General features: G+C 41.7%; 1 protein-coding gene and 1 pseudogene across 1 annotated transcript; one reads left to right on the top strand and one right to left on the bottom strand.

The window, feature by feature from the left end:
• Positions 1-352: 352 nt before the first annotated feature.
• IDO2 (indoleamine 2,3-dioxygenase 2) lies at positions 353-54,001 on the top strand. The gene is made up of 11 exons (XM_054656458.1): positions 353-445; positions 1,024-1,056; positions 1,215-1,310; positions 16,691-16,810; positions 20,273-20,391; positions 23,137-23,151; positions 25,495-25,594; positions 27,351-27,468; positions 42,911-42,962; positions 51,162-51,310; positions 52,843-54,001. The coding sequence occupies exons 1-11, from the start codon at positions 353-355 to the stop codon at positions 53,211-53,213; spliced, it is 1,266 nt and encodes a 421-aa protein (XP_054512433.1). The 3' UTR covers positions 53,214-54,001.
• LOC129135802 (nuclear transcription factor Y subunit beta-like) lies at positions 35,393-36,050 on the bottom strand (annotated as a pseudogene).
• Positions 54,002-72,089: the final 18,088 nt, after the last annotated feature.

The following is a 72,089-nucleotide window of genomic DNA, read 5'->3' on the forward strand; positions in this document are numbered from 1 at the left end:
GTTTAGTCCTTGAACAGTATTTTAAAGGCTTCCTTATCTGACTTTATATCCTAAAGTCCTACAAATTTATCTTCCTAAAATTCAAATCAAACCATGTCACCAACTTACAGAAAGGCAAAATTCATATATTCTACACACAGCACATTTCATGTAACTTTCTAGGCTCATCTTTCATCATCCTTTTGATGCAGGATTTTCTGCTCCTCAGCTCAGCGAAATCCAGGATCTTGTTTCATGACCAGGAAGAATTAGGCAGGTGGACATAGTGAAGGGTGAGGATGACGGAATTTATTAAGCAAAAGGGGAGCTCTCTGCAAAGAGAGGGGTTTCACCAGCAGTCTTCCACCTCACAATGGAGTACCAGGACTTTCACACACAAGCTGAAAAGGCTAGGCTCCTCCCCAGCATAAGGCATGAATTCCTGGTGGTTCCACCAGTTTTCCTAGTATGCATGTGGGTGTGCCCAAGCAAACCATAGGTAGTATCAGAAAAGGCAACATTTGATTGGTTAAAAGGCATTATTCAGAAAGAATCAATCGGGAAAGGGTGAGCCAATAGGGGAAGTTCTCCCTCTGGGTCACGGGTTTCATCTGGGACCAGGAGTCTGGCCTTTCAGCCTTTAGACTGTTTTAGGCTTGAAGGTGGGGTTTCACAGGGACCCTTCCCTATCTGCCTAGGCATCTGTCTGCCTCCTGCCTCTATCACTTTCTCTTGAGTTTTATATTTTAGCAACACTGAGTCATCTTTGTCCCAGGAAGCACCTACATCTGTTTATCTGCTGTCCCCTCTACCTTTACTACCTTCCCTTCTTCACATTTATACCCAAAAAAGTCACTTCCCCTCCAAAAATTGGGATCAACTGTCATATTTTTATGAATATTTCACTTTAATTCCTCACAACAGCTGACAGAATTAACTACTTCCTCTTCTTTGCAAGTTATTTGGCTCACACAGATATCAGTAATTAAACATATTTTACTGCATTGGCATATATCTGACTAATGCGTTTTTCTCCCGTACTAGGCAATATGCTCCTTAGTCATCTGTGTATCTGAGGTGAGCACAGGGCCTAACTAGCATATGGTGCATTCTCAATGTTCGTTCAACTGCATTGACTTGAATTCCCCTGAAGACTGAAATGTGAAAATAGCTACTCTCGGAAGCCCCTTTCCAGAGAGGCCTAAAATATTTACATGTTTCTATTTTAAATGCAGAAAGAACTTCCAGATCATTATAGGCCTTGGATGGAAATTGCCAACAAACTTCCTCAACTGATTGATGCTCACCAGCTTCAAGCTCATGTGGACAAGGTATTCTTCTCTTCACCCCCTCATCACATTCTGTTTTCATCATCATACCACTTTTCTTTCTTAGCCTTGTGGAAGTGTGTCAATTGTCCTGGGAAACTGTTCATTACCATTGAGCTTATCAGCAAAGCTATATCTTCCTTCCTGAAAAACAGAATGACCCCTTCGTAATCTGATACATGTGTTTTCCTAAGGTTTTCAGAGCCAGCACAAAACAATGCCTGACACATGCCAATAACTCACCAAATGTTTGTTTAAAGAAGAATCTGGGTGGGAATGATAAACTAACTAATGGACAAGGTATCGCCTAAGAAGGTCAGCTTGGAAATTCTCAGGTTCCTCATTCCATGTACGTGCTCAAGGCTCTGTTGTTACTGAGGGGGTCTAACTTGATTTTGTCCTAGGTGTTATAGAATAGTTAAATGGAGGGAATTTCTGAATTATAAAATTGGCCATGGGTTCTACAAAACATCCAATAAGCCTGTAAATTCCACAAAAGTGTTGATTAGGCTGATACAAAGGTAATTGCAGTTTTTGCCATTACTTTTAATGACAAAAACCACAAACACTTTTGTACCAACCTAATAGCTATGTAACCCTGAAAAAGGTACTCAATTCTGTAATCCCATTTCCTTATTTATAAAATGAGAGAAACTCTGGTCTCACAGTATTGTTATGGGAAGTAAATCACTTTCAAAGTGGCTCTTTTGTAGTTCTTGTCCTATAATAGCATTCAGTGTACATTCATTACTTCTCTGTAGTCTCTTCTCCATCTGTCTTAATCTATCAGTTTGGAGTACCACATAATTGCGGAAGTCCATAAAAAGTTTTCCACTCTCCAAAATTTCCCTTTGCTGATGGATAATATTTAATGTCTAGAATTACAAATTCTTTTTAAAATACTCATTGAATGTTTGCTCTGTGCAAAGCACTAGAACCTTGTAAAAGATGAGTAAGGGACTGGCTTCAATGTCTGTGAAGATAGCAAACTAAACAGAGTAATTTCTTTGCCTGATAGATAAAATGTTGTGTTGACATGACCAAAGAAATCCAAAAATAAGAAAAAAACTATCTGTAAACACAGAAAAATAGAGAAAAGTTCCAATGATGGAATAAAAATTTAAAGGATTTTTTTGAACGTATTAAGCAAATCATGTATAAAATCCAGAAATAAGTTTACAGGACCCATGTCAAGGATTTAACCAAAGCAGAGGGAGATCCCCATGAGTCCCCTTTTCCCATCTCAGAATAGCAGAGAAGAGAAGCAAGGGAAGCCTGGAACAGTTGGCAGGAGGGCAGGTTAGAATTCAGTTTGTGAATTATGAGGTCGTCTGCCGTAGGCATTTACCAGGCTTTATTTGATTTAACTGCCATAAAGGAAGAGAAGGACTTGTTAAATTGGGGCTCCTCCTAGCACAGCATTGAAACCAGTCCCTATTCCTTCTTGGCCTTTTGGCTAAAATCGAGTGTGAAATCTATCACCTAACATTTGTACTGGGTTTAGGCTGGGTGTGGTGGCTCACGCCTGTAATCCTAGCACTTTGGGAGGCCAAGGCTGGCGGATTGCCTGAGCTCAGGAGTTCGAGACCAGCCTGAGAAACATGGTGAAACCATGTCTCTACTAAAAATACAAAAAATTAGCAGGGTATGGTGGCACATGCCTATAGTCCCAGCTATTTGGGAGGCTGAGGCAGAAGAATCACTTGAACCCAGGAGACAGAGGTTGCAGTTAGCTGAGATCACACCACTGAACTCTAGCCTGGGCCACAGAGTGAGACTCTGTCTCAAAAAACAAAACAAAACAAACAAACAAATATATATATATATTAAAATACAAATTTTTACTGGGTTTAATAGTGTCTTCCTAGAAGTCATGTGCATGCATAATCTGTGAAAGTGGTCTTATTTGGAAATAGGGTGTGTACAGATGTATTCGAGTTAAGCTGAGGTGATACTGGATTAAATTGTATATGATGAGTGTCCTTACAAGAAGAGGAAAAATTAAACACAGGAACATAGACACAAGGGAAAACATCACGTGAAGATGGAGGTAGAATTGGAATGATGCATTGACAAGCCAAGATGTGCCAAGGATTGCTGGCAGTCACCAGGAGTTAGGAGACAGGCATGGAACAGAATGGAACAAATTCTCCCTCAGAGGCTCCAGAAGAAATCAACCCTATTGATACCTTAATTTGGGACTTCTATCTTCCATAACTGTGGCAGAGTACATTTCTGCTATTTTAAGTCATGACGTTTGTGGTCATTAGTTATGGCAGCGCATAAAACTAACACAGCACTCTTGGTCTCTATCACTTCTTTTTTTCTTTTTTTTTTTGAGACAGAGTCTCACTCTGTCTCCCAGGCTGGAATGCAGTGGTGCAATCTTGGCTCACTGCAACCTCCAGCTCCCAGGTTCAAGCAATTCTCCTGCCTCAGCCTCCTGAGTAGCTGGGACTACAGGCACCCGCCACCATGCCCATGTAATTTTTGTATTTGTAGTAGAGACGGGGTTTCACCATATTGGCCAGGCTGGTCTCGAACTCCTAACCTTGTGATCCACCAGGCTCAGCCTCCCAAAGCCCTGGGATTACAGGCCTGAGCCACCATGCACGGCCTCTATCCCTACTCTTAATTGCCTGGAAAATACCTAACAAATCAAGGCCAGTTTTTAGACTTTACCACCAAAGGCTGAAATTGAAACAGGAATTGTTTGTGAGAAGCAAATACAATAGTTTCCAGAGACTGAATCAGTTAGCAATTTCCTGTGAGAGGCAAATGTAATAGTTTCTAGAACCACAGATGGAGCTATAACAAAAACATGTGTTCTCTGGATCCTTTACTTGCTACAGACAACACAATAAGTGAATTTACAGCTTTGATCTTACAGTGCACCTAAGCCAACCACCTTGTCTTAGAATGTCTCAACATACCTATCCGTATCTTGAAACAAAATATATTAATTGCCTTAGACCCATTCACTCACATTTCCTAGGAAGACATGATCAGAGGGAGCTATGCAAGAAGAAATCCAGCAGAACTCTGGAAATACAATAAGAAATCCATATTAGACACTAATCTTAATAAAACTAACCTTCGTTCATGAATTTGAATAGGCAAAATTACCAAATAATATGGAAAAAATGGGCAACTCAAAAAGAAGAGGGTAGCCCACTTGGCATTCAGGACCAATGGCCTCCAATAAATGAGATGATATTAGTGCTTTAAATATTCTATTTAGTGTATCCAGTATATTGCCTTCCTAAATTAAGTGAAAGCTGATATATAAAAAGAACTATTAGAAATAAAAAACCACACACATCCCAGAACTCCTCAATATAAACCCAACAAATTCAGTAAAACATTGATTGCAAAAAATATATATAGTGACTTAGGGACTTCCTTGATAAATTTCATAAAGCATAAAGAAAAATCAAAGAGTGCAAACCATCAGAAAAATACAAATATATAAAAAAGAGCAACACAGGTGATCCAAATTTCTTTTAATGGAATCCCATAAGCAGATGGGTGGAGGAAAAGTAAAACTTCCAACATATAAGCACAAAATTTTTAGACCTTAAGAAATATTTGAGTTTTTTATATCAGAAAGACAGTGTTGGGGTGAGGGTTGGGGGGCACATGTAAATACTCAGATGAAATTGTGAATTTTCTAGGGTAAAGAAATCTGCATATTCATAGAAAACAAAAATGAAAAATAGTTTATTTACAGAGTAAATACATACGACTGTTTACCTGTAATGCTAAATATTAAAAGACAGTTTCTTTTCTTTTTTTTGAGACAGAGTTTCACTCTTGTCGCCCAGGCTGGAGTGCAGTGGTGCTATATCGACTCACTGCAACCTCTGCCTCTGGGTTCAAGCAATTGTCCTGCCTCAGCTTCCCGAGTAGCTGGGATTACAGGCACCCGCCACCACATCCAGCTAATTTTTGTATTTTTATTAGAGACGGGGTTTCACCATGTTGGCCAGGCTGGTCTCAAACTCCTGACCTCAGGTGATCCACCCGCCTTGGCCTCCCAAAGTGCTGGGATTACAGGCGTGAGCCACCGTGCTGGCCTAAAAGACAATTTCATACCTATTTGTATGGCTAATTTTTTAAAAATCTGGCCATATCAAAATACTGAAGAGGACATATAGCAATAGAGACTTTCATTCATTGCTGGTTGAAATGCAAAATGGTACAGCCAGTTTGAAAACTAGCTTGGCAGATTCTTATAAAATGAAACATAGATTTACCATGCAACTCAGCAATAGCATTCCTAAGCATTTATCCAAGTAAATGGAAAATGTACGTTCCCAGAAAAAAAATCCATATGTGAATGTTTATAACAGCTTTATTCATAATCACCAAAAAAAAAAAAAAAAAAAAAAAACTTGAAGAAAACAGGATATCCCTCAACCGGGGAATGAATAAACCAAATTATAGTAATTGTAAATTGTGGGATGGGTAGTGGAATAGTATTCAGCGATACAAATGATTGAGCAATTAATTTGTGCAATGACAGGGATGAACCTTAAATACATTTACCTAAATGAAAGATGTCAGGCCTATATTGTATGATTCTTTTCAAATGACTTTTTAGAAAAGGCAAAACTAGAAGGATTAAATATAGCTTTATGGTTACTAGAGACAGGTAAGGAGTGGGTAGTTGATTGCAAAGGTAATATATAGGGGAATGTTTAGCATGATCAAACTGTTTTATATGGCACTCAGGTGATGGATATATGGCTCTAGGCACTGAAAAACCCATGGAATTGTATGTCACAAAGAATGGACTTTCATGTATGCAAATTTTAAAAAATAAACCAGAAAATTGGGAGAATACTAGGATGCAATGCAGACTGTGACAAATAAAACTAACTGGACTCTCAGCAAACTAACACAGTAACAGAACACCAAACACCGCATGTTCTTACTTGTAAGTGGGAGTTGAACAATGAGAACACAAGGACACAGGGAGGGGAACATCACACACCGGGGCCTGTTGTGGGGTGGGGGGGCTAGGGGAGGGAGAGCATTAGGACAAATACCTAAAGCATGAGGGGCTTAAAACCTAGATGATGGGTTGACAGGCGCAGCAAACCACCATGGCACATGTATACATATATAACAAACCTGCACATTCTGCACATGTATCCCAGAACTTAAAGCAAATTTTTAAAAAAGTAAAAAAAAAACAAAAAAAACCCCACCTAACTGGACTACAAATGCACTATATAACTTCGATGAAGAGAGTGGGGAGAAGGGAAAGGAATGGACTTAAATTACTCCAGAAAATAGTGTTGTGTTGTGACTAGAATCTATAAGGCTTACGGTAAATGAAACTTTACAGGATCACTATACTCTAATTGGTAAATCAGTTTTTCATGGGGTGCGGGTGAACAGTTGTGAAACTGCTTTACATGTAGTCATACCTTTGTGTTTTGCAGATATTTCAATTTTTACAAATTGAAGATTCGTAGCAACCTTGCATCAAGCAAGTCTGTCAACCCCATTTTTCCAATAGTGTGTACGCATTTGGTGTCTGTGTGTCATATTTTGATAATTCTAACAATAGTTAAAACTTTTTCTTTACTATTACATCTGTTACAGTGATCTGTGATCAGTGATCTTTAATGTTACCATCATAATTGTTTTGAAGGTGCCATAAACTGTGCCCCTATAAGTCCTGAAACTTAATTGATAAATGTATGTGTTCTGACTGCTCCACTGACCAGCCATTGCCCCATCTCTCTCCCCCTCCTCAGGCCTCCTCATTTCCTGAGACATAATAATATTGAAATTAGGCCAATTAATAATCCTACACTGGCCTCTAAGTGTTCAAGTGAAAGGAGTTGCATGTCTCTCACTTTAAAAATCTAAAACTAGAGGCTGGTCATGGTGGCTCAGGCCTCTAATCCCAGCACTTTGGGAAGCCAAGGCGGGGAGATCACCTGAGGTCAGGACTTCGAGACCAGCCTGGCCAACATGGCGAAACTCTGTCTTGACTAAAAATGCAAAAATTAGCCGGGCATGGTGGTGCACACCTGTAATCCTAGCTACTCAGGAGACTGAGGCAGAACAATCGTTTGAACCCTGGAGATGGAGGTTGCAGTGAGCCTAGATTGTGCGATTACACCCCAGCCTGGGCAACAAGAGTAAAACTCCTTCTCAAGAAAAAAAAAAAAAAAAATCTAAAGCTAGAAATGATTAAGCTTGGTGAGAAAGTCATGTCAAAACCAGATAGGCTTAAAGCTGGGCCTCTTTTGCCAAACAGCCAAGCTGGGAGTGCAAAGGAAAAGCTTTTGAAGAAAATTAAAAGTGCTACTCCAGTGAACATACGAATGATAAGAAAGCAAAAGAGCCTTATTGCTGGTATAGAGGAAGTTTGAGTATTTTGGATAGAAGATCAAACCAGCCACAACTTCCCTTAAACCAAAGCCTAATTCAAAGAAAGGCCCTAACTCTCTTCAATTCTACAAAGTCTGAGAGGGGTGAAGAAGCTGTAGAAAAAAAGTTTGAAACCAGCAGAATCTGGTTCATGAAGTATGAGGCTAGAAGCCATCTCCACAACATAAAAGTGCAAGGTGAAGCAGCAAGTGCTGATGGAGAAGCTGCAGCTAATTATCCAGAAGATCCAGCTAAAATCATCAATGAAGGTGGCTACATTTATTTTTTATTTTTATTATTTATTAATTTATTTATTTTGAGACAAAGTCTTGTTCTGTCCCCCAGGCTGGAGTGCGGAGGCATGATGTTGGCTCACTGCAACCTCCACCTCCTAGGTTCAAGCAATTCTCCTGCCTCAGCCTCCCAGTATCTGGGATTACAGGCATCTGCCACAACGCCTGACTAATTTTTGTATCTTTGGTAGAGACGGGGTTTCACCACATTGGCCAGGCTGGTCTTGAACTCCTGACCTCAGGTGATCCACCCGCTTTGGCCTCCCAAAAAGCTGGATTACAGGCATGAGCCACCACGCCTGGCCAGTGGCTACATTTAAAAATAGGTGTTCAACGCAGACAAAACCATCTTTTATTGGAAGAAGATTCCAACCAGGACTTTTTTTTTTTTTTTTTGAGACAGAGTCTCACTCTGTCGCCAGGCTGGAGTGCACTGGTGCGATCTCAGCTCACTGCAACCTCTGCCTCCCGGGTTCAAGTGATTCCCCTGCCTCAGCCTCCTGAGTAGCTGGGACCACAGGCACGTGCCACCATGCCCAGCTAATTTTTGCAGTTTTAGTAGAGGCGGGGTTTCACCATGTTGGCCAAGATGGTCTCTATCTCTGACCTCGTGATCCACCCCCCTTGGCCTCCCAAAGTGCTGGGATTACAGGTGTGAGCCACTGCGCCCGGTCCAGGACTTTCATAGTTAGAAAAAAGTCAATGCCTAGCTTGAAAGGACAGGCTGACTCTCTTGTTAGGGGCTAGTGCAGCTGGTGACTTTATGTTGAAGCCAGTGCTCATTTACCATTCCCGAAATCTTAGGGCCCTTACCAGCTATGCTAAATCTACTCTGCCTGTGCTCTGTAAATGGACAATAAGGCCTGGATGATGGCATATCTATTTACAGCATGCTTTACTGAATACTTTAAGCTCACTGTTGTGACCTACTGCTCAGAAAAAAATATTCCTTTCAAAATATTACTGCTTATTAACAATGCCTCTGGTCACCCAAGAGCTCTAATGGAGATATACAGGAAATAAATGTTGTTTTCATGTCTGCTAACACATTTGTTCTGCAACCTATGGATCAAGGGGTCATTTTGGCTTTCAAGTCTTATTATTTAAGAACTATACTTTGTAAGGCTATTCCTGACACAGATAATGATCCCTCTGAAGAATCTGGGCAAAGTCAAATGGAAACCTGGAAAGGATTCACTATTCTAGATACTATTAAAAGCATTCATGATTCATGGAGGACGTCAAAATAAAAACATTAATAGGAGTTTGCAAGAAGTCAACCCTCATGGATGACTTTGAGGGGTTCAAGACTTGAGCAGAGGAAGTCACTGCAGATGTCGCAGAAATAGTATGAGAACTAAAATTAGAAGTGGAATCTGATTTTATAACTGAGTTGCTGCAATCTTACAATTGAACTTTTCTTTTCTTTTTTTTTTTTTGAGACAGAGTTTCGTTCTTATTGCCCAAGCTGGAGTGCAGTGGCGCAATCTTGGCTTACTGCAGGCTCTGCCTCCCTGGTTCAAGCAAGTCTCCTGCCTCAGCCTCCCGAGTTCCTAGGATTATAGGTGCCTGCCACCGTGCCCACCTAATTTTTTGTATTTTTAGTAGAGATCGGGTTTTGCCATGTTGGCCAGGCTGGTCTCAAACTCCTGGCATCAGGTGATCCAGCCACCTTGGCCTCCCAAAGTGCTGGGATTACAGGCGTGAGCCAACACCCCGGCTGCATGATTGAACTTTAAGAGATAAGTTGCTTCTTATGGAGCAAAGAAAGTAGTTGCACAACACAGAATTTACTCGTGGTGAAAATACTGTGTTTGAGCTGCTGTTGAAATGTTGTTGAACATTGTTGAAATGATAAAAAAAAATTAGAATGTTCCATAAACATAGTTGATAAAACATCAGCAGGGTTTAAGAGGATTAACTGCAATTTTAAAAGAAGTTCTACTGGGTGCCGAGTGTGGTGGCTCACGCCAGCACTTTGGGAAGCCGAGGCAGGCGGATCACTTGAGGTTGAGTTTGAGACCAGCTTGGCCAACATGATGAAACACCACTACCTCTACTAAAAATACAAAAATTAGCTGGTCATGGTGGCAGGCTCCTGTGATCCCAGCTACTTGGGAGGCTGAAGCAGGAGAATTGCTTTAACCTGGGAGGCAGAGGTTGCAGTGAGTCAAGATCTCGCCACTGCACTCTGGCCTGGGTAACAGAGCAAGTCTCCATCTCAAAAAAAAAAAAAAAAAAAAAAAAAAAAAAAAAAAAAAAAAAAAAAAAAAGTTCTACTGGGGAAAAAATGCTAACAAACAGATTGCATGCATGCAATGGATAAATCTTTTGTGAAAGGAAGAGTCAATTGATGTGGCAAACGGCCTTGTTTTGTTAAGCCACCCCAACCTTCAGCAACCAACATCCTGAACAGTAAGTAGCCATCAGCATCAAAGCAGGGCTCTCCACCAGCAAAGAGATTATGACTCACTGAAGGCTCAGATGATCATTAGCATATTTTAGCAATAAAGTACTTTATAATTAAGGTATAAAGTACTTTGTAATGTACACTGTTTTTCTAGACATAATGCTATTGCACACTTTATAGTGTGAACATAACTTTTACATGCACTGGGAAGCCAAGAAATGTGTGCGATTTGCTTTATTGGGATAGTCACTTTATTGTGGTGGTCTGGAATTGAGCCCTGACTATCTCCAAAGTATGCCTGTACATACTGGGGTTGAACAATAAGTAAATAGATGGTGGATGATGTTTCACTGTGAGTGAAGGAAGTTATAGATTAGCAAGGGGTAGGAGGGAAAGCTAGAATTAATACATGCCACTGGATTAGAGTTGGAGACATCAGTATGAAGTCATGTTTTGTTTAATATTTATAAATATATAAGAATGCATAATACTACTTACATATGCCTATATAATGAGTTATATGTATTTATATACACACACACACGTTTCCTAGATCTATCCACTGCAAGGATCTAGAATTAGTGACATCCCAGTAGCAATGAGCAAACCCACTGCCCAGATAAATATCCTTCTCCAATAACAGGAGCCTGGTCTTCTTGAAGAAATAGCTGATAATTTCCTTTCCTTAGGAAAGAAAAATGTAAGTATGTAAGAAATACTGTGAAACAATGAAATCAGTAAATTTATGGTAATTATAATCATTGATAATGTGACTGTGAAATAAGAAAATAATTTATAAAATATTATAATAGCATTCTAATGGTGCATTGTGTGTAGGTATATATTCTTGTGACCAAGTTGTGTTAAAATGATACAGCTAAACTCCATATTTCTTTTTAACAAAACTTGGGACATAGTGGAGTGAGAGTTGTAAAATGAAAATCATGGGTTTTCTTGTTTTTCGTTTTCTTCTTTTTTTTTTTTCTGAGATGGAGTCTCGCTCTGTCTCCTAGGCTGGGGTGTAGTGGCACAATCTCGGTTCACTGCAACCTCCACTTCCCGGGTTCAAGCGATTCTCCTGCCTCAGCCTCCCGAGTAGTTGGTATTACAGGTTCCTGCCACCATGCCCAGCTAATTTTTTATATTTTTGGTAGAGACTGGGTTTCACCAAAATCAGGCTGGTCTTGAATTCCTGACCTCAAGTGATCTACCTGCCTTGGCCTCTCAAAGTGTTGGGATTACAGGTGTGAGACACTGTGCCCAGCCAAAATAATGTTTGTATTGGTGTGCTATGCCAGATTATAAAACAAATGAACCAGAAAAATAATATACAGTTAACAGCAAAGTAAGATTTGTCCTATCAGTTTTCATGGCATGTTATAAAACCACAGAAATTCTGACCAGATGGCATCAGGGCAGCAATAAACAAGGGAACCAAAAACTTAATAGAGGACCTACATACAGACCCATGTGTGTATGGAATACATACTAAACATATGACAGGGTGAAACGTTGGGAACACGATGGTAAAAACATGAATAGTAATCCATACATAGAGTTGGCACATAGCACAATGATTAACTGGCTCTGCTCTTTTCACCACAAACAAAAATAAATTCATTCAAGATGGATACAAACTTAAATGTCAAAATCAAAAATGTTTCATCTGTTGGAAGAAAATGTAGGAGAGTATCTTTATGTACTGGGATAAAGGAAGAATTTTCTAGGGCCCGGCACGGTGGCTCACGCCTGTAATCCCAGCACTTTGGGAGGCCGAGGTGGGTGGATCACCTGAGATCAGGAGTTTGAGATCATCCTGGCCAACATGGTGAAACCCCATCTCTACTGAAAATACACAAAATTGGCTGGGCACCGTGGCTCACACCTGAAATCCCAGTACTTTGGGAGGCCCATGTGGGCAGATCGATCACAAAGTCAAGAGATCGAGACCATCCTGGCCAATATGGTGAAAACTCATCTCTACTAAAAATACAAAAATTAGCTGGGCGTGGTGGCACGCACCTGTAGTCCCATCTACTTGGGAGGCTGAGGCAGGAGAATAGCTTGAACCCGGGAGGCAGAGGTTGCAGTGAACCGAGATTGCACGACGGCACTCCAGCCTGGTGACCTGGTGACTGAGGGAGACTCCGTCTAAAACAAAACAAAACAAAACAAAAACACAAAATTAGCTGGGTGTGGTGGCATGAGCCTGTAATCTCAGCTACTTGGGAGGCTGAGGCAGGAGAATCACTTGAACCCAGGAGGCAGAGGTTGCAGTGAGCCGAGATCGTGCCATCATGCCACTGCACTCCAGCCTGGGAAACAGAGAAAGACTCCGTCTCAAAAAAAAAAATAAAGATTTTTCTAATATGGCACAACATTGGAGTTTTGTTTTTTGTTTTGTGACGGAGTCTCACTCTGTCGCCCAGGATGGAGTGCATTGGCGTGATCTTGGCTCACTGAAAGCTCCACCTCCTGGGTTCACGCCATTCAACATTGGAGTATTTTTATGACATACTTGATATCCTTAAAACAGGACCTCTGTTCATCAAAACAGGCCAAAAGACAATGAAAAGCCAAGCTACAAACTGAGAGAAGATATTATCACACATATAAATGAAAAGAAGATTTGTATCCTGAATATACAAAATCTTGTAAATTGATTGGAAAAACAACCAAATAAAAAACAATGTTCAACAGACATTTTGTGGAATAGAAGACACAAGTTCCCAATATATCATCTGAAAAATGCAAGCTATCATTAATAGTCAAGAAAATGAAAGTTAAAACCATAATGGGATAGCATTTTATAACCATACAACTGAAAAATGCTTAAAGTCTGGCATGAACAGGTATTGGCAGGAATATAAAACACCTGAATCTTTTATTCACTGTGGGTACAACCTCTCTCAAAAACTGCTTGTCATTATCTGGCAATGTTGAAAATATAAATCCTATTAAGAACTTCCTTCTTGTGTATATAAATACCTTAGAGCTTCCTAGGCCTGTGCACCCAGAAAGGTATGAAAGTATCGTTTATCATAGCAAAAAAACATAAAATAACTGTGAAAATAAATAAACTGCAGATGCATCCAGTAATGATGAATGTCAAAGCCATAATGGTGATGAGAAAAGGAAATCATAGAATATCCTGTATTCAGTATAATTCTATTATGTTAAGTTCAAAAGCATTCAAACTAAATAATCAATATATTTTGAGATGGTGTCTCACTTTGTCCTCCAGGATGGAGTGCAGTGGGACCATCCTGGCTCACTGAAACCTCCATCTCCCAGGTTCAGGCTATTCCCCTGCCTCTGCCTCCCAAGTAGTTGGGACTACAGGTGTGCACCACCACACCTGGCTAATTTTTGTATTTTTATAGAGATGGGATTTCACCATGTTGGCCGCTTGTCTCAAACTCCTGACCTCAAGTGATCTGCCTGTCTCAGCCTCCCAAAATGCTGGGATTACAGGTGTGAGTCACTGTGCCTGGCCAATAATATATTGTTCAGTGATCGTACATATATGAATTTTGAAGGATATATAAATAGTGAGGAAATAACAAATACAAAATTCAACAAATAGATACTCTCGAGGAGCAAGCAGGATATTACAATCAATGAGAGGTACACAGAGGGTTGCAAAAATTTTGGTCAAGTTCTATTTCTTAAGCTGAGTGATGAGTAAATAAGTGTTTACTTATGTCTACTCTTTAGGTTTTAAATAGATATTACATGTGTTTAATTTATATTCACGGTGTATAAATTCATGAAATGATTCTAATAAATAGGAAGTTATAAGATGCATTTCAAAGTGTTCAGCAGAAAATAGTGCAAACATGTTGCGCTGAATCATGTTGCAGATTCTAAAGAAATGTTCACAATGGTTCTGAGAAGCTCCTCAAACTGCATTTTTGCTTTTAGAGGGAAAATCACATATTTGGCCCTCCCAAACTGAGGCCAGAGACTGTCAAAATGTTAGTTGAGTAGCATTAAGAAAAGCATTGAAGGTAGAGTACCTTTCCGTTGTTATGGAAACCCACAAATTAGTATTTCTGTTTTTAGTCCGATATTATTTCTATTAATTCATAGACTTTTAATACACCTGTCATCAGGGACAAATAATTTTGTGCTCATGTCCTCAAAGTCATTTACAATTCAGAACAAATTGACTTAGAAATAAAATGTGATTAATATTTTTTATTTATTTGTGAGAAAAGTATTGAGATTTTCTAATAGTGTATCTTTCAAATGTGTCTAGATATAACAAAAATAATTATATAACACTCAAAATAAATTATTAAACAACAATGAACTAAAAAAAATTTTAGAACATTTATATGAAAGATTAAGATCCATAATACAAAATGTATTCTATGAAATCAGTAAGATGAATGATTGATGGGGAAAGATGGGCAAATAATATAAGTAGTTAAGACAGTGAAAGATATTTGAATTGATGATAAACGGCAAAAATGCTCAATCTCAAGAGTAAAACAAAAATGCCAATGAAAACAATGAACTACCTGGTTTTGGCTAAGAGAGTGTCAATAAATTTAAAATGTACTTAATAAATAACTGCTGTTATAATGCTCACCTGGTTCCTGTTAAAAAGCAACATCTCAAGGCCGGGCATGAGTAAGCCTAGCACTTTGGGAGGCCAAGGTGGGAGGATTGTTCCAACCCAGAAGTTTGAGTTTGAGACTAACCTGGGCAACATAGTGAGACCCCCATCCCTACAAACAATTTTAAAATTAGCCAGATGCAGTGGCACATGCCTGTAGTCCCAGGTACTCAGGAGGCTGAGGCAGGAGGATTGCTTGAGCCCAGAAGTTCAAAGCTGCAGTGAGCTATGATTGCTGTACTGCACTCCAGCCAGGGTAACACAGCAAGATCCTGTCTCTAAAACAAAACAAAACGAAACAAAACAAGTAACATCTCAACAGTACTCCCTCCTTCCAGCTGTGCCTCCCCTGCAAGCCTAGGGCACATTCTAGTTGTGATTCTGAAAGCCAATTTTATTTTTATTTTTAATTTTTGTGGGCACATAGTCGGTGTATACATTTATGGGGTACATGAGATGTTTTGATACAGGCATGCAACATGTAATAATCACATCAGAGTAAACGGGGTGTTTGTCACCTCAAGCATTTATCCTTTCTTTGTGTTACAAACAATCCAATTACACTTTCAGTTATTTTTAAATGTACAATGTTATTGTAGCCTCCTGTTGTGCTATCAAACACCAGCTCTTATTCATTCTATCTAGCTGTATTTTAGAACCCTTGGGGATGGTGAATGAGAGCTCATTTTTGGGAGGAAGAAGTGCGCAGTCTGGCCATGGGGAGGACAGCAGGTGAAGGACCAGCCTGAGGATACCCCCAACCTCAACCCGGGCCTGCGCTGGAGGAGCCCCAGCTCTGCGCCCACGTGGCGGTGCCTGGAGATTAAAAGGACAACAAAAACACCCCCTGCCGCCCTCCTTTCTGGCGCTTCGGACCCGGGAGGGGACCACCCGGGAAGATCCAGATCAGTCTGTGTCTAGAGCTGGGGAGTGGGCTGGGGCGAGGGGAAGAGGCGAGCAGAGGGGACGCGCCTGGAAGCCGAATTCAGAGGCCGCTGCTGTCAGGCAGGGCAGCCCCGGGCAGCGCGGAGAAACTGCTGATACTTGTTTACCAAGTGTTGCTTTCAACCATGATGCTGCCTTTACGCGTCACAGTGATGCTGTGTCTTCCCCATTATGGCAACAGGGCTATAGGCATGGAGGGCGGGGGTGGAGGGGGTGTGAAAAGCCCCAGGCAGCGTCAGGGGTTGTGCTCCTGCTCCTGTTTGATAGAGAGAGGAACACCCACCGCACAGGGCTGTTGCAGGGTCAGCGATAGCAAGCAGGCCACAGTGTTTGGATAAGACAGGCTTGTAAAAGTTGCCATGCAAGACTCCTAGGAAATTAGTCCGTTCGGTCCTGGGAGTTAAGTATCCTACAACATTCCAGCCAAGCAGTGGCTTCAGGGATGGAGACGGGAGGCTGCCACAGCCATGGGGACAAACTGTGGGCTCGGGTGGGCGGTTAGGTTCTTCCTGAGCAAAGTCGTGTGGACCACCTCCTATACTGCAGGGTCCTGGGTCTGGGGATAAATGGGTGTGTGTGCGGGCTCTTTGTACCTTCATTAAAATATAACCCATTGCCTTCCACCCAAAGGTCCCTTCACATCCCAGGTCCCCGGCCCCCGTTCCCTCCCCTGTCCCCGTTCCCATCCCTCCTCTGACGGCATTTGGACTTTCATGAACAGATGCCCCTGCTGAGCTGCCAGTTCCTGAAGGGTCACCGGGAGCAGCGCCTGGCCCACCTGGTCCTGAGCTTCCTCACCATGGGTTATGTCTGGCAGGAAGGAGAGGCGCAGCCTGCAGAGGTGAGGGCCAGAGAGCAGCTTCTCCTGTTACCTGGCAGGTTACCTGCGCCTGGAGTAACGTGCTCCCTGCTTGGTGCTACCCTGTTTTCCTGGAAAATGGGTACTTTCTTCTTCTCGATGGGCATCAGTTTAAGCAACGATGAAGGGCTCATTTATTATTTATTATTATTATTTTTTTTATTTTATTTTGAGCCAGTCTCACTCTGTCACTCAGGCTGGAGGGCAGTGGGGTGATCTTGGCTCACTGCAACCTCCCCTTCCAGGTTCAAGCAATTCTCCTGCCTCAGCCTTTCTTGTAGCTGGGACTACAGGCACCCACCACCACACCTGGCTAATTTTTGTATTTTTAGTAGAGATGGGTTTCACCATGTTGCCCAGGCTGGTCTTGAACTCTTGACCTCAGGTAATCTGCCTGCCTGGGCTTCCCAGAGTGCTGGGATTATAGGCGTGAGCCACTGCGTTCAGCCTGAAGGGCCATTAAATGAAGGATTTTTTAATTTTAATTTTTCTGACTAAGAGCTAATTTGTTTTTTAAACTGATAGCTATTTCTTCCTTTTATAAGCTTTTGAATGTTTGTTTGTTTGTTTTTTGGCACTCTCTTCCAAGAATGTTTGAAGAGCTGCATTTGAAGGCAGATTGCTTTTTTGCTTTAAAACAGGGTCGCACCATGTTGCCCAGGCTGGAGTGCAGTGGTGCAATCATAGCTCACTGCAGCCTCAACTCCTCCCAGGCTCAAGCGACCCTCCCACCTCAGCCTCCTGAGAAGCTGGGGCTACCAGCATGTACCGCCACACCCAGCTAATGTTAAAAATTTTTTGTAGAGATGAGGGTCTTGCTGTTTTGCCCAGGCTGATCTTAAACTCCTGGCCTCAAGTGATCCTCCTGCCTTTGCCTCCTGTGCTGGGATTACAGGCGTGAGCCACCATGCCGGGCCTGAAGACAGACTCTGAGAATTCATAAAAACCTCACAGCATTTTGTACTCTTATGTATATAAATTATCTAGGTTGCTCTTCATAATCCTGTAAAGTAACGAGAGCCATACCGGCCCATTTTACAACTGAAAAGCACAGACACTTATTTCCTTAATCAAGGTCAGACAGCAAATTAGTGGAAAAGCCAAGGCCAGAACCCAGGTCTTCTGATTTTACTAGTGCAGCCTTCTTTCCCCAGGGGACACATTGACATTTACAACACTCATCTTTATTTTTTTTTTAATACTGCTTTCTATCCAGCCAATTATTAGTCTGTCATTTAATAATTCATCCAAATCTCTTCTGAATCATTGCATAACTTTGTACAGTTTCCACCCACAGTGTCTTTTACTTTTATTTTTAGAAGTAACTGTTTTTAAAAGTTACTGTTATTTTTAAAAGTGTGCCTTCCCCAGAAATCAGGGAGTTACCCATGTCCTAGAACTCCACGGTGAAGAGAACAGCCTGTGCCCATTGTGTTTGCCTGATTGATCCTACCTCTTGTCTCTCGGGGAAACACAGGAGACTCAGGGAAGAGGAAAAGTGTAGAGTCATTGCAGCCTTGTTATTTGTCAGTGCATCTCTTTTCTTTTTCTTTTTCTTTTTCTTTTTTTGATACAGAGTTTCACTCTTGTCGCCCAGGCTAGAGTGCAGTGGCGTGATCTCGGCTCACTGCAACCTCGGCTTCCTGGGTCCAAGGGATTCTCCTGCCTCAGCCTCCTGAGTAGCTGGGATTACAGGCACCTGCCGCCATGGCCAGCTAATTTTTTTTGCATTTTTAGTAGAGATGGGTTTCACCATGTTGGCCAGGCTGATCTCGAACTCCTGACCTCAGGTGATCCACCCACCTGAGCCTCCCAAAATGCTGCGATTACAGGCATGGGCCCCAGCACCCGGCCAGTGCATTGCATTTTTTTTTTTTTTTTTTTCGAGACGGAGTCTCACTCTGTCACCCAGGCTGGAGTGCAGTGGCATGATCTTGGCTCACTGCAAGCTCCGCCTCCCAGGTTCACGCCAGTCTCCTATCTCAGCCTCCCAAGTAACTGGGACTACAGGCGCCCACCACAACGCCTGGCTAATTTTTATATTTTTAGTAGAGACGGGGTTTCACCATGTTAGCCAGGATGGTCTCGATCTCTTGACCTCGTGATCTGCCCGCCTTCGCCTCCCAAAGTGCTAGGATTACAGGCGTGAGCCACCGTGCCCGGCGTGCATTTTTAAAAGTGTGTCTGATGCTGAAAAGTTTGAAGTCTAGGCACGTCCCAGTGGGTCCTCTTTATACCATCCCCTCTGCAAACCATTATCCTAAATTGGAGTTTGGGGGAGAGAAGAGTGATAGTGGAAAGAAGTCTCTACCTCCCAGCTGTGCCCTGGTAGTTCCAGGGGACCGGGAGGCTCCCCACACCCACCACCCCGCCTCAGATCACCTTTCACTTTCTTTGTTTCTCCTCCCTTGACTTTTCAGCTCAGAAAGTACCTGGCTTTCCAATGCCTTCTGAGGAAAGTTTACCCGAGGTTCACATGGCAAGACTCATTAAAGCTCTTTATTGTTTTCCACCTGAGAAAAAATTCAAGGGAAAAATGAACGCAAAAGCAGGGCATTCTTAATGGATATTTTACCTTAAGGAGAAATGAAAATGGAGATGGAAGAGGGGGCACAAGGATGCGGTTTGAATCTAGACTTGTTCAGCCTTTACCTCCGATAGAGAACCTCATGCAGCTTTTCTGGACTTGTGGCTGATAAAGCGCCGTGGAGGGTTCCTTGGATAAAAAAGGTTGAAGGGGGTCTGTCCTGTGGTGGCTTACTTGAAGGTATTACTGGGTTTGACTTATGGAGTAAGAGACGGAGTCAGTTTCCCCACAGGCTGAGGCAGTCTGTCCTCATGCTTTTCTAGGGCACTGTGGTCTCCCAGGCTCATACCTAGGTGCACACACAGGTTTCTGCATCTAGCTTTGTATCTCTATGAGTCGGTCAATCAATAAATCTATCTATCATCTGTCTATCGATCTATCATCTATCTATCTAGCTAGCTATCATCTATGTATCTATCATCTCTCTCTCTCTATATGTGTGTATATATGTGTATATACATATATATATATTTCTATCCATCCATCTACTTACCTATCTATCAAAATTTTTTTCCGTTGATAATCTTCTCGGGCCCCAGTTTATGTTTAATTGTTTTGGTAATGCCTTTCTTTGCACAGTCAGTTTACAGAGGTTATTTTATATTCTATATGTATGTGTGCTCCAGCGTTGTAATTTTCACATATATTGCACCGTGTACTCATAAGCAGTATTTCCACTGGGTCATTAACAGAAAGATATGTGTGCGGCATATGAATGTGCATCACTCAGGTAATTCAAGCTTGGTTCCCAGGTCATTTCTGTACCACAGGATTGCTGAAATAAAAGACAACCATGGTTATTTCCTCTGCTGCAAGCTTTCTAGAATATGCTATTTGTCTGGATTTATATCTGAAAGGTCCTGCCAAGGAATCTTGCCCTTCCATTTGTCGAAGTCTCCAGGAACTTGGGGCTCCCTCCTATCCTGGTCCACTCAGACTTGGTGCTGACGAACTGGACCAAAAAAGATCCAGACGGGTAAGGAAGGAAGAGAATGCTTTGAATTTCCATAACTTTCCCCCAGGAAACACCCAGGCTTTTTTTTATAATTAGGGAAGTTCATATTTATGGTCTGCCGTATGGTTCCAAAGAAGGGGTGAGCTTGACCAAAATTCAAATATCACAGGCCCCAGAAGTTTCCTCTTAATCCATTCTGAACACATTGGCTCAGACCATTTTGTCTTGTTTGTTTCCACATGACGTGTGAATTTCTCAACCTGACCTTCAAGCTCCTGCAAAATCAGCTTTTATTTGTTGTTTCTCTTCAAACTGTTTATTCCCTAAGATGCCCTCCATTCATATCAGGTTAAAACCAGTTGGCTTTGATAAGTAATCATATAATGATCAGAAGAGAATGATTATGGATGAATTCAGAGCAGATGCTCCAGGTGGGTTGGATTGAGAATTTGATTAATAATTCCATCTATTCCACCAAAGTCACATCATTCCTTTGACTGTTGGGCTGGGAATAGGGGCATTTGTCTACAGAAGGAATAGCATGAGATTTTAACAAACAAGAAATTCAACAAATAGATTTAGACAGATGATCTGAAATGTTAAATTTTCCTTTCACCTTAATTTTTGCAGCCAAATTTATTTCAGCTCTAGATGAAAGAGACAGCACTTTCTTTTGTGGCTGACTACAACAGCTGAAGATTCACTGAGGTTTGATATGAGGAAGAACTTCCTCAGCCATGAGATTGCCAGAGGCGATGATGGGAATCTACTTAAAAGGGTTACATATTTAGTAGACAGCCTAGATTTTAAGACTAATTTATGTGCCCCGGCCGGGCCCGGTGGCTCACCCCTGTAATCCCGGCACTTTGGGAGGCTGAGGCAGGTGAATCACCTGAGGTCAGGAGTTGAAGACCAGCCTGGCCAACATGGTGAAACCCCGTCTCTACTAAAAATACAAAAAAATTAGCCTGGCATGGTGGCACATACCTGTAATGCCAGCTACTCGGGAGGCTGAGGCAGGAGAATTGCTTGAACGAAGGAAGTAGAGTTTGCAGTGAGTGAAATCATGCCATTGCACTCCAGCCTAGGTGACAAACTCTGTCTCAAAAGAAAAAAAAATTATGTGCCCCATTGGAAGAAGTGAGATTCGGCCATCTCATCTCTCTCGGGAGCTCTGAGCCCTGGAGTTTTATGTTTTCTGCAATTATGAATTGTGATCCTTGATTAATTATGCTTTAATAATAAAATGGGTGACTACTGAAAGCTGCTGAATCTGGGTAAGAATTTGGATGAAAAAAATAATAAATATATGTGCGTAATTTATTCTGCTCAAGGTACTGAATATTGAATAAGCTGGATTTATTACTCAAAGAGAAAGACAGAATAAGAGAAGGTTGAAGGGAAAAATGACTGTACTAGAATGGTAGTCAAAAATGCAACAACAGGCAGGTGCAGCGGCTCACGCCTATAATCCCAGCACATTGGGAGGCCCAGGTGGGCAGGTCACCTGAGATCAGGAGTTTGAGACCAGCGTGGCCAACATGGCCAAACCCCCTCTCTATTAAAAATACAAAAATTAGCCAGGTGTGGCAGTGGGTGCCTGCAATCCCAGCTACTCAGGAGGCTGAGGCAGGAGAATCACTTGAACCTGGGAGGCAGAGGTTGCAGTGAGCTAAGACTGCACCACTGCACTCCAGCCTGGGCGACAGAGTGAGATCCTATCTCAAAAACAAACAAAACAAAACAAAACAATAACAAAAAAGCTATTAATAGTTTCCTAGGGAGTAAGAGTGAAGGGCTAGTTTAATTCCAGAGATGCGGACACAGTCCTGGGTCTCACCAGTTATTCTGCTTGGTAATTATCTTTTGAAGCCTTTTAATATGCCTAACACAGAGCTAAGTGCTATGAAGAAATGAAAGAAATAGAAGCAAAGTACTCCCCATGTGGTTAAATAACAAGACACTACATGACAAATGTCAAAGAGTGACTCAAACAATATGTCCTTTAGAATTTCAGAGAAATGACATCAATGCAGGCTTTACAAGTCAGTAAAAATCTTGGTGATGAGGCAGAACTTGATGTAAGGCAAATCCTAAAAGTTGAGTAGGAATCAACTAGCTAGAATAAAATGTGGGGTTGTGGTAAATACAAAAATGTAAGATGAGTGAAATAACTTATTTATTTATTTATTTATTTATTTATTTTCAGAGACGGAGTCTCCCTCTGTCTCCCAGGCTGGAGTGCAGTGGCATGATCTCGGCTCACTGCAACCTCTGCCTCCTGGGTTTGAGCAATTCTCCTGCCTCAGCCTCCTGAGTAGCTGGGATTGCAGGCACCTACCACCACACCCGACTAATTTTTGTATTTTTAGAGAGATGGGGTTTTACCACGTTGGTCAGGCTGGTATCGAATCCTCGACCTCATAATCCACCTGCCTCAGCCTTCCAAAGTGCTAGGATTACAGGCATGAGCCACTGCGCCCAGCCTAATAATATATTAAGATGGCCACAGGCCAAATATTCTGGGGCTGGGATGTGAGTGGAAATGTCGCTCACCCTTTATCACATAGCACCCCATAGTCCAGCCACAACTTGCAGAATTCAAAGTAAGTGTGGATGTGTGTGTGTCTGCAGTGCCTTGCACACAAGTGTGCATGCCTGTGGACATGTGACCCTAGAAGTTATTAATATATCTGGTTTACAAACTGAATTGTTCTTTTATTTTTTTTCTCTCTTGGTGGTCATCAATAACTGAAATTGGGCTAGATTCCTGGAAATTGGGTAAGTTCTCAGAAATCATTTACGCACTTTAGAATCCAGGCCAAATTTAAAATCTTACAATAAAACAAAGAACAAAGCATGCTAAATTATATGTATAGTATAATATCAACCATATAAAATGCATAAAAAATATACTAGAAGGAAATGTGCCTAAAATTCACAGTCTAAAAATTAACAGTGATTGCCTCTTCCTTGTATAGATAAGGGATTTTTTTTTACTGTATTTTCCAGTCTGTACATAATAAAACAAGTAATGTGCAATGCAAACAAAACAAAATGAAACTTTATCAAATTTCAGTAACTCTTTGAAGTTTAATTTTTTTTTTGAGACTGAGTCTTATTCTGTTGCCCAGGTTGGAGTGCAGTGGTGTGATCTCAGCTCACTGCAACCTCTGCCTCTGGGTTCAAGGGATTCTCCTGCCTCAGCCTCCCGAGTACCTGAGATTACAGGCACCCACAACCACACCTGGCTAATTTTTGTATTTTTAGTTGAGACAGCGTTTCACTATGTTGGCCAGGCAGGTCTTGAACTCCTGACCTCAGGTGATCCACCCGCCTTGGCCTCCCAAAGTGCTGGGATTGCAGGCGTGAGCCACTGCACCCAGTTGAAGTTTAATAGTGTGAAAAAAATATTTCTCATCTCACTATATCTTCTATGGGAGGCCAGATTGCAGATTGGCTACAGAAAAATCCCTTCAAAAGACCTTGTTATTACATAGACTGGAGCTCATGGGGCAGGTCTGGTCCACACATCCTTAGGCTCCGCTTCTCCTGGAAAACAAAAATAGCCTCTGATCCAGTGTTGCCTCTCCCATCACCAAACCTCAGCTTCTATCGCCAAACTCATCAAATAAGAGTGTCCAGTAGAAAAACTGGGCAGATGGGGGCACAGAAGGTGAAGACATCATTTCCCAAGCTAATGTTGCTGCTGGAACAATGTAAGTCTTGACTTTGTCTTGGTTTGGTTTGGTTTGACATTGGTTTGTTTTTCATCTTTGTCTCATGCTTAAAATATGAAGGGCAAATATGATCCATAGAGTTAAGGTTTTAGGTTTTGTAGATGTTTTACTCCATTTAAATGACAGCAGATCATTTAGAAATGATTCCTTTGTAACAGCCTTCCAGATCCCATTCGATTGTACAGCATTGAGACAGATAGATAGATAGATAGATAGATAGATAGATGGAATTTGGCCCTGTGTTCCCACCCATATCTCATGTCAAATTGTAACCCCCACATGTCAGGAGAGGGATCCAGTGGGAGGTGACAGGATCATGGGGTTGGATTTCCCCAATGCTATTCTCATGATAGTGAGTGAGTTCTCACAACATCTCATTATTATTATTATTATTATTATTATTATTGCAACAGAGTCTCACTCTATCACCCAGGCTGGAGTGCAGTGGCGTCATCTCGGCTCGCTGCAACCTCTTGCCTCAGTCTCTTGCGTAGCTGGGATTACAGGCATGCCCCGTCACGCCCAGCTAATTTTTGTATTTTTAGTAGAGACGGAGTTTCACCATGTTGGCCAGGCTGATCTCGAACTCCTGACCTCAGGTAATCTGCCTACCTCGCTCTCCCAAAGTGCTGGAATTACAGGCGTGAGCCACTGTGCCTGGCCAGTTCTCACAAGATCTGATGGTTTAAAAGTGTGGCACTTCCCCCACCTCCTGCCGCCATGTAAGATGCTTGCTTACCCTTCCACCATGATTGAAAAGTTTCATGAGGCCTCCTAGCCACGCTTCCTGGTAAGCCTAAGGATCTCTGAGTCAATTACACCTCGTTTCTTTATAAATTACCCAGTCTCAGGTAGTTCTTTATAGCAGTGTAAGAACGAACTAATACACATATAAACGGATTAGAGGCAGCACTGGCCTGAGTTGTGAAACTCTTCCCAGCCTGGTCCTGCGATTAGCTGGCTATATGACCTTGGACAAGCTGCTTTGCTTCTCTGGACCATGGTTTCATACCTGCAAAAAAAAGAGCATGGACTTAGCTGTTGCCTGGGTCTCTCTAGCCCTGTGGAGAATCAGCTACATCTCTTACTAGGAACTTCTCATTCAGCCAGTTATTCCACTGCAGAGATGGTCCAGGACCATCAGAGCCATGCTAGACATTGGGAGGCTGCCTGTCAGGTGAACATGAAATTGAACTTATCTCTTCTCTTTCCTCCCTGAATGTTGCTGAAGGTAGATGCCCATCCTCAGGGCTGTCTTATGGAGAGGAAAAAGTTGTGCAGTGATTCCACCCTGCAGTTATCTAACTCGGCAGGGACCTCTGGGCAGTGAGTACTCACGGTACAGTCTCCACACCTCTAATCATGTGCTCCTCTCCTTCCCAAGGAACCTGGAGACCATCATCTCATTTCCTGGGGGAGAGAGCCTGCATGGTTTTATACTGGTGACTGCTTTGGTGGAGAAAGCAGCAGTGCCTGGGATAAAGGTATCTTCTCACTTGATAGCACCTTTTCTTTTTAAATGAGCTTGAGCTTTACTTCCCACTCAGTGCCTTTCCTGCAGTGGATTTCTCAATACGAATGAATATAGACCTTGTCCTGCTTAGTTCAAGTCTGAGAGAAGAGATCTAAGCTCTAGGCCACCATATTTGCTCCCTTTTCTCAATTCCTATAAAACTTGGAATGGACCTTTTGTCCATTCAACAAACAGGCATTGGTTTGGGCAATGGGAAATTAGATCGAACAAGACAGACATTTTCCCAGCCCTGACAGAAGCTTATGATGGATACAGTGGATGAAGATGGATTAACGTGGATTACAGGTGTGAGCCACTGCACCAGGCCTCAAACTGGAAATTCTTCAGGAGTCAGACAGGTACCAGGAAGGCTGGATAGAAGACAAAAGACAGTGATGCAGCCTGTGATCAACTACAGCGTTAATGCCTTGCCTAAAAATATTTCAGTTAGATTTCTGCCTTCTCTCTGTCACTCAGGCCAGAGTGCAATGGCGTGGTTTTAGCTCACTGCAATCTCCACCTCCCAGGTTCAAGCGATTCTCCTCCCTCAGCCTCCTAAGTAGTGCACGCCACCATGCCTGGCTAATTTTTGTATTTTTAGTAGAGACAGGGTTTCACCATGTTGGTCAGGCTGGCCTCGAACTCCTGACCTAGTGATCCGCTTGCCTCAGCCTCCCAAAGTGCTGGGATTACAGGTGTGAGCCACCCTGCCCAGCCAACACTACCTCCCTTGATAAGCATATGTTGAGCACCTACTGGTCCTCAATAGGGTGACCCATTGCTGGTATATTATAGCGCTTTCTTTCTCTCTCAGTAGTTAAACTCCATGGTTACTTTAGTTCTCATCCATGTGTTTAGTCCATTAGAAGATACAGAGTCAAATATCAGCCTTCCAAGTGTAGTTCAGATGAAGTAGAGACTCAAGGAAGACAAGGAAGTCTTCCCAGCAGAGGGGATTCTAGAGCTGGGGGCTCTGTAGAATCTCTCTGTGTATTAGTCCATTTTCACACTGTTATAAACATACTACCTGAGACTGGGTAATTTATAAAGGAAAGAAGTTTAATTGACTCATAGTTCTGCATGGATGGGGAGGCCTCAGGAAACTTACAACCATGGAGGAAAGTGAAGGGGAAGCAAGAACCTCTTCACGAGGCAGCAGGAGAGAGAGAGAGCAAAGCGGGGAGCTGCCAAACACTTTTATACAATCAGATTTTGTGAAAACTCTCCCTCATATCATGAGAACAGTATGGGAGAGCCCACCCCCATAATTCAATCACCTCCCACCAGGTCCCTCCATCAGCCTGTGGGGATTACCATCCAAGATGAGATTTGGGTGGGGACACAGATTTCAACACAGATTTAAATCTGACTTTATATGAGAGCTTCGGAGCAAGGATGCCCCAGTTGGAGATGCAGTAGAACTGATCATAACATGTGACAAATCCGAGAGAAGAAGAGTAAAATAATAGTACTCAGGCCCTTGGGAGGTGCAAGAAGTAACAGCCAGATGAAATTCCAGAAACACTTACCTAGGGGTCTGTCTGGGAGGTCCCCAGGGAGCTTCTGGCTGTCAGGCCGACCCCACAGTGGATCTAGCTTAGGACGTTCCGAGGAAGCTCTGACAAACTGTCCGGTCCTCCCCTGGGTTCCCACAGTATGAGGCTTACTCTGCCTGCATGGACTTTAAGGGAGTGCTAATAAGTTGTGTACATGAATCTCATCCCTAGGCTCTTGTTCAGGCCACGAATGCTATCTTGCAGCCCAACCAGGAGGCCCTGCTCCAAGCCCTGCAGCGACTGAGACTGTCTATTCAGGACATCACCAAAACCTTAGGACAGATGCATGGTAAGATGCTTCCGAAGCTCCTGAAGGATCCCCCAGGGGTCCTGGGCTCTGCTTAGGGGAAGAGGGCCTGGAGACCAGGCATGTTCTGAAGGGGGTGATAATACATTCATCCACCAGATGACGCTGGTGGACTATCTTTGTTTTAGGTTAAAACACGTATTATCTTGGAGAGCTATTGTCACAGCTTTGTATTCTCCCTCTCCTTTATATTCTCCCATGATTAAGGTGGTTTCCCTTCTGCAGTGGCCAGATATTTCTTAGGCATGTTGAGGTCTTGCCTGAAGCTTGAGAGGAGGGGATGGGATGCACAGTAATGTTGATCGCGCGTGCCCCATCCTGCAGTGTTAGGTACTGCAGAGCAGGTTGTCTACACTCTGTAATGCCCCTTTTATTCTAACCCCCTGTGTTGGTTCCTGAGATGTCTGACCTTGGTTTTAAGCCTTGTCTAATGGATGGCCTGTGTTCCCTTTCTGTAGCTAGGGCAGGCTGAGTTGTCAAAGGTAGGAAAGTTGTCAGAATCAACATGGAGTCACTTGTGTTGAAGAAAAATTTTTAAAACTTGACAAATAGAGCTGGGGAAGGCTACAAAGAGAGAGCTCCCGTGTATAAATGCCTGATAACAAAATCTTTTCCAAAGGACTGAAAAAATCACCACCTTGCACAAAGGCCATCACAACCTTACATACACAAAAAAATACTTACACAACAACATCTGCCCAGCAACTGCCTTTCCAGCATCGGCCTTGTGCCACCCTTTTTATTGATGCTCATAGCCAAGGTTAATGATCTCAAAAGTTATGTAATTGTCCTCATTTTTCCTTTAAAAACCTTTGTCTTCCTTTATCTTTCTGAATACCCACATGGTTTGTTATGGCACACGTATTCCCATTGCAATGCCCTATTCCACAATAAATATCGGTTTCCATTAGGGAGCCTCTCCCTGTTAATCTGCTTAACACAGGCATGGTCAATTATGGGGCGCAACCTTCCTGGACCGGTTACATCTTATTCTGGTTACTGCATTCAGTTTCCAGCATCTGGAAGGCTCCTCAAATTCTTCTCTCAGAGGAATCTGAAGAATGTATGTGCTTAGGAGGATGTGAGAGAGGGGTGTGGTTTCTTAACAAGAGAATATCAGAGTCTAAGTATCATTTTCCCTGAATCTTGCTTCCCTGTAGGAAAGAAAGATTCTGGGAAAAGAGAGTGTTTACAAGAAGCAGGACTGGAGGGAGGGAGAAAGACGCTAGGTACTGCCAAGCTTTATTATCTTGTATTAAAAAAGTAAATATAATTTGTCATCCCAGCCTCTCAGCATTAGTAGAAATCTATCTGAAGTCACAGGATTAGGTATTATCCACTTCCTGGTTTTATAGTTTATATTTGTATTTTCTCTATTTCCTTGAATTTTAATTTTAAAGCCCTCATGATCACATCAGTAGGTCTTCTGCCAAACAGCTCCCTTAAGTTGTATGGTGGCTTTGCCAAGCTGAAATGAGATGAGATGTGTTTTAGCTTTGCCAAGAAAGCCTGAGTCCATCACTTAGGATATCAAGGCTATTAGGGAGATAGTGCAGGTGTCTTCAGATCACATGGATGAGCAAAAGGAAGCAATTTTGGAAGATTATGAGAAACCTTCCACCAGGTCCCAGTGTACGTAGCAGTAAGATGGTGCATGCAGTGTCTAACTGTCACAGGCTTTCCTAGGGCTCACTTTCAGACTCACTTCGTTTTTTTTTTTTGTGTGTGTGAGACGGAGTCTCACTCTGTCGCCCAGGCTGGAGTGCAGTGCCACTGCAACCTCTACCTCCCGGGTTCAAGTGATTCTCTTGGCTCAGTCTCCCTAGTAGCTGGGATTATAGGCATGCACCACCATGCCCGGCTAATTTTTGTATTTTTAGTAGAGATGGGGTTTCGCCATGTTGGCCAGGCTGGTCTCGAACTCCTGACCTCAGGTGATCTGCCTACCTTGACCTCCCAAAGTGCTGGGATTACAGCCGTGAGCCACTGCGCCCAGCTCAGACTCACTTCTTAGGCCCAGGCCAACCCACTGTGTTCTCCTGCTCAGCCTCTGCAGGAGGTCTCATCGTCTAAGGAGGTCCCAGGGCTACCGCCCTTGTTTTCTCAAAAGGCACATTTTCCCACACAGACATAATTTCGTTTCAGTGTTTTACTCCTAGTCACATTCATCTATATGGAGAAATAGCTGAATGGATTGGACTGTGTTTTCTAAAGATGGCCCTGTGCCATCCTGCACGCTCCTCCACAGCGTGGCCTGGGTATTCCTTTCGACCAGGGGTGGACTCTGTGCCCCTACTTGTGATGTACATGTTGCCAATAGAATGTAGTATAGGGGATAGCACAGACTTCTGAGGCAAGACTAGAAGAGGTGACGCAGGTTTAACCTTGTGTCCTGAGCCACTAGGTGAAAAGTCCACCTACCCTGAGATCACTCTGCTGTGCAAACGACACAGGCAAACCACATCAAAGAGCCATGTGTGGGTTCTCCAGTTGGCTTCTGCCCAGGAGTGAAGGTGCCTTCAGATGGTTCTAGGCTCCCATCCCAACTTATGTCCTGTCTTGAAGTCTTCCCAACTGGGGCACCAGCCACTGTGGAGCAGAGACAAGCCATTGCCATCTTGTCCTGCCCAGATTCCCCATCAACAGAATATAGTGGTTTTTTCACAACCCTATGTTTGGAGTGGTTTCTATGCAGCAATAGTAACCACAAGAAATAAAGTTACAAAAATAGTAACACACACTAGAACCGCAAGATTTAAGGAATCACCTGAATGCTCCAGTCATTGTCTCTGGTTTGTAATGATAAACTTTCTTCTGCGTGATAAATAGAGCTTGGCTGGACTTTTTCCCTCTGCTTCCATTCCCCAAAATGGAGCGTACCAAACAATTGCTTCTTTCAGAGCCCAGCTTTAGCAAGAGTCATGAGCTCTAATCCCTTCATCCATAAATACTTCCTTTCCAGGCACGTAGAGCCCTTCACACTCAGGGCTGAGTAGAAAATGCCTGTTGCAGACTGCAGTGGCGTTTTGGAGAGCCACCCTCCTGGTACCTGAGTCACTAGTCCTTTGCCCAGCTTTTCTCAGTTTTGTAAAGTGCTCACTTCTGAGTGGAAGACAGAACCAGCCCGGTCTATTTTCATAATCTGCCCCCATAAGGCAGAAGTCCACACGGTACTGGAAACATAACCCTATCTATGTCAGTCTGCCGCTGCCTGCCGCCTGTCAACCGTGTGTGTCTGCATCCAGTCCTTCTTTGGAGCTGGTTTCCAGAGACTCAGCCAGATCTGAGCTTTCTGACTCATTGGAAGGTTAAACTATTTTCAGACTTTCAAGTGTTGAGATTATTAAGACATGTGTTTTTTTTTTCTTCTTTTTTTGGCATGCTTACTGATCGCCCCTGTTCTCTAGGAAGTAATGTTCTTCTTGGACAAGGTGAAGGATATTTTTCTCCCCAAGAAGCCATGGAAATGTTTGCCTTTATTTACTTCCAAATTAACAGAATTTCCAGCTTTTGCTTGACCCATCGGCGCATTGGCAGCGTTAAGAATTTTTTCTTTTAGCAGTAATGAGGAGTTGAAGGGTTTCTTCCTAACCATTTAATGTATGCGTTTAAATCAGGTTTCTTTTTGAGTAAATTGGGGCTAAGCTGTAGTGTGAACTTCTGCTACTGTTCCTTTCTCATTAGTTCACTTGATTTCATGGAAGGAATTTTCCATCTCAGCCTGTGAACTTATTTTGTCTAAACTCAATTGGAAAGTAATTAACACTCAGATTCTTCTTTAATAAATTCTATATGATAATAAAATCATACAAACATCTCTTTATTTTTCTTTTTGACCTAGAAAAGATGTTCACAGGCCAGACCTGGTGGCTGAAGCCTGTAATCCCAGCACACTGAGAGGAAGAGGCGGGTGGATCACATGAGGTCAGTCCGAGGGCAGGGTAGCCAACGTGGTGAAACCCCATCTCCAGTAAAAACACAAAAATTAGCTGGGCATGGTGGCACATGCCTGTAATCCCAGCTACTCAGGAGGCTGAGGCAGGAGAATCACTTGAACCTGGGAGATGGAAGTTGCAGTGAGCCTAGATCCTGCCACTGCACTCCAGCCTGGGCGACAGAGTGAGACTCTGTCCCCAAAAAAATAAATAAATAAAAGATGTTCACAATATATTGTTAAGTGAAAAAAGCAGGCTACATAACTTGCATAATATGAGTGCATTTTAATAAAAATATACATATTTAGCAAAATAAAAGGACAAATGGTATTTATTAAAATATTTACATTGATTATTTCAACACAGAGGATGATAGTTGATTTTGCTTAACTTCTTCCCTCCTTCTTTTCAATTTGAATTTTCTATAATGAAGATTGTTTCTTTTTCTTTCTTTCTTTTTTTTTTTTGAGATGGAGTTTAGCTCTTGTTGCCCAGGCTGGGGTGCAATGGTGCCATCTCGGCTCACCACAACCTCTGCGTCCCAGGTTTAAGTGATTCTTCTGCCTCAGCCTCCCGAGTAGCTGGGATTATAGGCGTGTGCCACCACACCCGGCTGATTTTGTATTTTTAGTAGAGACGGGGTTTCTCCATGTTGGTCAGGCTGGTCTCGAACTCCTGACCTTAGGTGATCTGCCCACCTCGGCCTCCCAAAGTGCTGGCATTACAGGAGTGAGCCACCGCGCCTGGACTGATTATTTTTTAAATAGGGTTAGAAAGTGAGGAAGTTACTAAACTCCGATTAGCCCAAATATGCCCCAGAGGGTCCTTCTGGCAGAGTAAATGCCTTGGTTCAGCCTGAATCTGGGAAATTGTTCCTACGGTTCAGCCTGAATCTGGGAAATTGTTCCTACCTTATAAACTGGAGTATCCTTCAGAAATGACATTTACTCAAACTTCCTTTTAGGCAGACTGCATAATAGCAATTTTTAATATTAACCATTTAAAAAAAACCTTCAGATTAATTAACACCAAAAGAATAATTGGGAAAATACAACTCCTCACTTTAAAAAAGAAACAACCAAAGTAAATACTAAAAAATTATATGATGTTATATTATCTAAGCTTAGTTTACTGCAAAGATCAAGAGCACACTACTAGTTGACGGCCTCTATTCACACTGTTCACAGCCCTCGCTCGCTTCTCCAGCCATTCACTCACTCATGCAAAAGGTCTGTACACACAATGATGCCTGATGGTATAATAGGAACCTTAACATTTCAATTAAAAGGCAAAATGAGGACACTTACCATCAGCCTATAAAATTATCCTTATTCTTATTCTTCTTCTCCTCCTCCCTCTCCTCCTCCTCCTCCTCCTCTTCCTCTTCTTCTTCTTCTTTTTTTTTTTTTTTTGAGATGGAGTCTTGCTCTGTTGCCCAGGCTGGAGTGCAGTGGCGTGATCTCGGCTCACTGCAACCTCTGCCTCCCAGGTTCAAGCAATTCTCCTGCCTCAGCCTCCCAAGTAACTGGGATTACAGGTGCATGCCACGACGCCCGGATAATTTTTTGTACTTTTACTAGGGATGGGGTTTCACCATGTTGGCCAGGCTAGTCTCTAACTCCTGACCTCAAGTGATCCACCTGCCTCGGCCTCCCAAAGTGCTGGGTGTGGGCGGCAAGCCACCCAGGTGCCAAGGCAAGAGACAGAGGGCACAAGCTGTTCCAGTATAATGAGGAAAATATACAGAATAAGAATAGTTATACTAGAAATAGATTATAGATATGATTACATATGAATATCATTCTTCATTAGTTTGTAGCACTACTCTTTATTCCAGTATTATAATAATCTTTGCTCTACAATTACAACCTAGGAAAAACCAGGCCATAAAGAGATAGGAGCTAAAGGGACAGGGTGAGAAGTGACCAGAAGACAAGAGTGTGAGCCTTCTGTTATGCCCGGACAGGGCCACTAGAGGGCTCCTTGGTCTAGCGGTAACGCCAGCGTCTGGGAAGATGCCTGTCGCCTAACGGACCGTGGCCTAGCGGTAGCGTCAGTGCCTAGAAAAGGCACTCTTTTTAAATATACTTTTTATTTTTGTTTAATCTTCCCTGATTTCCTATAGATCTGAGATATGTCATGCTTATTTTCATTGCTATATAAAAATCTCAATAAACTTTATATCTAAGAGTAAAAAAAGAAAAAAGAAAAGAAAAGAAAAGGCGCTCGTTACTTAGCAGACTGGGAAAGGGAGTCTCCCTTTCTCCAGGGGAGTTAGAGAAGACTCTGCTCCACCACCTCTTGTGGAGGGCCTGACATGAGTCAGGCCTGCCTGCAGTCATCTGGAGGCCTAACCGTCTCCCTGTGATGCTGTACTTCAGCGGTCACGCTCCTAGTCCTGAACACCTGGCTCCGCCTTTTAGACAGCAGTAGCAGAATTAGTGAAAGTACTAAAAGTCTTTGAAATGCAGAAGTAATGGCGTAAGCTGTCACCTCTCTCTCTCCGCCTCAGCTGCCAAACAGGGAAGGGTCCCCTGTCCAGTGGACACGTGACTTGCGTGACCTTACCTGTCATTGGAGACGACTCATACTCCTTACCCTGCCCCTTGCCTTGTATCTAATAAATAACAGCTCAATCTGGCATTTGGGGCCACTACCGGTCTCCGCATCTTGGTGGTAGTGGTCCCCCGGGCCCAGCCGTCTTTTATTCTATCTCTTTGTCTTGTGTCTTTATTTCTACGATCTCTTGTCTCCGCACACGAGGAGAAAAACCCACAGACCCTGTAGGGCTGGCCCCTACAGCTGGGAATTACAGGCATGAGCCACCGCATCCAGCCTAAAATTCTTCTGAAGGATAATAATATAGTACTTGAAGATACGGTTTGAAAAAAATTATACTAAATGAAAGGGCACCATTTTACAAGCACTAGAACTACATTAAACTTAAATGAATTCCAACACTCTTAATAATGTAACTCAAAAACAAGTCTAGTGTTAACAAAAGCTCCAATAACTAAAACTACATTAACAGGCACAAAGAACATTGTAAACGCCGCTAATTGGCACCAAGTTTAATAGGGCAGACAATATTTTCTTCTGCATTCACACTTACTCAGTTACACTGTTGAAAAATGGTGCTGCTCAAGCTATGAATGCTTTACAAAAGAAATCATTTTAATAAATACAGTAAATGCTAAAACTCTAGCTAAACTATCATGCAAGATATACAACCAAGACAAATACAAATTCGTAATACAAGCAACTTGCATTCAAAATGAACTCTACCACTATATTTTATTAAAAGGGCAGACTTTATGAATTAACCCAGCTGCTTCCTGAATTACAAAAGTGGCATGACTCAATATGAAAATAAGAAACTGTCTACAAATTTCTGACAGTAATAAATTGTAATATACAATACATGCAGGAGTCTTACGGAAGAATAAACTCTCCTAGGAAACAAAAATATTTTATACTTTTAAAATCTAAAGTAAAAAAAAAAGAAATCATTGCCAGATGCGGTGGCTCATGCCTGTAATCTAAGCACTTTGGGAGGCCAAGGCAGGATCGCTTGAGCCCAGGAGTTTGAGACCAGCCTGGGCAACATAGCAAAACCCCATCTCTACAAAAAAATACAAAAATTAGATGGGAATGGTGGTGAGCGCCTGTGGTTCCAGCTACCCAGGAGGCTGAGGTGGGAGGATGCACCTCAAGGCTGCAATGAGCCAAGGTCACACCATTGTACTGAAGCCTGGGGACAGAGTGAGACCCTGTCTCAATAAATAAATAAATAAATAAATAAATAAATAAATAAATATCTTTTATGAAAAAGATTCTCTAGTCAGAATTAACACCTCAACTAGCCAAACATCAGGAAGTTACATTACAGCTACTTAATACACAAAGGGACACATTTTCACCAGTCGTTGTCTTCTGATATTTCTATTCCAGAATCACACACTCTCACTTCCCTACACTGCCCATCCCATCATTTCTTCAGAGCATGGAAACAGAATTTGTTGAACACCAGAAATCTCTTGCTATGGTGGTACATAAGTCATAACATTTGTTGTTGCCCAGCAGCAGGTATGAAGCCGGCTGGTGACTGGCTAGCAAATGCCTATTCTGTGAGCTCCTCACTTAGCCCATCTGTAGCTCTGACTTCTCCACCAAGTCCCTTCTCTCCTTTCACAGCCTTTCTGAGTTTCTGAGGGATAATTTCAGAGGTTCCACGTAAGTGTCGAAGCCTATGGTAGACATGGCAAAGTGAAAATCCTCTCCACTGGCCATTTCCGTTTCTCTTGGGGGCATCTTTCACTTGCCTCAGGTGTTATAAAGCTGATGAACACACGTACACGTTGTTTAACACTTTCTTGGCCATTTCCCATTTGAGATATGGCATGTTTCATTATCCTAGTGACATGTGCAATCAAAAAATATATATTTTGTTCTCTGCAACTTTCTTTTGAAAAATGTATATTTGAACAAAATATACATTTTTTGTATCTTCATGACCATTCATGCTGTCCTCACTGTCATCATGAGGCTCTATAACATAATGACTCCTCCAGTGCAGTCTTCGGAAATTCCCCGTGCAGAAGCACATGTCATACAGCAGTCCCCATTCATCTCCAGTGCAGCTCTGGCTGGCTCCCATGTCTGATCAGCTGTTTGGTTGGACAGAAAATGACTGCAAGGGAATCAGTTCCAGTGTGGAGCTCTGTTTGCAGAACTCAGACTCCCCTCCCTCCCATGTTAATGCTTTTTTTATTCTTCATTTTTTTTTTTTTTTTGACAGAGTCTGATTCTGTCACCCAGGCTGGAGTGCAATGCTATGATCTCGGCTCACTACAACCTCTGCCTCCCTGGTTCAAGCAATTCTCCTGCCTCAACTTCCCGAGTAGCTGAGATTACAGGTGCGCACCACCACACCCCACTAATTTTTTTGTATTTTTAGTAGAGACGGGGTTTTGCCATGTTGCCAAGGCTGGTGTCAAACTCCTGAGCTCAGGAAATCCACCTTCCTCAGCCTCCCAAAGTGCTAGGATTACAGGCGTGAGCCACCATGCCCAGCCCCATGTTAATGCTTCTAAAGTTTGTCCTCACTCCTTTAGAAATTCCTTCAGTACATCCTTTAAGATTTCCTCTAGTGAGTGTCTGCTGGTGGTAAACTCTCCCCTCTAAAAGTTGCCTTATTTCTCCTCAATTCCTGAAGGATATTTTTGCTAGCAGCTATATTCTTTTAGATGTTGAATATATCAGTACAAAAGCTTCTGGTTTCCATGGTTGCTATTGAGATGTTAGCTGTCGGTTTATCTTTCTCCCCTGACTATGTGTACCTGTTTCTCTGTATCTGTCTACTTTTTGGGTTGCTCAGTTTATTGGCCTTGGGCTTCATTCTGCTGCTGCTTCTTTTTTTTTTTTTTTGAGATGGAGTCTTCCACTGTTGCCCAGGCTGGAGTGCAGTGGTGCAATCTTGGCTCAATGCAACCTCTGCCTCTCGGTTCAAGCGATTCTCCTGCCTCAGCCTACCGAGTAGCTGGGATTACAGGCACCTGCCAACACGCCAGGCTAATTTTTGTATTTTTAGTAGAAATAGGATTTCACTATGTTGGCCAGGCTGGTCTCAAACTCTTGACTTCAGGTGATCCACCCCCCTCAGTCTCCCAAAGTGCTAAGATTACAGGCCTGAGCCACCACGCCTGGCCACAATTTTTAAACTTTTTATTTTTACAGGCACCTGCCAACATGCACAACTAATTTGTATTTTTAGTAGAAACAGGATTTCACTGTGTTGGCCAGGCTGGTCTCAAACTCTTGACCTCAGGTCATCCACCACCTTGGTCTCCCAAAGTGCTAGGATTACAGGCGGGAGCCACCACGCCTGGCCAAAATTGTTAAACTTTTTATTTTCTTCCTCAAGAGGATGAGAAGAAAGGTCAATTGTAAGCTTTAGAAGTCTTGCCCAATAGCCAATCTGAGAATATTCTCCGTAAACATTCACCAGAGGCAGCCAGTGACCATGGGATACTTTTGGTGAGAGGAATTGATTGCTGGGGTCAGGAATGGGAGGAAAGCATACTTCTCATTAGATACCTTGTTGAACTTCGTAAATTGTGTGCCAAATGCATGTCTTACCTAGACTTCATAAATTAATTTCTTTAAAAATAATCAAAGATAATTTTTTAAAGACTTATTTAATTTAAGGTGATTATAAAACATCCAGTATACTTTCACTATTAAAAAAGTAAGTATTCCTGTCCGGGCTTGGTGGATCACACCTGTAATCCCAGCACTCTGGGAGGCTGAGGTGGTCGGATCATGAGGTCAAGAGATTGAGACCATCCTGGCCAATATGATGAAACCATGTCTCTCCTAAAAATACAAAAACTAGCTGGGCGTAGTGGCGTGCCTGTAGTCCTAGTTACTCAGGAGGCTGAGGCAGGAGGATCGCTTGAACCCAGGAGGCGGAGGTTGCAGTGAGCTGAGATCGTGCCACTGCACTCCAGCGTGGCAACAGAGTGAGACTCCATCTTCGAAAAAAAAAAAAAAAAGTATTCCTAAACAGCATATTATCATGATATATTATTTTGTTTTGTAGGGTTTTGAACCTTGTCTAAAAAGAATTAAAATGTATGAATTTCTTCCTGCAATTTCCCTATTTCACTAAGGGTCATTCACATTGGTCATATAGACATAGCACATTTTCATCACTATATAGCAGCATTTTGTACAAATAGACTACAATTTACTTATTCTGCACTTATTTCTGTTTGTTTGTTTTGAGTTTGTTTGTTTTGCTATGAAAAGCAATATCATTACATATATTCATGCCCATAGCTACAAGTTTACATATTTCAGGTTTTCTGTAGGGTGGACACCAGGGAGTTGAATTGTTCAACAGGACTTTACATTCATCTTTAGTTTTATTGGCCAACACCAAATTGTTCTTCACAATGTTTGAACTAAGTTGAAATTCCACCTCCCCATCACATTTAGTTTTGTCAACTTCACTTCTTCATTCACTAATTCATTCATTCAGTCTTTTGTTTATTTGTTTATTGCCAGTCTGATAGGTGTATAGTGGTGCTTCATCATGGTTTTACTTTGCATTTCTCTGATTTCCTTTTTAAATTTTTAAAAAATTATTTTTATGTAGAAACAAGGTCTCGCTACATGGCCCAGGCTGGTCTTGAACTCCTGGCTTCAAATGATCCTCCCACCTTGGCCTTTCAAAGTACCGAGATTGATTATAGGCATGTGCCACTGTGGCCAGCTGATTTCCCTGATTTCTGATGAGTTAACAATCTCTTCTTTCTCTCTCTCTCTCTCTGTGTATACAGGTACTCACCATTCATGCCTATTTTCTGTAAAATATGTGGCTTTCCTCATTTTTTTTTTTTTTTGAGGCAGAGTCTCGCTCTGTTGCAGGCTAGAGTGCAGTGGTGCGATCTTGGCTCACCACAACCTCCACTTCCCGGGTTCGAGCAATTCTCCTGCCTCAGCCTTCAGAGTAGCTGGGACTACAGGCGTGCACCACCGTGCCCAGCTAATTTTTGTATTTTTAGTAGAGATTGGGTTTCACTATGTTGGCCAGACTGGTCTCAAACTCCTGACCTTGTGATCTGCCCGCCTCAGCCTCCCAAAGTGCTGGGATTACAGGACTGAGCCACTGCGCCCAGCCATCTTTCCTCATTTGTATACTAATTAGGCTTTTATCTTACTTGTTTTTTTTAAATGTTTTTTGTACACTCTGAAGGCTGATTTTTGTTAATTGTATGTGTTGCATTTTTTATGGTTTGTCTTATGCCTTTTGAAAGTAAAAGTTCTTAATTTAAATATAGCCAACCTATAAATCATTTGTGAAAGTCTGTGGTTTAAGAGGTCTTGAATAAGAAATTATCCCATCATCATAAGTCATAAATACTTTTTTGTTGTTGTTGAGACAGAATCTCGTTTTGTTGTCCAGGCTGGAGTGCAGTGGCTTGATCTCAGCTCACTGCAACCTCTGCCTCCTGGGTTCAGCAATTCTCCTGCCTCAGCCTCCCAAGTAGCTGTGATAATAAGCATGTGCCACCACACCAGTCTAATTTTTGTATTTTTAGTGGAGACAGGATTTCATCATGTTGGCCAGGCTGGTCTCAAACTCCTGACTTCAAGTGATCCACCTGTCTCAGCCTCCCAAAGTGCTGGTATTATAGGTGTGAACCACCATGCCTGGCCCATAAATACATTTTTATGTATTTTCTTCTAAAGTTGTTTTGTCTTTCACTTTTTAGTTTTTAATTCACATATAATTACTACTTGCTACTTATAATTATCTGTAAGTAGTATGAGATGAGAAATAAATTGTATTTCCCTTCTATGGATAAGCACAAACCTGCAGTATTAGCACAGTCTTATGTCAGATTTTCTAAAATGAATGGGTGTGTTTTCTAGGCTCTCTGTTCTGTTTCATTATCTGTCTTTTCCTGCAACGATATCATCTGCCTTAAAAACTCTAGCCTTGTGGTATTCCTCATTTTCAAGTAGAGCAAACCCCGTCACCTTGCTTTTCTCCTCCAGCATCGCTTGTGCTATCCTGGACTAAGACCTTCATAATAGACTGTTAGAATCATCTAGCCAAGTTCCATTTTAAAAATCTATGTTGGAGCTGGGCACAGTGGCTCACGCCTGTAATCCCAGCACTTTGGAAGACTGAGGAGGGCAAATCACTTGAGGTCAGGAGTTGGAGACCAGCCTGACGAAACCCCGTCTCTACTAAAAATACAAAAATTAGCTGGACGTTGGGCACTTGAATTCTAGCTACTCAGGAGGCTGAGGCAGGAGAATTGCTTGAACCCGGCAGGCGGGGGGTGCAGTGAGCTGCGATCATGCCACTGTACTCCAGCCTGGGTGACAGAGTGAGGCTCCATCTCCAAAAATAAATAAATAAATAAAATAAAATATCTATGTTGGAAATTTTGTACAAATTTTATTAAATGTCTACATTAATTTGGAGAAAAATGACTTGATTTTGATTATCCAATATTTCTGTATTATGAATAAGGCAAAAAGAGAGGCAGAGAATAGCATAAAATAATAACTAAAATTCCTGGGTAAACCACCTCAAATCATTTCTTCATATGGCTCAATATTCTTTTGTCACATGGCCTGAAATATATCCAGACAGAGAACTCTTCTCTTCAATACATTTCTTCTTTTAGGTATTCATATTGAGTTTTCCTGTCCATGAACATGGTATAAGAGAGTATATCTCTTCGGGAGGCCAAGGCGGGTGGATCACCTGAGGTCAGGAGTTTGAGACCAGCCTGGCCAACATCGCAAAGTCCCATCTCTACTAAAAACCCAAGAATTATCCAGGTGTGGTGACACACGCCTGTAGTCCCAGCTACTCAGGATGCTGAGGCAGGAGAATTGCTTGAACCCAGGAGGCGGAGGTTGCAATGAGCCAAGATCATGCCATTGCACTCCAGCCTGGGTGACAGAGCGAGACTCCATCTCAAAAAAAAAAAAAAAAAAAAAAAAATTAAAACAAATGAAAAAAAGAGAATATATCCTTTCATTTACTAGTTTTTCTTCAATTTCTTTCAAGATAAAGGGCTTACCTATCTTCTGCTTTATTCATAGTTACTTGATATTTTTGTTTCTAATAAATATGGTGTCTGTCTATTTACCTGCCTCTTACCTGTTCATTGCCAGTTTCAAAAATGATGTTGGTATTTGAATATTAACCTTAAATCTAGCACCTTGGTAAACACTATTATTCATTCTAATAATTATCAGTAGATTATATGTGTTTTCTATTCATAAATCATATTGTTTGAGTAGCATGCTTTGCTTCTTCATTTATAAAATTTACAACTTTTATTTCTTTTTAATAATTTTTTTCTTATTCTCCTGGCTAGGACCTCTAACACAGTATTGAGTGGAAGTGCTGATCCTTGTTTAGTTTCACATTTGAAAAAAGATTGCTTTTACTATTTCACTGTTAAGTATAATACGCACCATAGGCTTTCTGTGGATTCCTTTTATCCATTTAAGAATATCTCTTATTCCTAATTAGCTGAAGTTTTCTGCATGTTTGTTTTAATCATGAGTGGATTTCTTTTACATCTATTGAAATCATTTTACATAGAAGATATTTCACACCTATTGAAATGGTCATTTCACTTTTCCTTCTTTAATATGTTAAGTTGGGCAAAATATTAAAGTATCACCTGTCATTCTGCTTCAGCAAAAAGTAGTAGTGTCTTAGCAGTATTGGTGAAAAGACAGCATCAAATAAAAAAGATGTAGAAGTAGGATCCAGTAAAAATCTAGCGCATAGGGCATTGTCACATGTAAGCAGACAGAATGTGACACCACCAAGGAGCATCTGAAGGGCTGGAGGCTGAAGGAAGACATGAGTCACCCAGGCTCATGGACGCTTCAGAGAAATTAGGGAGCAGGAAGAAGAAATAGGATCAAAGACTACGTATGTTGGTTGGAAAAGGAAGTTGATGGTATGGAGATGTTATTATTTAGGTCTCACATAAAAGATGTAGATAAATAGGTAGATAGATAGGTAGATAGATAATAGATAGATAGATAGATAGATAGATAGATAGATAGATAGATGATAGATAGATAGATGATAAATAGATGTTGTTATTTAGGCCTCACATAAAGATGTAGATAGATTAGACAGACAGACAGATAGATAGATAGATAGATAGATAGATAGATAGATAGATAGATAATCTCAGAAACAGAGACACAGTGATCTCAGTAAGATAGACATATGCCAGGTGACAGAATTCAGAGGGGTCCCACTACGTGAAAACAATAGAACAACCTTCAAAAGTTGATGAAAAGAAATTTAGTACAAATAAGAGGGCAGGCTTCCTTACATACAAGTTAGTAAACTGGAAGAATCAGTTATCCTCAAACATTGGAATAGATCAAAAATAGTTGTTTATATTAATGAAGGTAGCTAAACATGATGCTCAGTGAACCTGTCTCTGACCTAGTGTGGCAATCCCTGGGCAAGGGACACTTGCTCCGCTCTTGCATCCTTCACTGAATATTCAGACCTTCGGTTAAGCATCGGTGAATTTTGTTTTCATCTCTTGTGAAAACCTTGAGAGAGGTAATTCTCTCTGCTTTTCTTCTTTTCCCTTCCTTCATTTTCTCAAACATTGCCTGTTTAAAATACGAAATTTTAAAAGATGGCCTTGTTCTCTTTTTTGTTGTTATTATTAAGTACAGAGAAAGGAAGAACCACAAATAGCAAAGGGCAACATATGGAATAGTTTAGAAGTTCCGGGAGCACCCATGAGGGCAACTGCAGAAGAGAACATTCTATCCCCCGTTGCTGCAGCTTTCATTCCAGGTCTCCATGCATATCAGATAGGGAAGGAACTCTGGGAGAGCAGCAGGGCCCATGCACATGTAACCAATTGCTTTCTTTGCCTGTAGTAAAGTTCACATTTTGATTGCTTCTCCAGATTATGTAGATCCAGACATATTTTATGCAGTCATCCGGATCTTTCTCTCTGGGTAAGTATAGTTTAGTTGTTTTCCTGTGTGAAGTCTCTGTAGCATTGACTGCATGTATAAGGGGACGAAGAGACAGAAGCTTCCTAGCGTAAGAAACATACCAAGTGACTCTTGCTAGGGATCCACTCTCAGGTAAAAGAAGTGGAATACCATCTGCACAACAAATAACACTGAGGGCTAAATATTTCAGTTAAGAGTGTTTGTTCCTAGGGAGTTCAGATCCATTTATATTCACTTTTCTTAGAATCCTAGCTCAATGACAGAAGAAGAAAAACACAGTATGTCACTCACACAGTTCTATCACTTACATCTACTTTTTCTTCTTATTATTAAGGCAGGTAGAAGGCTGGGGAGTGTAGTATAGAGTTGGATAGCATCGAAGCTTTCTTCTAAAGTTCCTGGAAGAGCTACTCTATGGTTTGAATGAATGTGTCCCTCCAAAATTCATATGTTAAAACCTAATTGTGATGGTGAGGTATTCGAAGGTGGGGCCTCTGGGAGGTGATTATGTCTCCTCTGAGAGGAGAAGACAATCCCCATGAGTGGAACTAATGCCCTTATAAAGGGGCTGGAGGGAGTTCACTTGGCCCTTTTTGCTCCTTTTTTCTTCCATTCCTTGTCCCTTCCACTATGTGAGGACACAGGAGTTGAGGCATTACCTCGGATGTGGAGACCAGGCCCTCACCAGACAGTGAACTTGCCAGCACCTTGATCTTGGACTTCCCAGCCTCCAGAACTGTGAGAAATACATTTCTGTAATGGGTAGTCCCCAACTCAATACGGTTTGACTTACCATTTTTTGACTTTATGTTGGTGCAAAAGCATACATATTCAGTAGAAACTACTTTGAGTACCCATACAACCATTCTGTTTTTCACATTCAGTACAGTATTTAATACATTCCATAACATATTCAACATGTTGACATAAATAAGCTTTGCGTTAGGTGATTTTGCCCAACTGTGGGCTAATGTAAGTGTTCTGAGCACATTTAAGGGCAGCTAGGCTAAGCTAAGGTGTTTGGTAGGTCAGATGTATTAAATGCATTTTTTGTCTTACGATATTTTCAACTTACGTTGGGTTTATCAGGATGTAACCCATTGTGAATTAAGGAACATCTGTATTTACAAATTACCCAGTCCAATGTATTTTGTTGTAGCAACAGGAACAAACTAAGACACTACCCCAAACCATTTTTTTCGTATTTTCTGAGTACTCTTCTTTTGTCACATGGCTTGAAATTTCTTCACATAGAGAACTCTACTATTATTTTATTTTATTTTATTTTATTTTTGAGACAGAGTCTTGCTCTTTTCACCCAGGCTGGAGTGCAGTGGTGCCATCTTGGCTCACGGCAACCTCTGCCTCCTGGATTCAAACTACTCTCCTGCCTCAGCCTCCCAAGTAGCTGGGATTACAGGTGGCTGCCACCAAGCCTGGCTAATTTTTGTATTTTTAGTAGAGACGGAGTATTGCCATGTTAGTCAGGCTGGTCTCGAACTCCTGACCTCAGGTGATCTGCCCACCTTGGCCTCCCAAAATGTTGGGATTACAGGCTTGAGCCACCATGCCTGGCCGATAACTCTACTTTTAGATACTCTCTTTGCTTAAACAAATTAGCCATTCCTTCCTTGACATGTTTTAATCAGATTGCCTTCCTATTAACTTTGGAAATTAAGAGTTTCTGGTTTGTTTTTGTTTAATTTTTAAACAGTGAAAAATGAAAGGTGGAGGCAATGGCTGGATGAGGTGAATATATCAAATAGATATCATCTAGTGGGCCATCTTATTAACTAGGAGACACCTGAAGTGCTATCAATAGAAATAATCTGAAGCTGTGTCTGGATACAGCAAGAGACATGCAAATGCTAAAAATCTATATTATTACATTGTGCAAGGACAGAGTAGCAACACATACCAAGTATTTTCTCCAGATTGGGTGGGTTTGACGTGTGAAGCACTTCAAACAGAGTCCAGCCTGGGAGGGAGTGGGGAGGGAATCCTCCTTGTAGAGGGTACGGAGTGGAAGCAAGAAGGTTTCCAAGATTGAGAGTAATGGGTGTATGGTTTATGGGGGAAAGGGAAAACAAAAAGAAGGGTGCAGAAATGGAGCTGGGAGTGTGTTTTAGTATTTAGGCTTTCTCTGTATACCTTTGATAGGATTAGTAAAAGAAAAATGGACCATTTTAAAAAATTTCATGCTACCACATAGCAGGCTTATACTATAGATGCAGAAACAGACTGGGATTTAGGAAGCACCCCAATTCTGGAAAATCCCTTTTTGCTTCACATTGCTCTCTAAATCTGTATGTTTTCCCTTGTTATGTAACAATTTACCACAAATGTAGCAGCTTAAAACAATATGCATTCATTGTTTCACAATTCTGTAAGTCGGAATCATAGGCAAGCTCAACTGACTTTTCCATTTAGGGTCGCAAAAGGCCGAAGTCAATTTATCTATTGGGCTGGGCTCTTAACTGAAGATCTGGGGAAGAATTCCCTTCAAAACTCATTTAGGTTGTTGTCAGAATTCAGTGTTTTGTGGTTCTAGAACTGAGATCTGTTTCCTTGTTGGCTGTCAGACAGGAGCTGCTCTCAGCTTCTTGAGGCATCCAGTATTCCTTGTCATGTGTTTTTTTTTTCCATCTCAGCACTGGCACTTTTTTTTTTTTTTTTTTTTGAGACAGAGTCTTGCTTTGTCACCCAGGCTGGAGTGCAGTGGCACGATCTCGGCTCACCACAACCTCCATCTCCCGGGTTCAAGTGATTCTCCTGCCTCAGCCTCCTGAGTAGCTGGGATTACAGGCACCCGCCACCAGCCCGGCTGATTTTTGTATTTTTCATAGAGATGTGGTCTCACCATGTTGGCCAGGCTGGTCTTGAACTCCTGACCTCAAGTGATCCTCCCACTTCGGCCTCCCAAAGTGCTGAGATTACAGGCATGAGCCATCATGCCTAGCCAGCACTGACAATCCTAATCCTTCTAGCACTTTGATTCCTTCTCACCTCTCCTTCTGCCTCTAGCCAGAGAAAACTCTCTGATTTTAAAGGTCTTATGTGATTAGATTCAGCTTACCTAGGTAATTCAAGATAACTCCCTATGTCAAGGTCAACTGATTAATAACCTTAATTATACCTGCAAAGTCCCCTTTGCCATAATATATCATACTGACAGACATGCTATAGCATAATACTAATAGTTCTAAGAATTATGATAAGAATCTTGGAAAACCATTTTTAGAATTATACCTACCACAGTATCCTTCAAGGGATAAATTGATTCTACTTCTTCTTTATGTCAGAAGCATCTGATGAGGATGAACTATATATTCTGAAATCCCCATGATTAGATGTGTACTAGAAGGTGATTTTACTTTCATTAAAATAAATTCGGAGTCATTGACACATTTTATCTTTGATTTACATAAATGCCTCCCCTCTGTTTCTTACCCTCAAAATATTTCCCATGTAGCTAAGTGGCCAGTACCAAATCCTACATGCATTAATAAGTGTAGATGGACAAAAATATCTGGATTACTGAGAATTCCCATTAGCATTGTCTTGAAAAATGTAAATTTGCTTTTTTGTTCTTGATTTATCCTATTTTTGATTTATTATTTATATTTATTTATTTATTTATTTGTTTATTTATTTTTAGATGGAGGTCTCGCTTTGTCGCCCAGGCTGGAGCGCAATGGCGCAATCTTGGCTCACTGCAACCTCTGCCTCCCAGGTTCAAGAGTTCCTCCTGCCTCAGCCTCCTAAGTAGCTGGGACTACAGGCACCTGCCACAGTGCCCGGCTAATTTTTGTATTTTCAGTAGAGACAGGGTTTTGCCATGTGGGCCAGGCTGTTCTTGAACTCCTGACCTCAGGTGATCTGCCCACCTTGGTCCCCCAAAGTGCTGGGATTACAGACATGAGCCACCACACCTGGCCTTTTTGCTTACTTTTTAAAAAAACATTTTTATTTAGGAGAATGGAGATATTTCATGTGTAGATGACACATATTCATTCCCTTTAGTTCCCACTCACATTCAATTTCTTGAGGAAGTTAGCCTTTGCAAAAAAAAAAAAAAGTCATCTCGTTTTTTTTCCCCACTAAAACTTCTCATTTTCTTGGGGTTGCTAGAAAGTTGCTACAAGAAAGGCTAAAAATAATTGTGCCTACAGATATTTGAAAGGAAAATAGTTCCTCTTTTTTCACAGTAGCAGCTTGGACCTGAGAATGTATGGGAGCAATATTTGGGCTGCTCAAAGAAACACAATTTCCCTTCCTCAGACTAGAATTACCAACCTAGAGAACATGAGTTTTGAAAGTAGATGTGCTTCTTTTATCTTTTTGGACTTGTATGCTGGTGTTTTCTCTGTCACCTTTACTGTGGAAATCCACTTCAGGGTGAGGCACTGAAAGCAGATTGATTAATGTCTCTTGGCCATTTGAGACATTGGATGGCTCTTTTAAGTTGGCCACGTTCTTTCAAGAACTATGCTTGGGTCTACATATTCTGGATATATAATACATACTTGTGGGATGCTATTTTTAAATCATTCATTTATCACATATTTAGTGAGTGCCTACCCCATGTCAGTTCTAGGTGCTGGAAATAGAGCAGTAAAACCAACCTTCAACTTGGCCCCTCTGGAGCTTACATTTCAATGCGGTGGGTGGGGGGGATGGACAATTAATACACAAGTAAATCTATTAAAAGCATCATACAATATACATTGCAATGGTAAGCACAATGAAGAAATGGAAAGCGGGATAGAGAGTATTAGAGACTGTCAAATGTAGTGGCCAAATTTTCTTGTTTATTGTGGTCCAAGAGTGCCACAGCCCTCTATGACATTTGAGCAGATACCTGGAGGAAGTGAGGGAGTGAGCCGCCAAGAAGGAATGGCAAGTGCAATAACCCTGAGGTGGGAGCGTGTTGGTCATGGTGGAAGAGCTGCAGGAAGCCAGCAGGGCCGCAACACTCAGGGGAGAGTAAGAAAGAGTGAGGTGACAGTAGAGACAGGATCATGTAGAGCTTTGTCAGCTTCTTTTCTGAGTGAGATGGACAACACTGACACGTTTTGAAAAGAATAACAATGTGATCTGCCTTCAGTTGCAAATCATCTCTGTATTGACTGAGTAGGAAGTAAACTCCAAGAATAAAGACGGAAACAGGGAAAATATTTAAGAAGCTATCATTACAATCCAGGGTGGTGGCTTGTACTAGGGTACAAGGGCTAAAGGTGTTGAGAAATGGTCAGATTCTGGATATATACTGAAATCAAAGTTGATGGAAAGATATGAGTCAAAGGTAATTTGCAGGTTTTGGGGTCCTGGTTCACTGAAAGAACAGAGACATCATTTACTCCAATGAGGAAGACTATAGGAGGAACAGGTTTAGCAAAGAAGAAAGGAAATCAGGAGATCAGTTTGGGGACACAGTCATATCAAGTAGGCAGTTGGATGTATGGGTCTGGAATATAGGAGAGTGGTCCAGCTATCAGTGTAAATAGCTTTTTACATTTGTAAATAGTCAGGATATAGGCTTTTCTTTTTCTTTTTGTGAGACACAGTCTTGCTCTTTCACCCAAGCTGGAGTGCAATGGCACAATCTCAGCTCACTGCAACCTCTGCCTCTGGGTTCAAGCGATACTCCTGCCTCAGCCTCCCGAGTAGCTGGGACTACAGGTGTGCACCACCATACCAGGCTAATTTTTGTGTTTTTAATGGAAATGGGGTTTCACCATGTTGACCAGGCTGGTGTCAAACTCCTGACCTCAATCGATCTCCCCGCCTGGGCCTCCCAAAGTGCTGGGATTACAGGCATGAGCCACCCCATCCAGCTGGGATATAGTTGTTTTCTAAATCTATGAGGCTAGATAAGACCATTTGGGAATTGAGAGCAGTGAGCAGTCCACGGACTGACCCTTTGAGAGTGCAACATTTAGCAGTACTCAAGATGGGAAGGAGCTAGTGAAAAAGCCCCAAATGACTACATAAGACCATCAACCAGATTACAAAGAAAAACCCGAACATGTGTGCCCATATATCACCCAACAGCAGTTATGTCTTTCATGTTTCTTCCCCATAAAATGTTGTTCATCAACTTTATTAGATCAGGGTCTTAACATTGGACAAATCACAAAACCTCTCTGGAGCCTATTTTATTTTTCAACAGCTGGAGGAAGCAAATACAAACTGGAAATCTAAGGTTCAGAAAGATTTGTACAAAGTTACACAGTAATGAAAGGGGAGCCGGGATTCCCACTCACTCTAAAGAATATGATAGAATGGCTAGTATTCACTGAATGCTTAACATATTCCAGGCCCTGGGCAGGTATTATTTTAATTAGTTCTCACAATAATCCAATAAGGGAGATACTAATTTACTCAGATGAGAAAGCTGAGGCTCAGAGAGGTTAATGAACTAAGCCAAGGCTCACTGTTAATAAATAGCAAAGGTAAAATTAAATTCCATATCTGCTTGAGATAGAGGCCTTGCTCCTAACAGCTGCAGCCTGTCAGGACCTGGCAGCAGTAACCTCTCCTTTCCTCTTCCCACCATTCCCCTGCACTGCTTTCTGTACCACATCTCTTTTCAGAGTGATGTTGCCCCAATTGCAGAGGCCACTGTGCTGTTTATCCAGTGAAAGCTGTAGCACAGCCAACCCAAAGCGCCCCCAGTGAAAACAACCTGGCTCCTTACAGCACTTCCAGCCTCAGAGCAGTATTTGAAAAATATCATGAACAGCAAACACAGCAGTCTGTCTGTGGCTTTTGTATGTGTATATGGTATGTGTGTATGTCCCTTCTCTTGAGCAAAATGACTTTTAGAATTATAGAAAAAAATGTGCAACATCAATGTGAATCTGCATTTAAACTCATAACAGAGAAAGTAGCTTGTTTCTGGCTATAGGAGGAAAAGATGATATTCCTTAGTAAAAATGGAAATCCACATATGGGGTTCTTGTAAAAATGAAGATAGAAAATTGCAAGTTTGGGGATCAAGTTCTGGTTCTATCTTCCTTTAACAGTATGACCCTGGAACCTTAATTGCTTTGAGTCTTTGTTACTTTATCTATGAAATGAAGTATTAAAAAAACTCCAAAAATCTGTCCTGATGTACACACAAGAGGTCAAATGAGAAAATGAATGTGCAGATGCTTTATAAACTATACAGCATGGTAGGTGCAAATGTGACATGAGCTTTTTCTTGTTTTGGACACATTATAAAGTCACCCCCACAAACTGTGATTGTTCAAGACTATGCAAAGTCAGACACAGGAAAATAAGTAAAACAGATGGAGGCATAAAGAGGGGGAACTCAGAGAAAACAGTGAAGAACAGGAATCAGGAAGACAAAGGAGAGGGAAGGTGGGGAGGAGAGGAGAAGGAAAGGGGGAAGGGAATGGAGGAGAGGAGAACAGCTGCTTCACAGAGCATGGCCGGCAGCCCAGTCCCAGCCTTTCTGCATGTCCCTGACTTCAGCCTCTGGTGAGGCACAGGCTTACTCTGTGCTTCCTGCTGTTACTCTTCTTATCCATCCTTATTATCAATACCTGTGGTCAACAAAGTATTTGATAAAGGCATCCTCAAAGTCAGGTAACATCTGTACATTATAGATTACAAAGTTGAGTAATATCCAGAATTGGTAGTTTAATGTGATGACTTCTTAACAATTATCACTGTTTCAGGGAAGGGCAAAGGTGTGTGTGTGTGTGTGTGTGTTCATTTGTGTGTATCTGTGTATGTAATTGTGGGTGTTTGTGTATATTTGTGAGCTCTTTACTTGGCGGAGTTAAAAAGTATCTGGTCATCAAGGTTGAGATTAGCAAAGGAAGTGAAGATTTTTCCAGAGCCCCTAAAATGTGCCTTTTGATCAACACTGAGGACATCTTTATAACTGAGTATGTGCAATAAATATGTCTTGGGACCCGTGCCACAAATTCCTCTCTAAATAGCCTTTACCTCTCTGGAATAACCCTTTAGATGAGGAAGAAAAGGGCTGTGATTTTATAGCTTGTTATGAAGCTGGAGTGAAGATGATGCTTCAGTACTTACCCTACAAAGATACCCCCAATCCCTCACCCTAAAATTACCATTGAAGTCATGTTCCCTTTCTCATTCACTCTCAGTTTCCATGTCAGAAAATATACCGTTACCTCCCTGCACCCCTTTCATCTCTCTCACTTTTCTCTTGCTTAGATGGAAAGACAACCCAGCAATGCCTGCAGGGCTGATGTATGAAGGAGTTTCCCAAGAGCCCCTGAAATACTCCGGCGGGAGTGCAGCTCAGAGCACAGTGCTTCAGGCCTTTGATGAGTTCTTAGGCATTCGTCATAGCAAAGAAAGTGGTAAGTCAGACATTTTGTTTTCCCTTGAGAGTAGAGGGAGGAAGAGGAGAGGTGTTTTTTTTTTTTAACCAATTGATAAAACCAAATATAAATTAAAATGTCATGAAGTTTATACTTCTCTAAGTCAGCCAAGAAACTGCATGACTGCCAATGTTTTTGTGTCAAGCCAATTAATATTGGAATATCAGATCTCAGCTTGATCTTGGGTTTTACTTCCAAATCTTAAAATGTTGCTCTGCTTCCAACTGTTCACTATCACTTTGGTTTGGATCTTTAGACACTAGCTTCCTTTTTCTGAAATGGGGGAGAGATGTGGAGTTTGAAGGCTATGAGTCTGGGCCAGCTGGAAACAGGTCTGGGCTCTTCCAAGAAAGTCCTTCCCCACAAAATGGGGCAACTTCTAGCCAAATCTATTTATACCAGCAGAGAGATCTATCACCCTGGAAGCTTGAAATTGTTCATTTTCTTACCTGCCAGGATCAAGTTAAGTTTTTAACAGTTGCAAAAAGACACTTCATACTATGGAGTTTGCAAGTTGGATTAGAAGAAAAAGAATCACCAGAACTTAGTGTCATAGATTCAAGTCAGTTCTCTAAAACTGTCATAATTTTTCATGGATTTTGGCATTTGGTGATGTTAATGGTTGATTTACTTACCATGCATAATATTAAACCCATAACGAATTTCCTATAAATATCTATTGATTTGATTTTTAAATCACTTGGCTTCAAGAGGCTATTACTAAAACAGTGACTCATTCTTTGTCTTTTTTGCCTTCACGGGCTTTATATAACTTTCTCCTTTTCTTGTGCTCCCTCCAAAACAAAGCACTGAGGAAACAAAATTCACCGGAGTATTCAGCTAGTCAGTTCAAGGGTTTGTGTCCTACATTTGAAGATATTCCTTATAGCAGCTACCAACGGGATACTTTGTTTACATTTGTTGTGTAGTAAATATTTATACATTGGCAAACAAATCTAGTTCCAACTCTGTCATCTGAGATGTTCTTACTTTGTTTCCTCTTCTCCATCTCCTGTCAACTGTTAGATATATACATTTGAGTACGTGAAGTCTGCAAACAAAAGGGCCAAGGTAGATTTGAGTTAGAACACCAGCAACAGTTTCTGGTGCATTCTTGTCTGAAAAAGCAGAGAAGATTGGGCACCGTGGGTCATGCCTGTAATCCCAACATTTTGGAAGTCTGAGGCAGGTGGATCGCTTGAGCCTAGGAGTTCAAGACAAGCCTGGGCAACATAGCAAGAACCCGTCTCTACTAAAAGGAATACAAAAAAATATTAGCTGGGTGTGGTGGCGCACACCTGTAGTTTCAGCTACTCAGAAGACTGAGGTGGGAGGATCACTTGAACTCAGGGGCAGAGGTGGCAGTAAGCTGAGATCACACCACTGCACTCCAGCCTGGGCAACAGAGCAAGATCTTATCTAGAGAAATAAAAAATAAAAAAGAAGCAGCAGACGAGCTCTGCTATATTTCCACGTGGAGCTATGACATTATGCTGTATTGTTTCTTTCAGCTGACTTTCTGTACAGAATGAGGGATTACATGCCTCCTTCCCATAAGGCCTTCATAGAAGACATCCACTCAGCACCTTCCCTGAGGGACTACATCCTGTCCTCTGGACAGGACCACTTGCTGACAGCTTATAACCAGTGTGTGCAGGCCCTGGCAGAGCTGCGGAGCTATCACATCACCATGGTCACCAAATACCTCATCACAGCTGCAACCAAGGCAAAGCATGGGAAGGCAAAGCATGGGAAGCCAAACCATCTCCCAGGGCCTCCTCAGGCTTTAAAAGACAGGGGCACAGGTGGAACCGCAGTTATGAGCTTTCTTAAGAGTGTCAGGGATAAGACCTTGGAGTCAATCCTTCACCCACGTGGTTAGGAGGCTGCCCTCTCCCCAGTAATGCAGAGCCCCCATGGAGGGCAGGTGGGCCTGGAGAATGAGGGTCAGGGTTCTGCCTGGGATCATCCAGGAAGGATCTCAGCCCTATTCATGTTTCTGCTCTACAGAGCACTATATTCTCCTTGTTGAGAGCTGTTGGCTTCACAAAGGAGAGTTGATGTGGCCAAGCCTTTCCCTCCCTACCTGATCACTGCTTAACGGCATGTATAATGGATACTTCCTCATGCAGAACCCCCAGAGGAGTGACTGTACGCCATTCTCTTTGCCAAGTAATAGAAAACCAATCTAAATGTCAAAAATCAGATAAAATTGCCTGGGGATACATTACTTGTTGACTTTCTTAAAAAACAAATTCACTTAACAATTCATTAAGTTCATACTGAGCACTGCCTCCAAGATTAAAACAAGGATTTCTGTGGTCCCAGACCAGCCCTCTTCTCCCTGAATGTGTTGAGTTGGTGGCAGGAGGTTGGAAATGCTCCAGTGGAGATGGGAAGATAGAGGATGCTGACAATAAGGACTTGGAAGTCACTAGTGTGAAAATGAGCAGTTAATGATATGGGAACGGATGAGACTTTCCACGTGGTACCTAGATTTGCAAATTCTATTGTAATGCCTTTATTTTTAGAAGAATTATTCTCTCTTCTTACTCTGAAAATCTGTATTTGTAAAATGAATGAATGGATCCTATATAAGTAAATAAGAAAACTGGGAATAAGTAGTAAATCAATGTGTTTAGTGTTCAAATAAATGTAAATGCTTTTATTGACTTAGTTTCTTTTTTTATATATATACTTTAAGTTCTAGGGTACATGTGCACAACGTGCAGGTTTGTTACATATGTATACATGTGCCATGACGGTGTGCTGCACCCATTAACTCGTCATTTACATTAGGTATATCTCCTAATGCTATCCTTCCCCCCTCCCCCCACCCCACCTCAGGTCCTGGTGTATGACATTCCCCTTCCTGTGTCTAAGTGTTCTCATTGTTCAATTCCCATGTATGAGTGAGAACATGTGCTGTTTGGTTTTTTGTCCTTGCAATAGTTTGCTGAGAATGATGGTTTCCAGCTTCATCCATGTCCCTACAAAGGACATGAACTCATCATTTTTTATGGCTGCATAGTATTCCATGGTGTATATGTGCCACCTTTTCCTAATCCAGTCTATCACTGATGGGCATTTGGGTTGGTTCCAAGTCCTTGCTATTGTGAATAGTGCCACAATAAACATACATGTGCATGTGTCTTTATAGCAGCATGATTTATAATCCTTTGCGTATATACCCAGTAATGGGATGGCTGGGTCAAATGGTATTTCTATTTCTAGATCCTTGAGGAATCACCACACTGTCTTCCACAATGGATGAACTAGTTTACAGTCCCACCAACAGTGTAAAAGTGTTCCTATTTCTCCACATCCTCTCCAGCACCTGTGGTTTCCTGACTTTTTAATGATCACCATTCTAACTGGTGTGAGATAGTATCTCATTGTGGTTTTGATTTGCATTTCTCTGATGGCCAGTGATGATGAGCATTTTTTCATGTGTCTTTTGGCTGCATAAATGTCTTCTCTTGAGAAATGTCTGTTCATATCCTTTGCCCACTTGTTGATGGGGTTGTTTGTTTTTTTTCTTGTAAATTCGTTTAAGTTCTTTGTAGATTCTGGATATTAGGCCTTTGTCAGATGGGTAGATTGCAAAAATTTTCTCCCATTCTGTAGGTTGCCTATTCACTCTGATGGTAGTTTCCTTTGCTGTGCAGAAACTCTTTAATTAGATCCCATTTGTCAATTTTGTCTTTTGTTGCCATTGCTTTTGGTGTTTTAGACATGAAGTTCTTGCCCATGCCTATGTCCTGAATGGTACTGCCTAGGTTTTCTTCTAGGGTTTTTATGGTTTTAGGTCTAAAATTTAAGTATTTAATCCAACTTGAATTAATTTTTGTATAAGGTGTAAGGAAGGGATCCAGTTTCAGCTTTCTACATATGGCTAGCCAGTTTTCCCAGCACCATTTATTTATTAAATAGGGAATCCTTTCCCCATTTCTTGTTTTTGTCAGGTTTGTCAAAGATCAGATGGTTGTAGGTGTTTGGTATTATTTCTGAGGGCTCTGTTCTGTTCCATTGGTCCATATCTCTATTTTGGTACCAGTACCATGCTGTTTTGGTTACTGTAGCCTTGTAGTATAGTTTGAAGTAAGGTAGTATGATGCCTCCAGCTTTGTTCTTTTTGCTTAGGATTGTCTTGGCTATGTGGGCTCTTTTTTGGTTCCATATGAACTTTAAAGTAATTTTTCCAATTCTGTGAAGAAAGTCATTGGTAGTTTGATGGGGATGGCATTGAATCTATAAATTACCTTGGGCAGAATGGCCATTTTCACGATATTGATTCTTCCTATCCATGAGCATGGAATGGTCTTCCATTTGTTTGTGTCCTCTTTTATTTCATTGAGCAGTGGTTTGTAGTTCTCCTTGAAGAGGTCCTTCACATCCCTTGTAAGTTGGATTCCTAGGTATTTTATTCTCTTTGAAGCAATTGTGAATGGGAGTTCACTCATGATTTGGCTCTCTGTTTGTCTGTTATTGATGTATAGGAATGCTTGTGATTTTTGCACATTGATTTTATATCCTGATACTTTGCTGAAGTTGCTTATCAGCTTAAGGAGATTTTGGGCTGAGACGATGGGGTTTTTAAAATATATAATCACGTCATCTGCCAACAGGGATAATTTGACTTCCTGTTTTCCCAATTGAATACCCTTTATTTCTTTCTCCTGCCTGATTTCCCTGGCCAGAACTTCCAACACTATGTTGAATAGGAGTGGTGAGAGAGGGCATCCCTGTCTTGTGGCAGTTTTCAAAGGGAATGCTTCCAGTTTTTGCCCATTCAGTATGATATTGGCTGTGGGTTTGTCATAAACAGCTCTTATTATTTTGAGATATGTCCCATCAATACCTAGTTTATTGAGAGTTTTTAGCATGAAGTGCTGTTGAATTTTGTCAAAGACCTTTTCTGCATGTACTGAGATAATCGTATGGTTTTTATCTTTGGTTCTGTTTATATGATGGATTGCGTTTATTGATTTGCATATGTTGAACCAGCCTTGCATCCCTGGGATGAAGCCCACTTGATCATGGTGGATAAGCTTTTTGATGTGCTACTGGATTCAGTTTGCCAGTATTTTGTTGAGGATTTTTGCATCAATATTCATCAGGGATATTGACCTAAAATTCTCTTTTTTGTTGTGTCTCTGCCAGGCTTTGGTGTCAGGATGATGCTGGCCTCATAAAATGAGTCAGGGAGGATTCCCTGTTTTTCCATTGACTGCAATAGTTTCAGAAGGAATGGTACCAGCTCCTCCTTGTACCACTGGTAGAATTCGGCTGTGAATCCATCTGGTTCTGGACTTTTTTTGGTTGATAGGCTATTAATTATTGCCTTAGTTTCAGAGCCTGTTATTGGTGTATTCAGGGATTCAACTTTATCCTGGTTTAGTCTTGGGAGGGTGTATGTGTCCAGGAATTTATCCATTTCTTCTAGATTTTCTAGTTTATTTGCATAGAGGTGTTTATAGTATTCTCTGATGGTAGTTTGTATTTCTGTGGGATCGGTGGTGATATCCCCTTTATCATTTTTTATTGCATCTATTTGATTCTTTCTTTTCTTTTGTATTAGTCTTGCTAGTGGTCTATCAATTTTGTTGATCTTTTCAAAAAAAACAGCTCCTGGATTCATTGATTTTTTTGAAGGGTTTTTTTGTGTCTCTGTCTCCTTCAGTTCTGCTCTGATCTTAGTTATTTCTTGCTTCTGCTAGCTTTTGAATGTGTTTGCTCTTGCTTCTCTAGTTCTTTTAATTGTGATATTAGGGTGTCAATTTTAGATTTTTCCTGCTTTCTCTTGTGAGCATTTACTGCTATAAGTTTCCCTCTACACACTGCTTTAAATGTGTCCCAGAGATTCTGGTATGTTGTGTCTTTGTTCTCATTGGTTTCAAAGAACATCTTTATTTCTGCCTTCATTTCGTTATGTACCCAGTAGTCATTCAGGAGCAGGTTGTTCAGTTTCCATGTAGTAGAGTGGTTTTGAATGAGTTTCTTAATCCTGAGTTGTAGTTTGATTGCACTGTGGTCTGAGAGACAGTTTGTTGTAATTTCTGTTCTTTTACATTTGCTGAGGAGTGCTTTACTTCCAACTATGTGGTCAATTTTTGAATAAGTGCAATGTGGTGCTGAGAAGAATGTATATGCTGTTGATTTGGGGTGGAGAGTTCTGTAAATGTCTATTAGGTCTGCTTGGTGCTGAGCTGAGTTCAATTCCTGGATATCCTTGTTAACTTTCTGTCTCGTTGATCTGTCTAATGTTGACAATGGGGTGTTAAAATCTCCCATTATTATTGTGTGGGAGTCTAAGTCTCTTTGTGGGTCTCTAAGGACTTGCTTTATGAATCTGGGTGCTCCTGTATTGGGTGCATATATATTTAGGATAGTTAGCTCTTCTTGTTGAATTGATCACTTTACCATTATGTAATGGCCTTCTTTGTCTCCTTTGATCTTCGTTGGTTTAAAGTCTGTTTTATCACTGGCTAGGATTGCAACCCTTGCTTTATTTGTTTTCCATTTGCTTGGTAGATCTTCCTCCATCCCTTTATTTTCAGCCTATGTGTGTCTCTGCATGTGAGATGGGTCTCCTGAATACAGCACACGGATGGGTCTTGACTCTTTATCCACTTTGCCAGTCTGTGTCTTTTAATTGGAGCATTTAGCTTATTTACGCTTAAGGTTAATATTGTTATGTGTGAATTTGATCCTGTCACTATGATGTTAGCTGGTTATTTTGCTCATTAATTGATGCAGTTTCTTCCTAGCATCGATGGTCTTTACAATTTGACATGTTTTTGCAGTGGCTGGTACCCGATTTTTCCTTTCCATGTTTAGTGCTTCCTTCAGGAGCTCTTGTAAGGAAGGCCTGGTGGTGAGAAAATCTCTCAGCATTTGCTTTTCTGTAAAGGATTTTATTTCTCCTTCACTTATGAAGCTTAGTTTGGCTGGATAGGAAATTCTGGGTTGAAAATTCTTTTCTTTAAGAATGTTGAATATTGGCCCCCACTCTATTCTGGCTTGTAGAGTTTCTGCTGAGAGATCAGCTGTTAGTCTGATGGGCTTCCCTTTGTGGGTAACCTGACCTTTCTCTCTAGCTACCCTTAACATTTTTTCCTTCATTTCAACCTTGGTGAATCTGACCATTATGTTTCTTGGAGTTACTCTTCTCGAGGAGTATCTTTGTGGCATTCTCTGTATTTCCTGAATTTGAATGTTGGCCTGCCTTTCTAGGTTGGGGATGTTCTCCTGGATAATATCCTGCACAGTGTTTTCCAACTTGGTTCCATTCTCCCCGTCAATTTCAGGTACACCAATGAGACGTAGATTTGGTCTTTTCACATAGTCCCATATTTCTTGGAGGCTTTGTTTGTTTCTTTTTACTCTTTTTTCTCTAAACTTCTCTTCTCACTTCATTTCATTCATTTGATCTTCAATCACTGATACCCTTTCTTCCAGTTGATCGAATCAGCTACTGAAACTTGTGCATGCGTCACGTAGTTCTTGTGCCATGGTTTTCAGCTCCATCAGGTCATTTAAGGACTTCTCTACACTGGTTATTCTAGTTAGCCATTCGTCTACTCTTTTTTCAAGGTTTTTAGCTTCTTTGCAATGGGTTTGAACATCCTCCTTTAGCTCGGAGAAGTTTGATTGTCTGAAGCCTTCTTCTCTCAACTCATCAAAGTCATTCTCCATCCAGCTTTGTTCCGTTGCTGGCGAGGAGCTGCGTTCCTTTGGAGGAGGAGAGGCACTCTGATTTTTAGAATTTTCAGCTTTTCTGCTCTCGTTTCTCCCCATCTTTGTGGTTTTATCTACCTTTGGTCTTTGATGATGGTGACATACAGATGGGGTTTTGGTGTGGATGTCCTTTCTGTTTGTTAGTTTTCCTTCTAACAGTCAGGACCCTCAGCTGCAGATCTGTTGGAGTTTGCTGGAGGTTCAATCCAGACCCTGTTTGCCTGAGTATCACCAGTGAAGGCTGCAGAACAGTGAATATTGCTGAACAGCAAATGTTGCTGCCTAATTGTTCCTCTGGAAGCTTCATCTCAGAGGGATACCTGGCCGTGTGAGGTGTCAGTCTGCCCCTACTTGGGGGTGCCTCCCAGTTAGGCTACTCGGGGGTCAGGGACCCACTTGAGGAGGCAGTCTGTCTGTTTTCAGATCTCAAACTCCATGCTGGGAGAACCACTACTCTCTTCAAAGCTGTCAGACAGGGACATTTAAGTCTGCAGAGGTTTCTGCTGCCTTTTGTTCAGCTATGCCCTGCCTCCACTGGTGGAGTCTACAGAGGCAGGCAGGCAGGCCTTCTTGAGCTGCGGTGGGCTCCACCCAGTTTGAGCTTCCCGGCCACTTTGTTTACCTACTCAAGCCTCAGCAATGGTGGGCACCCCTCCCCCAGACTCGCAGTTCAATCTCAGACTGCGGTGCTAGCAATGAGAGAAGCTCTGTGGGCATGGGACCCTCCAAGCCATGTGCAGAATATAATCTCCTGGTGTGCCGTTTGCTAAGACTGTTGGAAAAGTGCAGTATTAGGGTAGGAATGACCCGATTTTCCAGGTGCTGCCTGTCACAGCTTCCCTTGGCTAGGAAAGGGAATTCCCTGACCCCTTGCACTTCCTGGGTGAGATGATGCCTCGCCCTGCTTTGGCTCACACTCAGTGGGCTGCACCCACTGTCCTGCACCCACTGTCTGACAAGCCCCAGTGAGATGAACCTTGTTCCTCAGTTGGAAATGCAGAAATCACCCTTCTTCTGCGTCGCTCACGCTGGGAGCTATAGAATGGAGCTGTTCCTATTCGGCCATCTTGGAACCTCCCTATTGACTTGGTTTCTATCTCAAGAGCTCATTCTACCTGGCAGCAGAAAATCAGAAAATTTTAATCAGGCCAATTTATTTATTATTTATTTATTCATTTATTTTTGAGACAGAGTCTTCCTCTGTCACCTAGGCTGAAGTGCCAGTAAAACCACAAAGATGGGGAGAAACCAGAGCAGAAAAGCTGAAAATTCTAAAAGTCAGAGTGCCTCTTCTCCTCCAAAGGAACGCAGCTCCTCACCAGCAACGGAACAAAGCTGGACAGAGAATGACTACCTCCTGGGTTCAAGTGATTCTCCTGCCTCAGCCTCCTGAGTAGGTGGGATTACAGGTGCCCACGACTATGACAGAGTAATTTTTTTTTTTTCATTTTTAGTAGAGATGGGTTTCACCATGTTGGCCAGGCTGGTCTTGAACTCCCAACCTCAAGTGATCCACCCACCATGGCCTCCCAAAGTGCTGGGATTACAGGCATGAGCCATTGCACCTGGCCAATCAGACCAATTTAGAATAAAATAAATTCCATTAATTGAAGGTTGCACCTCATGCTCCACACTGTGCCCACACATATACCTGGAATAGTTTCTAAATTCCAGGGGACTGATCTAGTATCTTGATCACTGAGCAGACTCTGCCCAAGTTCACATGTGCTAAGAAGTCTCTCTCCTCACATGGACACTGGTCAAGTGGAACCTGTGGCTTGTGTCATCATGTCTTGAAGCCCTTCACATTTTTCAGCCCTCAAGGTCCTATCACAATACCTGGAAAAATATCTGACTACTTCCCACATGACCTAGGAATATTTGGAGACTGTTATAACCACAATAACCATCTCCTGTCTCCAGTGCCATTGGGAAAAGAGAATTTTGCAGCCTTGTGAACTCTCAGAGGCCCTTGGTAGGAAGCCATGAACCAGTGTCTTCCACCTGGGGCACGGGGAGGGCCGTTCCTGTCCTATCTCCACAGAGCTTGGTCTGGCAAAGATGAGGTAGGCAGGAAAGACCAAGAGCTTCTTCTCAGAGACATCTATGGATGCTCTTCTCTGCTGCTGACACTGCCTTCTCTTTTCTAACCCATAAAGGGGAATCTTTTTCTAGTCTGGATGGGCCAAGGAAAATGCCTGGCTCTGATAGTGTCCTCTCTGCCTGTTGTTCAGGTCACAGTCTCAGCTCAAAGACTTAGCCTGCCATAACTCAGAATGCCTTTTCTCTACACATGCTGTCCTTGTGTTTGAAAAGTCTATTTTGAACCTCAAAAAGTGAGCATGAATATATTTATTGTTCTTTGATTTGCTCTGGGATCAGTAAACTCAGACTATCTTAACTGCCTGGGCTGTGTGTGCCATGGTCCAGAGATGTGGACAGGTGGCAGGAGAGGACAGAAGCACATTGGTGAATAATCCAAAACATTATTCTTCCCCACTGTCACTCTCAGGTATAAAGCACATGACCTTTAGAATAAGAGCTATCTTTGAATTCTGACTTTCCTGTTTTTAAAACAATATGTTTTTTGACCAATTTCAGAAAGTCACTAATTCTCAGATTCCTATTTCTTATAAAATCGAGATGATCAGATGGGTCTCAAGGTAGATACAAATAAGAGAAGTGATAATGCCTGGCACGAAGGGAAAATGTCAACAAAAGTTTATTTGATTATGAGGTGGGGCTCAGAGCATAGGTTGTGTAGATGTCAGTCAAGAGAGAACATTATATTCCTCCAGCTTCTTGAATCCATAGCAATAAAATGACTGTTTCTCATTTGGATATGTGGGGAGGTAGAAACTGACAAAACTACGGGTTTCAAGAGCTGAAAAACCAGGCCAGATGCGGTGGCTCATGCCTGTAATCCCAGCATTTTGGGAGGCCGAAGTGGGCAGATCACCTAAGGTTGGGAGTTTGAGACCAGCCTGACCAATATGGAGAAACCCCATGTCTACTAAAAATACAAAATTAGCCAGACATGGTGGTGCATGCCTGTAATCCCAGCCAGTCAGGAGGCTGAGGTAGGAGAATCGCTTGAACCTGGGAGGTGGAGGTGGAGGTGAGCCGAGATCGTGCCATTGCACTCCAGCCAACAAGAGTGAAATTCCGTCTCAAAAAAAAAAAAAAAAAAAGAGCTGAAAAATCTGGGTTTGTATTCCAGCTTTGTCACTGACAGACATGTTTTCTAAACTTTCAGGGCCACAGTTTACTCATTTATAAAAAAGGTGATTTCATAATTACTGTATGGAGCTAAATGGTGGTTATCACATTACCATTCCCCCTGTTTGATCCTTGAACCGGAGAGAATCATGCCTAGGGGTTCCTAAGAACCAGAACAGAAATTGGAACTGGTGACTAGTTGGTGAAGAAAAGGGATAATATGACACCCAATCAAGCAAGCAAAGTGAGAGCGGGTCTGGATTTGTCTTGAAATCATGTAGACATGTAGTGAGTGAAGACAAGGACTCTTGAGAATTTAAGAAAGGATACCACGGTCACTTTAGCTTTTAAACCTAGACTTGTACTAAATGGGGACCTATTTGTGCCTTAGTGTTACAGGCTTAACGTGTAATCATCTTAATTGGTTTACTTTTAAAGGATTCAAGTGCACTCAAAAAGACCACAAAACTTGATACAGAATTTTCAATAAATATTGAATAAATGGAAAACTGGATAAATTAAATGGGGGGTGGGAAGAGAAGCGTACAAAATTTTATCTTTCAAAGCCTTCAGAATATGTTGTGTTTGCTTGTTGTCATTAAGCCTTATACATGAGGATGAAATAAAAGCAAATGTTTTTATTTTCTTTGCTAATGAACAACAATGAACCAATTAACCTAGTTCATATGTCGGGTATGGTTTTCTGGAGCAAAGAGTTCCATTTTCAGCTTGATGTATAATGGTCGAGGTAAAGCTTCCACTACAGAAGAGAACACAGTTTTCTCAAGATTCCTAGGGATGAAGCGTATGCACACCAGTGAAAAAATGACTATCTAATGTAGAAATATTATTAGGACAATGTAGGGGTGTGACTGTTGAGCTTGAAGAAATGGCAGAGCTGGTGTTCAAACCAAATGTAGACATTTACTTATAATACAAGATGTACAAGCTGTTTACCTTGCTTAACTTTTTTTTTTTTGAGACAGAGTTTCGCTCTTATTGCCCAGGCTGGAGTGCAATGGCGCGATCTCAGTTCACTGGAACCTCCGCCTCCTGGGTTCAAGTGATTCTCCTGCCTCAGCCTCCACAGTAGCTGGTACTACAGGCATGAGCCACCATGCCTGGCTAATTTTGTATTTTTAGTAGAGATGGGGTTTCTCCATGTTGGTCAGGCTGTTGTGGGACTCCCAACCTCAGGTGATCTGCCCACCTCAGCCTCCCAAAGTGCTGGGATTACCGTCAGCCACCGTGCCTGGCCTGCTTAACATTTTTGAGTCATAATAGTCACATTTTACATGAAGATCATAGCTACTTTGCAGTGTTTTTGCGAAAAGTCAAGCTCATATATATTGTTAAAGAGTAGGCCCTGAGTGAATGGTTGTACTGTGATGATGCTGCATGTTCCCTGAAGATCCTCCTGGTCTGGATAAGAAGACATGTCTAGGGAAGAAGAAGCAGTAGGAGTAGGAAGTGTGTGCTCTCCCACCCTGTGAGTTCTGAGGTGAGTGGAGAAGAGGGAGGAAAACATGCAGTCGATAAGTGCTGCAGAGGCCAAGCACGGTGGCTCACACCTGTAATCCCAGCACTTGGGAGGCCGAGGCGGGCGGGTCACCTGAGATCAGAAGTTCGAGACCAGCCTGTCCAACATGGCGAAACCCCGTCTCTATAAAAAATACAAAAATTAGCTGGGCGTGGTGGCTCACGCCTGTAATCCCAGCTGCTTGGGAGGCTGAGGAACGAGAATCACTTGAACCGGGGAGGTGGAGGTTGCACTGCACTCCAGCCTGGGTGACAGAGTGAGACTCTGTCTCAAAAAAAAAAAAAAAAAAAAAAACCCTTGGAGCATCTGTGGAGTCGCGTGTGCATGTACATGGAGGTAAGAAGCAAATTATGACTAAGGATAAAGAGACTGAAAAACTGGCCCAGGTTCAAATCCTGGGACAGACACACTTTGGTCTGGGACTTGTAAGTATTTTTTTATTTTTTTTGTTTTGTTTTGTTTGAGATGGAGTTTTACTCTTGTTGCCCAGGGGAGTACAGTGGCACATTCTTGGCTCACTGCAACCTCCACCTCTTGGGTTCAAGTGATTCTTCTTCCTCAGCCTCTGGAGTAGCTGGAATTACAGGCATGTGCCACTACATCTGGCACCCAGCTAATGTTTTTGTATTTTTACTAGAGATGGGGTTTCAGCATGTTGGCCAGGCTGGTCTCGAACTCCTGACTTCAAGTGATCTGCCCGCCTCGACCTCCCAAAGTGCTGGGATTACAGGCGTAAGCCACCGTGCCTGGCCTGTAAGTTTTGTTTCACAATAAGCACAAGAAGGACGGTGCCGTGAGATTACACTTTAGGTTCACCCAGATAAAGTAAAAACCAATGGTAGTGTCTAACACATCATGGTTTCTCAACAATTGTAGAATAAATCCATACCCAGATTGAATGGAATAGAGGGGAGGTCTACAAGCTCTTGCCCTCAAAGATGGTTTTCTTCAGCATACTCATCCTTATTGCCAGGGGCCCAGTGGAGGTGAGGAAAATGCTTGTTTTCTTCTATCTTAAGGAGCCTGCATCTTCAATTATTTTAAGTCAGTCCTGCAAATGGATGGGGTAGGTACCATTCATGTGTTCAATGGGAAGCTTCGCCAAATTTATGCTGACATATAGATCTCTCCTTCAGTAATCTGATAAATATTTGAGATTCCTTAATTAAAGCCTAACATCAGGGTTCTCCAGAGAAACAGAATACTATAAATACACACACACACACACACACACACACACACACACAAACGTCCTTTGGTATCAGTAGAAGATTGATTCCAGGACCCCTGCAGATACCAAAATCAGTGGATGCTCAAGTCTTTTATATATAAAACTGTAATATTTGCATGTAACCTACACATACCCTTCTGCATATTTTAAATCACCTCCAGATTACTAATAATACCTATGTAAGTAGTTACTAGTAATCCCATGTAAATAGTTAAGGTGTGTTTTTCAATTTGTATCATTTCTATTGTCATATTATTATTTTTAATTGTTTCATTTTTCTGAAGTGTTCATCTGTGTTTGGTTAAATCTACAGATGTCAGACATGGAACCCACAGATATTGGGGGGTCCAACTTTGTGTGTGTGTGTGTGTGTGTATGCATGTGTGTGTAGATAGAGAGAGAGAGAGTGAGAGAGAGAATGGAGGCTAGAAATTCCAAAAACTACAGGATTGGCTGACAAGCTGGAGTCCCAGGGAATAGCTTTGTTGCAGGCTATGTCTGAAGACCATCTGCAAGCAGAATTCCTAATTCTTTGTCTTCATTTTTTTATTTTTAATTTTTGTGGGTACATAGTAGGTATATATATCTAGGAGGTACATGAAATGTTTTGATACAGGCATGAAATGTGAAAATAGCACATAATGGAGAATGGGGCTGCCATCTCCTCAAGCGTTTATCCTTTGAGTTACAAACAATCCAATTACACTCTTTATTTTAAAATTTAAAATTTACAGGCCAAGAGCGGTGGCTCATCCCTGTAATCCCAGCACTTTGGGAGGCCAAGGCGGGCAGATCACGAGGTCAGGAGATTGAGACCATCCTGGCCAACGTGGTAAAACCCCGTCTCTACTAAAATACAAAAAATTAGTCGGGCGTGGTGGCATGCTTCTGTAGTCCCAGCTACTTGGGAGGCTGAGGCAGGGGAATCGCTTGAACCCAGGAGGCGCAGGTTGCAGTGAGCTGAGACCATGCCACTGTACTCCAGCCTGGTGACAGAGCAAGATTCCGTCTCAAAAAAAAAAATTACAATTAAATTATTATTGAGTGTAGTCACCCTGTTGTGCTATCAAATAGTAGCTTTTATTCATTCTTTCTATTTTTTTGTACCCATTAACCATCTCCACCTGCCCCCAGCCTGCAACCACCCTTCCCAGCCTCTGGTAACCATCATCCTACTCTCCATGTCATGGGTTCAATTGTTTTAATTTTTAGATCTCACAAATAAGTGAGAACATGCAGTGTTTGTCTTTCTCTGCCTGGCTTATTTCACTTAACATAATGATCTCCAGTTCCATCCATGTTGTTACAAATGACAGGATTTCATTCTTTTTGTGGCTGAATAGCACTCCATTCTAGATATATAACACGTTTTCATTATCCATTCATATGCTAATGGAAACTTAGGTTGCTTCCAAATCTTAGCTTTCGTAAACAGTGCCGCAACAAACATAGTAGTGCAGAAATTTCTTTGATAGACTGATTTCCTTTCTTTTGGGTGTATACCCAGCAGTGGGATTGCTGAATCATATGCTAACTTAATTTTTAGTTTTAGATTTTTAAAGAATCTCCAAACTGTTCTCCATAGTGGTTTTGGATTAATATACATTCCCATCAAGAGTGTAGAAGTATTCCCTTTTTTCCACATCCTTGCCAGCATTTGTTGTTGCCTGTCTTTTGGATATAAGCCACTTTAACTGAGATGCGATGATATCTCACTGTAGTTTTGATGAACATTTCTTTGATGACCAATGGATGCTGAGCACCTTTTCACATGCCTGTTTGCCATCTGTATATCTTCTTTTGAAAAATCTCTATTCAGATCTTTTCCCCATTTTTCCAGATTAGATTTTTTTTCCTATTGAGTTCTCTGAGCTCCTTACATATTCTGGTTATTCATCTTTTGTGAATGGGTAGTTTGCAAATATTTTCTCCCATTCCGTGGGTTGTCTCTTCACCTCATTGATTGTTTTCTTTGCTGTGCAGAAGCTTTTAAACTTGGTGTGATCCCATTTATCTATTTTCACTTTGGTTGCCTACGCTTGCGGGATATTACTCAAAAAGATTTTGCCCAGACCAATGTTCTGAAGATTTCTCCCCAACGTTTTCCTGTAGTAGTTTCATCATTTGGGGTCTTAGATTTAAGTATATAATTCATTTTGATTTGATTTTTGTATATGTTGATAGGAGTCTAGTTTCATTTTTCTGCATATGGATATTCAGTTTTCTCAGCACCATTTATTGAAGAGTTTGTGTTTTCCTCAGTGTACCTTTGGCACCTTTGTCAAAAATGAGTTCACAGTAGGTGTGTGGATTTGTTTTCAGGTTCTTTATTCTGTTCCGTTGATCCTTGTGTCTGTTTTTATGCCAGTACCATGCTGTTTTGGTTACTGTAGCTCTGTAGTATAACATTTATAGTATAATTAGAAGCCAGGTAATGTGATTCCTCCAGTTTTGTTCTTTTTGTGCAACATTGCTTTGGCCATTTGGGGTCTTTTGTGGTTCCATATACATTTTGTGATTGTTTTTGTATTTCTGTGAAGAATGTCATTGGTATTTTGATAGGGATTGCATTGAATCTGTAGGTTATGTTGGGTAATATGGACATCTTAACAATATTGATTATTCCAATCCATGGCCGTGAAATATTTTTCCATTTTTTGGTGTCCTCATAATTTATTTCCTCAGTGTCTTATAACTTTTATTATAGCAATCTTTTACTTCTTTGCTTAGGTTGATTCCTAAGTATTTATTTTTAGGTATGGGTATTGTAAATGGGGTTACTTTTTAAAATTTCTTTTTCACATTGTTCACTGTTGGCATATAGAAAACAATTGCTAATTCCTTCTTGCTCAGAGGAGGTCAGTCTTTGGTCTATCAGGCCTTCAACTGATTAGAAGAGGCCCGCCCACATTATGGAGAGCCATTTGCTTTACTCAAAGTCCATCAGTTTAAACGTTAATCTCCTTTAAGAAAAATGTCCCCACAGAAACATCCTGAATAATGTTTGACCAAATAGCTGGGCACCGTGACTCAGCCAAGTTGACATAAAATTAATCATCACTGGGGTCCTTAAGAAGAACCTGAATTAGGATAAGCTATGGCATCTGACACACTCTCCCTACAGCCTCTCCCAAAGAAAAAGAGTCCTCCTTTCATAATGATGGAGAGGAGGTCAAAAATGGTGAAGAGTGTAGCTGTCCCCTAAGAAACGCCCAGAAGGAAGGCAGCAATGGATTGGATAGAAGCTTCTGAGAGAGAAGTGGGGAACTCCACGCAGACGAACCTTACTTAGTTTACAACTAAAGGCTTTCTAAGCTGGGTAATGCCTGTGCAACAAAACCATTGCCTCTCATAATAAAAACTAAAACTCAGGCTGAGCGTGGTGGCTCATGCCTGTAACCCCAGCACTTTGGGAAGCTGAGTCGGGTGGATCACGAGGTCCAGAGTTCAAGACCAGCCTGGACAATATGGTAAAACCCCGTTTCTACTAAAAATACAAAAATTAGCCGGGCATGGTGGCAGGTGCCTGTAATCCCAGCTACTCAGGAGGCTGAGGCAGGAGAATTGCTTGAACCCGGGAGGCGGAGGTTGCAGTGAGCTGAGATCATGCCACTGCACTCCAGCCTGGGTGACTGAGCAAGACTCCGTCTCAAAGAAAAAAAAAAAAAAAAGTAAAACTCAATGCTCTGAGGTACGGAATGTAGGGTGACTCTTTACCTAGGAAGAGGTGACCACGCCTTATATTCCTAAAGCTAGTACACAAGACACCTTCACCTTGGCTGCTGCCACCACTCACCACTGCTGAGGACAAGGGGACACTGATTCCCTTTAATGTTATGCCTGAGTCCAGCTAGGATCCCTGTAGTAATTTTTTTTTTTTGAGACAGAGTCTTGCTCTGTTGCCCACGCTGGAGTGCAGTGGCACAATCTCAGCTCACTGCAATCTCTGTCTCCCGGGTTCAGGTGATTCTCCTGCCTCAGCCTCCTGAGTAGCTGGGATTACAGGCATGAACCACCATACCTGGCTAATTTTTGTATTTTTAGTAGAGGCAGGTTTCACCATGTTGGTCAGGCTGGTCTCAAACTCCTGAGCTCAAGTGATCTGCCCACCTCAGCCTCTCAAAGTGCTGGGAATACAGGGATGAGCCACCGTGCCAGGCTGATTTCTGTAGTAATTCTAAGGAGAATTTAATAAAAACTTGGGGTGACTTTAAAGGCAAGCAAACAAAAAACACTACAGAAATAACAGCTTGATAACATGTAATGCTCACTCTGTGGTGCTCTCAGGCTCAATACTATCCTGATCCCTGGGCTGACTTTAGGTGATGGGACCTGTCAAACTGGAACCCAAATATCTCACAGCTTACAGAGCAGAAAGTCAAGACAGTGAGGCTCATAGACCGAGTTCTTCTTCCCTTGCTGTTACTTTGAAATTCATTCTTTGTTTTTGCATTTTGGTGTCTCCAAAACAGGGTTAAGTGAAACAAAATTAATCAAAAAGGAGAAATGAAGGAGGAAAATGACAGGAAGAGAAAGAGAGAGAGGAAGGAAGGAAAGAAAGGAGGAAGGAAGGAAGAAAGGAAGGGAGGGAGGGAGGAAGGGGGGAGGGAAGGAGGGAGGGAAGAGAGAGGGAAAGATGAAAGGAAGAGAAAGAAAAAAGGAAAAAGAAAAAAGAAACAAAGAAAAGAAAGGAAGTAAAAGTACAAAGAATAAAAAAGAGAAGGAAAGAAATTCTTAAAAACTGTGAGATCCTATTCAATTTAAGATCTGGAATACAAAACTTTTTGTACCTACAAGTCATTCATTGCTTCCACAGCAATGAATTTCACCCACCAAATTTTGTCTTCTGCACAGATGTCCTATTTGCTTTGCTAATGGAAGAAATACTCTTCTTTTTCTTTGTTCACTTAACAGTAAACTTAATAAAGGAGTCGGATATTATTGCTTTCTGAAATAGAATTGCTAGTTAATTTTTGCAGTTTAGCATCTGCTTCACAGTAACATTAAAAAACTGAGTTCTTGAGTGTAAGCATCATCAGAAATAAATGCTTTTGTTTTGCAAAGTAATTTCCTTTGTAAACTCACAAATCTTTTGGACCACATGCTTCTGTGACAGCTGTACAGGTATCAGACCAGACTCTATGACGCATTTGCCTTTAATTGTCCATAAGCACCTTTCTTCCTTCCTAACAGCACCATTAAGAGATTTTACCTATATTCTGTGTTAGAAATCATCTGCAGTGGGCCATGGGACCCTGCCGTGGACATTCAAAGGTTATATCTCTCTTCACAAAGCAAAGAGTCCTGGGGCTAACGGGACTTGCCCTTAGAATGACCAGGCTTTTTGAGAACCAACTGAGCACACAGCCATGACATAATATAATGATATAATAATTATGCACATGTTCATGTACTTTATTATTATATATATAATTTATATATATTATATATATAATTTATATATATATTATATATATAATTTATATATATATATTATATATATATTTGAGATCGAGTCTTGCTCTGTCGCCCAGACTGGAGTGCGGTGGTGCGATCTCAGCTTACTGCAAGCTCTGCCTCCCAGGTTCACGCCCTTCTCCTGCCTCAGCCTCACAAGTAGCTGGGACTACAGGTGCCTGCCACCACACCCGGCTAATTTTGTTTTTGTATTTTTTGAGATGGAGTCTCATTCTGTTGCCTAGGCTGGAGTGCAGTGGTGCGATTTTGGCTCACTGCAGCCTCCACCTCCTGGGTTCAAGCGATTCTCCCACCTCCGCCTCCCAAGTATCTGGAATTACAGCCACATGCCACCAAGCCTAGGTAATTTTTGTAATTTAGTAGAGATGGGGCGGGGGGTGGTTCACCATGTTGTCCGGGCTGGTCTCGAACTCCTGACCTCAAGTGATTCGCCCACCTCAGCCTCCCAAAGTGCTGGGATTACAGGTGTCGCCGCGCCCAGCCATATTATTAAAATACAAATATAACTACCTATTTGAAATTATACTCTGCAATACTTAATTTTTATTATATAAATGTTTTTATTTAAAAATAGCAGCCAAGGTGGGAGGATCACTTGAGTTCAAAACCAACTTGAACAACATAGTAAGAACCCATCTCTACAAAATATTAAAAAATTAATAATTTAGCCTAGGCACAGTGGCTTGTGTCTGTGTCCTAGCTACTTGGGAGGCTGAGGCAGGAGGATCGCTTGAGCCCAGGAGTTCCAGGCTGCAGCGAGCTCAGTTGATTTGCTCTTGACTGTGCCGTTGGTATTTATTCGCCAGTGAGTGTGTGGGGAGGAGGTGCCTCTTTGGAGGTGTGGAGATGGATCTTGGCCAGGTGGACTGGGATGTCTACATGCAGGACGGAGCAGCCCCTGGACGTGTGCAACAGACCAGGCTTGGGAAGAGTAAAGCTGGACCTGAGACCTACTAGCTCCACGTCTTCATGTCTGACATGGAATTCCAAGGAGCCTGCGAATTTTAATCTGAAGATGGGCTTCCAGGTCATTATGAAGGTAAGATGATAGGGCATCTTTTTTTTCAATAATTTGCTAGATTGATTTATAATCTTCAAATATGTGTAAAGATGCTATGTTGATATCCATTTTACCCCAGGCCCTGGCAAACATTATGGCCGGGGAATGGCTGGTTACGAGTCTTTTGTTTGAAAGGTTTAATCTTTGCTTGTAGATCTAGCCACTTACCACGAGGTGGCAATAGCAACCTGCACAACGAATGCCAAGCTCCAAGCAAAGTGTGGATTCTCCACTGATTTCCTGGGCCGAAGAATTTTCCTATGTTTTAGAAATATTGTGATGAAGTTTCATTTTTATGTGATGAAAATGTTTTAAAATTGATTGTCGTGATGGTTGCACAACTCTGTGAACGGACTAGGAGCCATTGGATTGTACACTTTAAATAGGTGAATTGTATAATATGTAATTACATCTCAATAAAGCCGTTATATATATATGTATATATAAATATATATACATCTGTGTGTGTGTGTATATAGTTATCTCACCC

The sequence above is a fragment of the Pan troglodytes genome, chromosome 7 (assembly GCF_028858775.2).
Source record: "Pan troglodytes isolate AG18354 chromosome 7, NHGRI_mPanTro3-v2.0_pri, whole genome shotgun sequence".
Lineage (NCBI taxonomy): Eukaryota > Metazoa > Chordata > Mammalia > Primates > Hominidae > Pan > Pan troglodytes.

Coding starts and splice junctions, on each gene's coding strand:
- IDO2 (XM_054656458.1), top strand. CDS start 353: ATGGAGTACCAGGACTTTCACACACAAGCTGAAAAGGCTAGGCTCCTC. Junction 446..1,023: donor TGGTTCCACCAGTTTTCCTA/GTATGCATGTGG, acceptor CTCCCGTACTAG/GCAATATGCTCCTTAGTCAT. Junction 42,963..51,161: donor ATCCGGATCTTTCTCTCTGG/GTAAGTATAGTT, acceptor TCTCTTGCTTAG/ATGGAAAGACAACCCAGCAA.